This window comes from Borostomias antarcticus (genome assembly GCF_949987555.1).
Source record: "Borostomias antarcticus genome assembly, chromosome: 9".
NCBI classification, from domain to species: domain Eukaryota; kingdom Metazoa; phylum Chordata; class Actinopteri; order Stomiiformes; family Stomiidae; genus Borostomias; species Borostomias antarcticus.
The window spans coordinates 18991043-19063131 of record NC_140242.1 but is presented as its reverse complement, the minus strand read 5'-3'; the positions used below and the strand labels follow the sequence as shown (position 1 = coordinate 19063131).

Sequence of the window (72089 nt, the reverse complement as noted above, 5' to 3'; positions counted from 1 at the left end):
CCATGTCTTCTCTGGCCTCAGAGAACTCTCCCTCCTCCATGCCCTCTCCCACGTACCAGTGCACGAAGGCCCTCTTGGCGTACATCAGGTCAAACTTGTGGTCCAGCCTGGCCCAGGCCTCAGCGATGGCGGTGGTGTTGCTCAGCATGCACACAGCCCTCTGGACCTTGGCCAGGTCTCCTCCAGGGACCACTGTGGGGGGCTGGTAGTTGATGCCCACCTTGAAGCCAGTGGGACACCAGTCCACAAACTGGATGGTGCGTTTGGTCTTGATGGCGGCAATGGCTACATTGACGTCCTTGGGCACAACGTCACCACGGTATAGTAGACAGCAGGCCATGTATTTACCGTGACGAGGGTCACACTTCACCATCTGGTTCGATGGCTCGAAGCAGGCGTTGGTGATCTCTGCAACAGACAGCTGCTCGTGGTAGGCCTTCTCAGCAGAGATAACTGGAGCATAAGTGGCCAGGGGGAAGTGGATACGGGGGTAGGGCACCAGGTTGGTCTGGAATTCTGTCAGGTCAACATTCAGCGCTCCGTCGAAGCGCAGAGAGGCGGTGATGGAGGAGACGATTTGGCTGATGAGCCTGTTGAGGTTGGTGTAGGAGGGACGTTCGATATCGAGGTTCCTGCGGCAGATGTCATAGATGGCCTCGTTGTCCACCATGAAGGCACAGTCCGAGTGCTCCAGGGTGGTGTGGGTGGTCAGGATGGAGTTGTAGGGCTCCACCACAGCTGTGGACACTTGGGGGGCGGGGTAGATAGCAAACTCTAGCTTGGACTTCTTGCCGAAGTCAACCGACAGACGTTCCATGAGCAGGGAGGTGAAGCCAGAGCCGGTTCCTCCTCCAAAGCTGTGGAAGATCAGGAAGCCTTGAAGGCCGGTGCACTGGTCTGCCTACCGAGACAAACCAGAGGTTAGTCAGGTTAGGTTTCATGTCAGGAGGGCGGTGATACCTAGAAACATACAGAGCTCTTCAGTTGTTCCCATGGGAGAACTCTCTGAAAAAGAACATTTCATCAAATAAAAGATCTGGCTAGAACAAGATCACCAAGAAGGGATTTTCAGAGGGCTGTCCCACTGGGACAACTGTTATAAAAATAAAAAAAAATAAAAAAACACATATGGCCAGGAGGAGGAGAGGAGGGAGAGGACCTCAGGAAAGGAGAGTTAAAGGATGATTGGCTGCCAAGGTGTCAGGTAGTAAAGGTTAAAGGTCTCACCAGCTTTCGGATCCTGTCCAGCACAGAGTCGATGATCTCCTTGCCGATGGTGTAGTGTCCGCGGGCATAGTTGTTGGCGGCGTCCTCCTTGCCCGAAATCATCTGCTCAGGGTGGAACAGCTGGCGGTAGGTTCCTGTGCGCACCTCATCTGGATAGCGAGACATCAGAGGCTAGTGAGTTGGGTTTGATGGGGAGCTGGATGAAGCTTGATCACTAGTGTTGTTCCACGTCCACTGCTGGCCCAAACTCACTAGCCTATGGCAGCCTCTACTCCAATTTTCCTTCAAAAAACAAACCTCCTAGACGTACCGATGACGGTGGGCTCCAGGTCTACAAAGATGGTCCTGGGAACATATTTCCCTGCGCCCGTATCGCTGAAGAAGGTGGTGAAGGAGTCATCGTGGCCTCCGATTGGCTTCTGGCTGGGCATCTGGCCGTCCGGCTGGATGCCGTGCTCCAGACAGTACAGCTCCCAGCAGGTGTTGCCCATCTGGACGCCAGCCTGACCCACATGGATGGAGATGCACTCGCGCTAGAGAAGTGGAGAGAGAGAGATAGGAGAAAGAGGGGGAGGAAGTGGAGAGAGAGAGATAGGAGAGAGGGGGAGGAGGGAGGAGAGGGGAAGAGTGTAGATGGAAGAGAAAAACAATTGATCACGATCATTGTAAAAAAAAAAAAAATATATATATATATGTATATATTTTAAAAAAAAAATGAACACCTCTGACTCGCCATTATTGATGATAGCCAGTGACTGTGCATCCTGTGGTATGATTGTGTGTATTTGATGGCATGATGCAATTTCATCCCTGCACTAGAGGGAGGCAAAGAGTTGGAGGGAGGCTAAGATGATAAAAAAGATGGAGTGTGAGTGTGTGTGTGCACGTCACCACAGCTGTTGGTGTAAATGTATCTGAGAGGGCCTAGTGTGGGGGAGGATAGAGCAACTCCATCCTACATCTACTGTACTTCCAAATAAGGCTTGTTAGCATTAGCCATTTATCTTACTCAACCAGATTATAGATCTAGCCAAGTACTAGTTACAGTACGAGTTATTTACCCTACATCAGTACCTACCTATAGACAGCCAGGTTACGCAGTTAGCCCTGTTAGTTTTAACTATTTACTCCTGATTCTCCAGGATAGCCATTATCTTACTAGGCTGTACCAGGAATCGACTGACAACATCCTTAGCTTTGTCATCATTAGCCTTTCCCCTTAAACACACACAGAGTACAAGCAATGTTTGTCTTCATTACGGCGCATGGAATATCAGACATGGGCAGTCTGACAGGTTTGTCGGGTGACGGCTCAGTGCAACTGCATGTCTCTGTCAGAGGCTGCTCCCCATATTCTGCATATCTTACAAGAAAAGCACCATTGAGATTGACTCTGCAGTGGTCAAGCATCCAGGGTTGTTCACGAGTGTTTTTCCAATGTTTGTATAGGCAAACTCAACAACCCTTTTCCTCTGGAACAGAGCATTGGGTTAAAGTCCTCCTCAAGGGCCTCAGCCATCCTTGCATTTTATTTTGCTTAAGTGCACTTGTGAAATCCTTAATCATGGCCTTAGATTAAAGGAACCTTAACTCTACTGCTATCTGTAGTGATAAGAGCAGAGACTGACCGAAACTATTGACTCTCCCTCGCTCCCTCTTTCATTCTCTCTCGCTCGCTCTCTCTCGCGCTCTCGCTCGCTCACTCTCGCTCTCTCTCTCACTCTCTCTCACTCTCTCTCACTCTCAAGGAGATAACTTAGGACAGGACTAGGATGTCTAGGGAGATATGTGGGCCAGTTAAGAGCCCCACTAAACCCAAACGCAGCTGCAGCTCCAAATTACAAAGAGATCTAAGAGCACTGACACAGCTACTAATCTGTTAAAATGAGTTGGCTACTGTACTGTACATTGGTCCAGATTCTCTGTCTTTGTTGCATTTCAGTACTACCCTCCACTGGCCACCACTGAGGCCTAGGGTGCTGATCTCCTCACCACACTGGGCACTATTTTTACCGTCCTCTCCTGCAGCTGCCTTCAAGAGACTTACGGGTGAGAGGTTGGATGGATAATGGGGCCGGGGGGGAGGTCATCGCCTAGTTTGGTCAGACTGCTATTTCTGGGTAACCTCAGGCATCTGTTCACTTGGCTCCTAACCTGGCCGCTGAGAACCAACTAGCTAACTCGGTTAACTCACTCCCTCGAGTAATCAACTTGCTAGCTAACTGGGTGACTCACCCCCCTCCTGGTCATCAACCCGCTAGCTAACTGGGCTAACTCACCCCTCCGGGTCATCAACCCGCTAGCTAACCGGGCTAACTCTCCCCTCCAGGTCATCAACCCACTAGCTAACTGAGCTAAATCACCCCACCTGGTCATCAACCCGCTAGCTAACTGGGCTAACTCACCCCTCCTGGTCATCAAACCCGCTAGCTAACTGGGCTAACTCACCCCTCTGGATAATCAAACCCGCTAGCGAACTGGGCTAACGTATAACTCAGCTAAACCATGGGCCAACTCACCGCCCTGGTCACCAGCCAGCGAGTTAATTGGCTAATAATTTCCCAACTATGATACTTGACACCATCATATTATATCAGGCCTATGACATTATTCCTGCTAGGATGGTTCAGCAGTGGTGACTCGTGAGCCAATGTCTTTGAACATGCTCGCAGGGGATCCAGCAAGACACTGACGCATAACCTGTACATAGAACTAACTCCTACGCCCATCTCTACTTGACAGTTGGAAAGATGTGTACATTGGGACTGGAAGGGTGTGTACAGTGCACCTCTGGCTGTGTTTGGTGTATACGTGTATGCATGAGGGTTATACGGGTGTATCAGTGATGTGTGTGTGTGTGTGTTTGGGTCTCAGTAGTCAGCAGGCTACAAAGGCTGACTTGATTACAGTTGTGTGATGATATGGCCACACATCAACCATGTGGGTCGGATTGAAAGTCACTTGAACTCCAAGACACCTTCCTTGGGAAGATAGTTGTACTGTAATGCAGACTCTAAGCTGTTATTCCTCTTAAGGGAGGACATTTAAATGAAGTAATTTTAATCTACTTGATTGTCTGTAAGATAATTACATAATTGACTCCACAGCCCCTCAAGAGATACAAACCCCAACCAGCCATCATTCCTGCCCGGCAAGCAACAAGTTGACTCATGACTAAATCTGGGAGAGGTAGCCTACAACTTTACTCTCTACAGTCTACGGAAACCACCTCAGGGCTTATCTCAAGTTCATGTTCGGTCTGTCGAGTTTTCCAAGAGGGGCACTGGCTGGCCAGCCCATATAGCCTAGGCTACTTGGTCACTCATCTTTCAGAAGTGTATACTAGACTCCAGAGTTCCAGCTGCATTGAAACTATCCTTCTGTAATGTGGATTCAATTAAACCCTCCGAAGAATCTTCTGAATGTAGGAATTTAGGCCATATGCCCAATATAGCACAGTCACCGTCAGCCGGTGGTCTATTTTCGATGCGTCACCGTAGCTCTTGACCGAGCCAACGAGCATCGGTCAGACAACTGCATTGCACCTACAATCTATTTTTAGGGGAGCTCATAGGCTACAGTGCATGGGAGATGCAGCAGACTCGAGAAAGAAAAAAAACGCCTACCGTTTAAGTATCTTGAGCCGGTGAGAAGACACACTAGCATCATGGTGGGCTTTGCAAAATATATAGGCTATATTTAAAACAGTTCTGACAGCATATGTAGCCTGCACTGAACACAAAGCATGCTCAATACAGAACACAAAAATCATTTCAGGATTCAAGCATGAAACACTTACCATTGTGCTTTTGGACTGGGGGTATCTTCTTTTAAAGAAAAGGAATCGAACAGAAGAAAAGAGTTTTCCCGGTCGTGCGTGGAACTTCTCACAGCTCCCGTCAACGTGGTCTCCGTGAGGAAGTTAATATGCAGCAGGTGCGCACCGGGCTGACAGCTATACTCACCACGGAACGGGAGTGGCTTCTGGGACGCCCCGCCCACAAACGCGTGTTCGCGCGGCAGACGCGGCAGGGTTGGGAGAATCTGGGCGCGTCTTGGCAGGTGACAATCCCTGCGGCAAAAGTTGAAATATGGAAACGCCCATCCTAGCTTTATACTATAGGCAGCAGTGTAAAACAGTTGGTGGTATTTTAGTCAATGCAGAGCTAGTCTACTGGTGTTCAACCAAGCTCAACAAACAGTTCACCTATATGGAGGTGCTACTCACTGATTGAACCTTCAAACACAAACCAACAATCAAACCAACGCCTGAACAGGCTGACTAATACACATCAACAACACGTCACATCAAAATCCTATCGACACATTCATATCAACATTAGTCTCAGTTGCCCCACAGGAAAGAGTTGAGGCTAGGAAGAATCAACAACGTCACATCAAAATCACGTGATGCGTCTCAGCAGCCCCAACAGGGAAGTGGTGAAGTTAGTAGGCTTACCAAGCCCCCAGGATCAGCTTGGCGCATTGAAGCCACCATGGGCTTTCAGGCCAAGCCCGGTATTGCAAGTCAAATCAAGGCATGCGGCCCAAGAACCCTTATTTCCCATGTTAGTGGATGATGATAGATAGGGCTAGAAAAGGAAAACAAAATTTTTCTGGGTATCATTCAGCATCAGAGACCAATCTTATCAATATAAACTTTTAGTTTTAGGGGTTTTGGGGTTTTTGAAGCCACCAATACCTGTATTGAGCCATTTAAACATGTGCTGTGCACGAGCCTCGGGGACGCGCTGGTCGCGCGTTCGTGAGTCCTGCGAGCTCGGGAAAGCACGTGACCATAGGAAGACCCGCCCTACTCTGCCTCTGATTGGATAGGAAGTCATGTAATGACGTCGGTTAACATTTGCTATGCTTTAGCAATCATGCTAATCATAGATATGAACGTATGTCTATGATGCAAATGATCATGACATGTGGTTACTTTAGGACATCGTTGGAAAAGATCTAGAGGGTAAGTGGGTCAATGTTGAATAACTTAGCTAACATTACCTAATGTTACATTTCTTTATATTAACATCAACTATATTGATAGGCTAGGGAGCTATGCTAACGGTAGCTAATGCTAACGGCTTAGGGTTAACGTTAGTTAGTTAATGCTAACGTTACGTTCGGAGGTCTCATTTTAACAATGTTGAGCATGATCAATGTGACATTGTTCATACATTGATTACAGTCTGTAATCTTGTCTGGCATTATTTAGCTATAGTGGGCTGATGCTTGCTGCTGCTACTATAGCATTTGCCACATTATACATCAAATTAATCAAGCATAGTGTTATTACCTGAAGGCATTATTACCATTGCAAGTAAGCATGCCATGTATATGCCATGCCTGGAAATCAAATTAATAGTGTAATTATTCCCCATCATAGCTCATTGTACACTGATATAATCATTCTCCTTGCCTTTGCTAATACTCATCTCTTTTATCAAACTTTGTGCTAGGAAAGAAATCTGGCTGTGATTCGTCGCTAGTGCTCATCCAGGCTGTTGTCATCTCCCGCCTGGACTCCTGCAACTCCCTACTTGCTGCCATCCTGCAGCGTTGGCCATCAGACTCCTGGAGAAAGCTGCTGCTGACCTGGTGTTCAACAGCCCCATGCTCTTCCACAAAACTTCCCTACTCCGTTCTCTGCACTGGCTCCCTGCGCTGTCCCATCCAGTTTAGGACTGTGGTTCGAGCCTACAGGGCAAATGAACAGCTCCCTCCGACCTCCAGGCTGTGGTCAAGCTCTGCTGCCTTGAGGTGATTGGTTCCCCAGTTGCTCCAAGCCCCCCTACGGCAGATTGGCGTGGCCATGGCTTTTTTCTGTCCTGGCCTCACAGTGGTGGAATGAACTGTGCACTGATGTCAGAACAGAGCCAATAATACACACTGTTCATAGTGAGCCTAGTTATTATTGATTAACTTGGACTGTTTCCTCTCTCCTTGTCAGTCATTAAAATATGTTCAGTGTTTCACAATACTGATGTATAACATTTCATTATTTTGTCTCAGACCATTTCTGAAACAATCATCAGTGTCAGTATACATTTCCCTCCAATGTTATTGCTTGCCCATTTTTAACCATTTAACTACTAGACTGTACAAACGAATTGCACAACTATAGTATTTTCTAGGTATAGCCTACTTCTCCACTTTCTCTTAATGTTGGTATGAAATGGCAGTCAAACTATGCAATGATGTTCCACACTGTTTCCACCCAAATTCCCAACAAATGTGGCCACCACACTGTTCAGGACATTCACAGGTCTTGCTCTCAGGGATCGGTAAAAGAAAGGGACATGGTTCCTCCATAATGTGCTAAGGCTCTGCTTAGATCAAAGGCTTGGTCATCAGAAAATATCACAAAGACAGTGATCACAAAACAATTAAAAACATGTCACCAGTGTATGCCTTAACCCTAGTCAAATTTCTAGTATGTGTGAACCATATACATGGCAGTAAACAGATCTTGAGTCATACAAACTGGAGGATGCTTGACCCATACAAACTACTTTAACTCAATTTCAATAAACAACTTCAAAATATGGCAGACAGAAGAGCTGAGCAGACTTGGTAGATGACTGGATGATCTTACAGAGAACCAAGGGAAATTGACTGGTATTAATGCTAAGAGTAATGAGGGATGAGGTGCAGCTGGGCAGAGTGGAGACAGGTGGCAGGTGATGCAGGAGATGGGAAGGTGAGTAGGCAACAACCAAGCATGAACAGGAACTGGACCACTGGCTCCCCTTGACTGTCCAACCCATCCATCAGCGCCAGCAGAGTGGACACGATAGAGCCAGAGAGAGAGAGACAAATGCAACGCAAGGTTAGTTTAGTTCCAATCGCCCATGTGCAACATCAATCAAGTACGCAGCCAAGCTAAAGAACCGAGTTACACCAGAGGCGGAGCGAGGCGGTGGCTCCGTGACAGACAGGCCTCACCTGTGTATCTGGTCCTGTCTGCTGGAGCATACTGGGGACAGCCGGTCTATCTTGTTGAAGAAGATGGAGGGTCTCATTAGGTTGACCTGGGGAGAGACCAACAAACAGCCATCACAAGCTCTCAGTCAACACTGAGGATGATGGTCAGGTGTCCTGTCCAATAATTATACCCCCCTCCCCCAACCGCCACAGTTGCCCCATTGGCTAACCTGGTCAAAGAGAAGGCAGAGCTGATTATGTGTTCTGATTCACCAACCCACTTGCTAAGGCAGTCAGCTCCTTTCCTTATAGACACCTTTGTGTTTCCCTGCCTACACTCGTTAGTCTGCACCCGCGCCACTGGGGTCTTGCCTGTACTTGGGGGACTGTAGATCAGAGCACTACACATCTGTAGGTGGGGGGGGGGTTGGGGGGAGTATGTGAAAAACAGGGACTTCACAAGACAGCTCAAATTAGACAAGACAGCTTAAATACGTCTGGGTCTTCATATGTTTACTGGAGCAACGTACTGTAGTGTGGTCTCACCTAGGAGGTTCTTCTATCAGGTGATCGAACACAGAGGGGTTGCTCTGCTTCCTGTTCACTGACTGAAAAAGCAATCACAGTGGGATTTAGTGACATCATTATGCACAACAGGAATTCATTATCTCATCTAGTCAGTCAAAAAATGATTTTGTCCTCACCAATAGGTGGCGCCTCATATCACTGCATTTATCTTTTAAAACAGCAAACACTATGTGTAAATAAGGTTTTAAACTTCACCAACATCATTATAAATAATCAGCCCCTATGGCTGGATACAGGCGCAGCAGAAGTCGAGGGTGACAGTACTAGGTTTTTTAGCTGGCAGGTGCCCATCAGGCTCAGTGAATATCTGGTTGAACTGGTTTAAACTCTGTCCTCAGTATTAGTACTGCCCATGTGCACAATTGATTCGCTAGCTTTTCATTGGGATAGCTGGTGGCAGTGTTCTAGAAAGGTGGGTGCGTTCCTAAGTCAGAGGACCCGGGTTTGAACCCAGTGTGGGCAAGTGTGGTGGAATCAATACACCTGTTACAATCGCAGGAATTTTATGGGAAGGAAGGGGCTTCTTTTTTCTTTTCTTTTTTAAAGGTTTTGTACCTTCAATATTAGACACTTAAGCAAACAGAAAAACACAAAACACAACTATAAAAGGCCTGGCTTGGTTTAAAGCCCACTCACCACGAACATATACATGGCATGCTTACTTGCAATGGTAATAATGCCTTCAGGTAATAACACTATGCTTGATTAATTTGATGTATAATGTGGCAAATGCTATAGTAGCAGCAGCAAGCATCAGCCCACTATAGCTAAATAATGCCAGACAAGATTACAGACTGTAATCAATGTATGAACAATGTCACATTGATCATGCTCAACATTGTTAAAATTGAAATACATCTGAGACCTCCGAACGTAACGTTAGCATTAACTAACTAACGTTAACCCTAAGCCGTTAGCATTAGCTACCGTTAGCATAGCTCCCTAGCCTATCAATATAGTTGATGTTAATATAAAGAAATGTAACATTAGGTAATGTTAGCTAAGTTATTCAACATTGACCCACTTACCCTCTAGATCTTTTCCAACGATGTCCTAAAGTAACCACATGTCATGATCATTTGCATCATAGACATACGTTCATATCTATGATTAGCATGATTGCTAAAGCATAGCAAATGTTAACCGACGTCATTACATGACTTCCTATCCAATCAGAGGCAGAGTAGGGCGGGTCTTCCTATGGTCACGTGCTTTCCCGAGCTCGCAGGACTCACGAACGCGCGACCAGCGCGTCCCCGAGGCTCGTGCACAGCACATGTTTAAATGGCTCAATACAGGTATTGGTGGCTTCAAAAACCCCAAAACCCCTAAAACTAAAAGTTTATATTGATAAGATTGGTCTCTGATGCTGAATGATACCCAGAAAAATTTTGTTTTCCTTTTCTAGCCCTATCTATCATCATCCACTAACATGGGAAATAAGGGTTCTTGGGCCGCATGCCTTGATTTGACTTGCAATACCGGGCTTTGGCCACTACGTCAAATGGCTTCATGCGCCGGTGAGCAACTTTCATTGAAATGAATAGGCAGCCATTTTCAATGCCGTCTCCAGTTATATTATACCTCCATGAGGCTTACTAGCAAGCCCCCAGGATCAGCTTGGCGCATTGAAGCCACCATGGGCTTTCAGGCCAAGCCCGGTATTGCAAGTCATGTCACGGCATGCGGCCCAAGAACCCTTATTTCCCATGTTAGTGGATGATGATAGATAGGGCTAGAAAAGGAAAACAAAATTTTTCTGGGTATCATTCAGCATCAGAGACCAATCTTATCAATATAAACTTTTAATTCAAAAAGTTTTGGGGTTTTTGAAGCCACCAATACCTGTATCGAGCCATTTAAACATGTGCTGTGCACGAGCCTCGGGGACGCGCTGGTCGCGCGTTCGTGAGTCCTGCGAACTCGGGAAAGCACGTGACCATAGGAAGACCCGCCCTACTCTGCCTCTGATTGGATAGGAAGTCATGTAATGACATCGCTAACATTTGCTATGCTTTAGCAATGAAGCTTATGATCATGCTAATCAGAACGTATGTCTATGATGCAAATGATCATGACATGTGGTTACTTTAGGACATCGTTGGAAAAGATCTAGAGGGTAAGTGGGTCAATGTTGAATAACTTAGCTAACATTATCTAATGTTACATTTCTTTATATTAACATCAACTATATTGATAGGCTAGGGAGCTATGCTAACGGTAGCTAATGCTAACGGCTTAGGGTTAACGTTAGTGAATGCTAACGTTACGTTCGGAGGTCTCAGATGTATTTCAATTTTAACAATGTTGAGCATGATCAATGTGACATTGTTCATACATTGATTACAGTCTGTAATCTTGTCTGGCATTATTTAGCTATAGTGGGCTGATGCTTGCTGCTGCTACTATAGCATTTGCCACATTATACATCAAATTAATCAAGCATAGTGTTATTACCTGAAGGCATTATTACCATTGCAAGTAAGCATGCCATGTATATGCCATGCCTGGAAATCAAATTAATAGTGTAATTATTCCCCATCATAGCTCATTGTACACTGATATAATCATTCTCCTTGCCTTTGCTAATACTCATCTCTTTTATCAAACTTTGTGCTAGGAAAGAAATCTGGCTGTGATTCGTCGCTAGTGCTCATCCAGGCTGTTGTCATCTCCCGCCTGGACTCCTGCAACTCCCTACTTGCTGCCATCCTGCAGCGTTGGCCATCAGACTCCTGGAGAAAGCTGCTGCTGACCTGGTGTTCAACAGCCCCATGCTCTTCCACAAAACTTCCCTACTCTGTTCTCTGCACTGGCTCCCTGCGCTGTCCCATCCAGTTTTGGACTGTGGTTCAAGCCTACAGGGCAAATGAACAGCTCCCTCCGACCTCCAGGCTGTGGTCAAGCTCTGCTGCCTTGAGGTGATTGGTTCCCCAGTTGCTCCAAGCCCCCCTACGGCAGATTGTAACGGCCATGGCTTTTTTCTGTCCTGGCCTCACAGTGGTGGAATGAACTGTGCACTGATGTCAGAACAGAGCCAATAATACACACTGTTCATAGTGAGCCTAGTTATTATTGATTAACTTGGACTGTTTCCTCTCTCCTTGTCAGTCATTAAAATATGTTCAGTGTTTCACAATACTGATGTATAACATTTCATTATTTTGTCTCAGACCATTTCTGAAACAATCATCAGTGTCAGTATACATTTCCCTCCAATGTTATTGCTTGCCCATTTTTAACCATGTAACTACTAGACTGTACAAACGAATTGCACAACTATAGTATTTTCTAGGTATAGCCTACTTCTCCACTTTCTCTTAATGTTGGTATGAAATGGCAGTCAAACTATGCAATGATGTTCCACACTGTTTCCACCCAAATTCCCAACAAATGTGGCCACCACACTGTTCAGGACATTCACAGGTCTTGCTCTCAGGGATCGGTAAAAGAAAGGGACATGGTTCCTCCATAATGTGCTAAGGCTCTGCTTAGATCAAAGGCTTGGTCATCAGAAAATATCACAAAGACAGTGATCACAAAACAATTAAAAACATGTCACCAGTGTATGCCTTAACCCTAGTCAAATTTCTAGTATGTGTGAACCATATACATGGCAGTAAACAGATCTTGAGTCATACAAACTGGAGGATGCTTGACCCATACAAACTACTTTAACTCAATTTCAATAAACAACTCCAAAATATGGCAGACAGAAGAGCTGAGCAGACTTGGTAGATGACTGGATGATCTTACAGAGAACCAAGGGAAATTGACTGGTATTAATGCTAAGAGTAATGAGGGATGAGGTGCAGCTGGGCAGAGTGGAGACAGGTGGCAGGTGATGCAGGAGATGGGAAGGTGAGTAGGCAACAACCAAGCATGAACAGGAACTGGACCACTGGCTCCCCTTGACTGTCCAACCCATCCATCAGCGCCAGCAGAGTGGACACGATAGAGCCAGAGAGAGAGAGACAAATGCAACGCAAGGTTAGTTTAGTTCCAATCGCCCATGTGCAACATCAATCAAGTACGCAGCCAAGCTGAAGAACCGAGTTACATCAGAGGCGGAGCGAGGCGGTGGCTCCGTGACAGACAGGCCTCACCTGTGTATCTGGTCCTGTCTGCTGGAGCATACTGGGGCCAGCCGGTCTATCTTGTGGAAGAAGATGAAGGAGGGTCTCATTAGGTTGACCTTGGGAGAGACCAACAAACAGCCATCACAAGCTCTCAGTCAACACTGAGGATGATGGTCAGGTGTCCTGTCCAATAATTATACCCCCCTCCCCCCACCGCCACAGTTGCCCCATTGGCTAACCTGGTCAAAGAGAAGGCAGAGCTGATTATGTGTTCTGATTCACCAACCCACTTGCTAAGGCAGTCAGCTCCTTTCCTTATAGACACCTTTGTGTTTCCCTGCCTACACTCGTTAGTCTGCACCCGCGCCACTGGGGTCTTGCCTGTACTTGGGGGACTGTAGATCAGAGCACTACACATCTGTAGGTGGGGGGGGGGGTTGGGGGGAGTATGTGAAAAACAGGGACTTCACAAGACAGCTCAAATTAGACAAGACAGCTTAAATACGGCTGGGTCTTCATATGTTTACTGGAGCAACGTACTGTAGTGTGGTCTCACCTAGGAGGTTCTTCTATCAGGTGATCGAACAGAGAGGGGTTGCTCTGCTTCCTGTTCACTGACTGAAAAAGCAATCACAGTGGGATTTAGTGACATCATTATGCACATCAGGAATTCATTATCTCATCTAGTCAGTCAAAAAATGATTTTGTCCTCACCAATAGGTGGCGCCTCATATCACTGCATTTATCTTTTAAAACAGCACTATGTGTAAATAAGGTTTTAAACTTCATCAACATCATTATAAATAATCAGCCCCTATGGCTGGATACAGGCGCAGCAGAAGTGGAGGGTGACAGTACTAGGTTTTTTAGCTGGCAGGTGCCCGTCAGGCTCAGTGAATATCTGGTTGAACTGGTTTAAACTCTGTCCTCAGTATTAGTACTGCCCATGTGCACAATTGATTCGCTAGCTTTTCATTGGGATAGCTGGTGGCAGTGTTCTAGAAAGGTGGTCATGTGCGTTCCTAAGTCAGAGGACCCGGGTTTGAACCCAGTGTGGGCAAGTGTGGTGGAATCAATACACCTGTTACAATCGCAGGAATTTTATGGGAAGGAAGGGGCTTCTTTTTTCTTTCTTTTTTTAAAGGTTTTGTACCTTCAATATTAGACACTTAAGCAAACAGAAAAACACAAAACACAACTATAAAAGGCCTGGCTTGGTTTAAAGCCCACTCACCACGTCAAGGTGCAGGCCAAGAGTGGGGACACGACAATCACTAACAGACAAACCCTGACAAATACACATGTAAAGACATGTAAAGAAACACGTAAAAACATATAGACTATACATATAGGAGTAGGGAAGTTGTGTGGAAGAGCATGGGGCCGTTGAACACGGGATTAGCAGCAGCTTTCTCCAGGAGTCTGATGGCCAACGCTGCAGGATGGCAGCAAGTAGGGAGTTGCAGGAGTCCAGGCGGGAGATGACAACAGCCTGGATGAGCACTAGTGACGAATCACAGCCAGATTTCTTTCCTAGCACAAAGTTTGATAAAAGAGATGAGTATTAGCAAAGGCAAGGAGAATGATTATATCAGTGTACAATGAGCTATGATGGGGAATAATTACACTATTAATTTGATTTCCAGGCATGGCATATACATGGCATGCTTACTTGCAATGGTAATAATGCCTTCAGGTAATAACACTAACTATGCTTGATTAATTTGATGTATAATGTGGCAAATGCTATAGTAGCAGCAGCAAGCATCAGCCCACTATAGCTAAATAATGCCAGACAAGATTACAGACTGTAATCAATGTATGAACAATGTCACATTGATCATGCTCAACATTGTTAAAATTGAAATACATCTGAGACCTCCGAACGTAACGTTAGCATTCACTAACGTTAACCCTAAGCCGTTAGCATTAGCTACCGTTAGCATAGCTCCCTAGCCTATCAATATAGTTGATGTTAATATAAAGAAATGTAACATTAGATAATGTTAGCTAAGTTATTCAACATTGACCCACTTACCCTCTAGATCTTTTCCAACGATGTCCTAAAGTAACCACATGTCATGATCATTTGCATCATAGACATACGTTCTGATTAGCATGATCATAAGCTTCATTGCTAAAGCATAGCAAATGTTAGCGACGTCATTACATGACTTCCTATCCAATCAGAGGCAGAGTAGGGCGGGTCTTCCTATGGTCACGTGCTTTCCCGAGTTCGCAGGACTCACGAACGCGCGACCAGCGCGTCCCCGAGGCTCGTGCACAGCACATGTTTAAATGGCTCGATACAGGTATTGGTGGCTTCAAAAACCCCAAAACTTTTTGAATTAAAAGTTTATATTGATAAGATTGGTCTCTGATGCTGAATGATACCCAGAAAAAATTTGTTTTCCTTTTCTAGCCCTATCTATCATCATCCACTAACATGGGAAATAAGGGTTCTTGGGCCGCATGCCGTGACATGACTTGCAATACCGGGCTTTGGCCACTACGTCAAATGGCTTCATGCGCCGGTGAGCAACTTTCATTGAAATGAATAGGCAGCCATTTTCAATGCCGTCTCCAGTTATATTATACCTCCATGCTTACTAGGCTATCTAACGCTCCCCCTAGCGTTGGACATCACACAGCAATTGTTCACACAAGTAAGTGCCTGACTAGGTATGACCAGAAGGTGGCAGACTAACCTAGTGTAGTAGGGCAGGTTTAGTTGGGGGACAGACCCTGCCAGCTGCGCCCCTCTCTCTACTCCCCTCCCTGCTCATTCTGTGCTTCATCCAGCTGCAGATGTCTGATTGGCTGGTTTAGATGGTTCAGATACCCCCATCCTCCACAAGCACACACACAGCACGTGCACACACACACACACACACACACACACACACACACACACACACACACACACACACACACACACACGTTCTCCCCAGGGTTGTCCGGTACTCAGGTGGGCCGGTACTCAGGTGATCTATCTCCTGGGCCTTTCTGTGCAGTTTGCATGTTCTCACCATGTTCAAAATGATTTTCCTCCCAAGTAGCCCAATATATAAACATACAGAAGAAAAGATTGCTCTTCAGTCCTGTCCCTGAGCACTTGGACTTGGTCTCCGGGCGCCACTGACGAGACTTCCCACTGCTTCTGCCTGCCGCTGGAGGTGGACAGCTTGGATGGCACAAAAGCAGAGGACAAATTCCACCGGCAGCCGCTGAAGACGTGTGTATATGTGTGTGTGTGTGTGTGTGCGCTGTGTGTGCTGTGTTGCTGCTCACTCACGTTTGTGTGTCACTTGCTATGTGGCAAATAAAGACCCTCAAGGTCCTGTAATTGTTATTGATGATTATTATTATTATTATTATTATTAATACCCTTGCCCACGCACCTTGAAGATGTAAGCGACCTTTAATTTGACCCTTAATAATCACTCACATATCACACCGCACACACACACACACATACACACAGTCACACATTACACTCTGCATACTCTCTGTGTACGTACACACTGCATTACTTTTTGTATGTTTTTTGTTAGCTTATCCTTTTTTGCACTTGCATTTTAAGTACTCGCTATGTGCACTGTCTTGCACTGTCCTATCTTGTCCCTGCACCCTGAAATGTTACAATGTTGTCTCAATGTTATGCACCACGACCGAAAGCAAATTCCTAGCACGTTAAAAAACTGCATGGCAATAATTGGATTCTGATTCTGAATTTGTTAATCATATTGATCTTGATTTTGGCTGCAGCTGAGATCAATCACTCCAGTAGTACAGCATCAGACAGTTCCCATGAAACTCTCTGAGAAATCTCTAAGAACTTCCTAAGAATCTTTGCTTGATTAAATGGTCCTACTGTAGGTAGAGCCCAAACGTGTTTTCAAAGGTTTCTTTCAAAGGTTTTACTAGGTAGCATGTTTTTCTCGCAGAGAATAGTGTATGTAGACGGACAGCAGGCTTTTGTAACTGTATATCTATCTCTCTCTACCTGAGCCCCCAGCAGTGTAAATCTGAGCTGCTCTCTTGTTTAAGCTATTCAATCTGCGGACACCTTTTGAGGTCAGGTACCTGGGGAGCCACAGTATCCAGTTCTCCTGCTCTCTGGGGACGGAGGAGAGGCTGCTCACTGAGCCTAGGAGGGCCTCCGCTCCTCTAACTACGGAGGTCCCCTGAAGCTCTGACACTCTATATGGTTTACAAGATGTTTATCTGAGAATGCACTGTCACCATGGCTACTCGATTTCATTGTACTTGTTGTACTATTGTGCAATGACAAAAGAGTAATCTCTATCTATCTATCTATCCATCCATCCATCCATCCATCCATCCATCCATCCATCCATCCATCCATCTATCTATCTATCTATCTATCTATCTATCTATCTATCTATCTATCTATCTATCTATCTATCTGTCTGTCCATCTTAGATGTCCCTTCCCTTCTTACGTAAAGGATAAGTTCCCCCTTGTGGACCATAGACCCTATTTCTACCATGAACCTGACACAGAGACCATAATTTCACTGATCGGTCCAGTGTTAAGCTTCTTATTCTGCAGGGTCTCGCTGAGTTGCAATGAAAATCAATGAAGCAATCATAAATAAATACAATACAAACTACAATAAATGTGGTTTTCCCAGCCGGAAAGCACAGGGTGTAATCGTACCAGTCTCAGTATGCTCTCCCATGAAATGTATCACAGTCTGAATATATTTACGTGCTTCTTGCACATAGTCCTCTGTGAGAGCAGCGAAAACAAGCGCAAAGAGAATGCTTAGGTATGTCCCAGCCTTGCCGGATTGCGATACAATTGGAACAATCAGTGAAATAATGGTTTTCATGTGTCAGGTTCATGGTAGACAGATCACAAATAGGGTCTAAGGTCGTAAGTAGTGAATATAGGAGTTCAGTTTTGGTCCTCTCATGATTCTACATGTGTGTATATGTATGTGTTATACATGTGTTATATATATGTATATATATTTGCCCGTCTTTCTCTGCACAGAACCCTGTCGGTGAACCTGCAGCAGGAAGCAGAAGCGTTCAGTTCTCCTCCTCCTCTGTCAGGTTTCCCATCCCCTCAGAGCTGTGACAATGGCAGCGGTATCCCTTAGAGGGTCCTGCAGGGATGGCCTCCACCCTCTCGTCTTTGTGAGGCTGGTGTTTCTGGAGCGGATGGATAGGTCGATGCGATCTGTGCCTTTGTTCCGCGTGCTGACGCCCAGCTCAGGTCACAGATCCCCTGCTGTTTATATAGCTGAGTCACCGCTCTCCTTCCCACAAACTGCAGCTTCAACCCGAAACCTGAACATCGGCCTGGAGATCAGAGACACTGAGTCATGGTAAGTCTGGGCTGGAGACCCTTTATATCAACAGATATTGTATGTGTGGCGGTGGTGTGTTGGAGGTATTCAGATGGCGTGCAGTATAAGTATGTTTGACTATCAACCACATACATTTTGTTTTGTGAAAAGGGAAAAACTATTTGGCAAAGGTCAGGTCTTTGGTACGTGTGTGAGGTTATAGCGTGGCTCTGGTTTGACGTGCTGCCGGCTGCTGTAATCTGAGAGGCCTTATCTCTCAATAGATGAATCTCGGTGATGGAATCTTTCGTGGGTTCCTCGGGCCCTCTCTCCTCTCCTCTCCCGAAATGTATTGGAGATCTGAGTTCCTCCCTCTTGGCAAAGTTGGCTTAGAAAGGATCAAGCATGTGAGGAATCACAGTGAGAGTATTGAGAGTTTTGCCCCCCCCCCCCCCCCCCCCCCCAGCGTGAGTGCATCTCCATCCACGTCGGCCAGGCGGGAACCCAGATCGGCAATGCATGCTGGGAGTTGTATTGCCTGGAACATGGGATTCAGCCGGACGGCGAGATGTCCAGTGACAAGACCACCAGGGGAGGAGACGACTCCTTCAACACCTTCTTCAGCGAGACGGGAGCAGGGAAGCACGTACCCCGAGCCATCTTCGTAGACCTGGAGCCCACCGTCATCGGTATGTGGATACTAATGGCTGGTGGAGCTATAGTTTTCAGACAAAAAAAATTGCATTATAAATGTAGGTGAGGGGTATGACCAGTTTAAACACAAGATGAATAGTGCCATATATTGCAACTGTTAAGGAGTCCATTTGAAAATAATGTCATTATAATGGTATTACAATGTAATTAAATAGTAATTACAGTGTCATTAAAGAGGAACAGAGCAGGACTAGTCTAGTTACACTCTCTTTCTTCTTCAGATGAGGTGCGTACAGGAACCTACCGCCAGCTGTTCCACCCTGAGCAGCTGATCACAGGCAAGGAGGACGCCGCCAACAACTACGCCCGCGGACACTACACCATCGGCAAGGAGATCATCGACGTGGTGCTGGACAGGACACGCAAACTGGTAAAGACCTAAAGATCTGAATGTCTGTCACCTAGATTAAAGAACCATGTCAAAAGAAAACCAAACATCAAACCACTAGACCAAAGAGAAAATTGATGTATCGTAATTGATGTTACTGTATGGTTTTCATTCACAGGTAGGCTAACGGTGCTCCATTTACCTTGTTGTGTATGGGTCTGTTGTTACTCCTGTGCAGGGGCCAGGAATGTCAGGCCACATGAAAATATATTCTACTGGGCCCATTAAAAGCAATGTAAAAAATGCATGGATGTACAGGTTCAGCTGGTGTCATGAACGCTATTTAGGTTTGTGTTGTGTTGGGGGAGTACAGTATATCTGGTTATGCTTGTTTTGACCGTTTAAGCAGGGATGTGAACTCAGTGGCCCAACATCACGACTTCTGATGCCCAACTTTAACACATTCCCACATCACCCTTGCTCTCAGTTCGCACAAGATGAGAAGGAGAAGGCAGTCACATTAACTTTGTTGCTTAACTGCTATTATAAAATAATTACTGCATTATAAAAATGTTAAACATTTGTATGCTCCTAGCTGACCTCTCAAATATTCCTTCTCAGATCTAGTGTCTTTAAACATTTTGCTTCCTCTCTATCATTTATTTTGTTGATTTCTAGAAACCAAAGGCCTACTTGTATTTTTGGGGGACACAAAGGCCTACTGGGATGAGAATAAGCACTTCTAAATCTGAGGCCATGGTTCTCAGCAGGAAACCGGTGGCCTGTCCGCTCCGAGTAGGAAATGAGTCCTTACCCCAAGTGAAGGAGTTCAAGTATCTGGGGGTCTTGTTCACGAGTGAGGGAACCATGGAGAGGGAGTTTGGCCGGAGAATCGGAGCAGCTGGTGCGGTTCTGCAGTCGCTTTACCGCACTGTTGTGACAAAAAGAGAGCTGAGCCAAAAGGCAAAGCTCTCGATCTACCGGTCTATCTTCGTCCCCACCCTCACCTATGGTCATGAAGGATGGGTCATGACCGAAAGAACGAGATCACGGATACAAGCGGCCGAAATGAGTTTTCTCCGGAGGGTGGCTGGGGTCTCGCTGAGAGATCGGGTGAGAAGTTCAGTCATCGGGGAGAGACTCGGAGTAGAGCCGCTGCTCCTTTGCGTCGAAAGGAGCCAGTTGAGGTGGTTCGGGCATCTAGTGAGGATGCCTCCTGGGCGCCTCCCTAGGGAGGTGTTCCAGGCGTGTCCGGCTGGGAGGAGGCCGCGGGGTAGACCCAGGACTAGGTGGCGGGACTACATCTCCGCACTGGCCTGTGAGCGGCTAAAGATTACCCAGGCAGAGCTGGTTGATGCTGCTAGGGAAAGGGATGTCTGGGGCCCCCTGCTGGAGCTGCTGCCTCCGCGACCCGACCCTGGATAAGCGGATGAAGATGATGATGATGATGATGATGACAAAGGCCTACTGACTATGTTTTGTTCTATCAAAATACGCCGTGCCCTTAACTGTCTGATTGGTCGATAGTTGTCTTTTGAATGTAATGTAGGCTTATGACAACTAATCCATTTCTAATAGGCGACGGGTAGCATATTTTTGCAGTGAAATGTATGTAAATTATATTTCTCATCATATATATTCTAACATGGCTGGTAGTGACTTGGGCAGTGAAATCCCTATTCATCCAGACATTTTGCTGAATCATTCCCCCTTTTCTCCCCTCTACGGCATCCATGCTCCTGTGTGAGGTGCAAGGTGTGACTCAGCTGTATAACCTACATTGAGCTTAGAATAAACATTAGTTTCAACACGGTTGACCCAATGACCTGATTTACACTGTAAAGGCTTTTAACTTTGATCAGTCAAGTGGTGGTGTAAGATCATCACACAATGAGATGTAAAGGTAAGGCCCACTGCCAGTATTGTCTATCAAGATGCTGTGGTGCCCATTCACAAAGCTAAAGAGAACAACAGATATAGCAGACACTTGAACAAAAATATTATCTTTTATGACATTGAGCAGGGGAATGTTTTGTTGTGTGTACTGGGTGGGGTTACTGTACCCTGGGGCCGGTTGCACCAGGAGTGTGGTGATTAATGCACTGGGAAGGCCTACTAGAGCCTTAGTAATTACTAGATAGTTTATAAGTAGGTTAGTAAACTGGGTTGCACCACAGAATGTCTAAACTGCATAGACTACTCTATCAAATGCTATCACGCTCATACAATGGTTAATCGTTATAGCTTCATCACTAACATCTCCCAATTTCAATATTAGCCATAAATTATTGCTGCTGCTACATCCTTGCTACACCAAATAAAATGTCTACATTTTGATTAATTCATAAGCTGTACATTCAAAATAAATACTATTTTCCAACCATTTTCATTTGAGTATGATAAATCGGACATCGCCTTCTGACATCACCTCTGACCATGATGTCACCAAGACATCACCCATGATATCCTGATTTCTTCTCTTCTCAGGCGGACCAGTGCACCGGTCTCCAAGGATTCCTGATCTTCCACAGCTTTGGAGGAGGAACCGGCTCTGGCTTCACCTCTCTGCTCATGGAACGTCTCTCTGTCGACTACGGCAAGAAGTCCAAGCTGGAGTTTGCTATCTACCCTGCCCCCCAAGTGTCCACAGCTGTGGTGGAGCCCTACAACTCCATCCTGACCACCCACACCACCCTGGAGCACTCGGACTGTGCCTTCATGGTGGACAACGAGGCCATCTATGACATCTGCCGCAGGAACCTCGATATCGAACGTCCCTCCTACACCAACCTCAACAGGCTGATTGGTCAGATCGTCTCCTCCATCACCGCCTCTCTGCGCTTCGACGGAGCCCTGAATGTTGACCTGACAGAGTTCCAGACCAACCTGGTGCCCTACCCCCGTATCCACTTCCCCCTGGCCACTTATGCTCCAGTCATCTCTGCTGAAAAGGCCTACCACGAGCAGCTGTCTGTGTCTGACATCACCAACGCCTGTTTTGAACCAGCCAATCAGATGGTGAAGTGTGACCCTCGTCACGGTAAATACATGGCCTGCTGTCTACTGTACCGTGGTGACGTTGTGCCCAAAGACGTCAACTCTGCCATCGCCGCCATCAAGACCAAACGCTCCATCCAGTTTGTGGACTGGTGTCCCACTGGCTTCAAGGTGGGCATCAACTACCAGCCCCCCACAGTGGTCCCTGGAGGAGACCTGGCCAAGGTCCAGAGGGCTGTGTGCATGCTGAGCAACACCACCGCCATCGCTGAGGCCTGGGCCAGGCTGGACCACAAGTTTGACCTGATGTACGCCAAGAGGGCCTTCGTGCACTGGTACGTGGGAGAGGGCATGGAGGAGGGAGAGTTCTCTGAGGCCAGAGAAGACATGGCTGCCCTGGAGAAGGATTACGAAGAGGTGGGCACAGACAGCGTGGGAGACGAGGAAGAAGAGCAATGAAGTCCAGAAAGACCTGTATCTCTTCAACCAAAGCTTTTTCCTGAATATATTTTGGTACAGTAGGAGTCATTGTAGCATAATTAATTTTTTGGTCAAAGCTGTGAAGAAAGCCATGCACCATATACTCAAAATAAGTGCTATCTAGAGTCATAGAGAACCCTTTGGTTGCACCTGAGGGAGAACCCTAACAAGCCCTTTGAGAACCTTTTTAAAATGCTTGCCCTTATTTGTGACAATTAAACATTCAATCATTTTTATGTCTACAGTACTGCAGTTGTGGCTTGTCATGTACTAAGAACTTTATTTTTCAGATTGACCTTGTGTTATAGGCTACTGTGTGTTTGATATATAAAACACGTTGACATTGAAGTTCCAGTTAAACAAAGGTTCTAGCCAGGACCATTTCATCAATAATTTTCTGCAGGAGCCAGAATAGGTTCTCAAATATGTTTTCAATGGGTTCTCCCACAGATCACAATCAAAACCTTATGGAACACCTTTCTATGAATTCATCTTGTGACCAAATGCTAAATCAAGAATTGTTTATTTTTTCAACCTCAGATATTTTATCAGGGTTTCAGATGTAGTTTTATTGAAAAAAAACACACAATAAACTGTAATAAACTGCAGAAATGTGTGTGTATCTTCTGTATCCGCAGACTGAATTAATAATTAATTTTTATTCAAAGATAAAACACATGCATTATCATAGTTTCTATAGTTCACTGTCTAGATATTGTGAGAGGCCTTTGGACACCCAACACCAAGACCCCTCTGTTGCGTGCTGTCTGTCTCCCCTCCCCCTCTCCTCAGGAATGTGTGCTATGTATGAATGGCCTTCTGTCTCAGCCCCTCCATACAATTCAGCTGTTTATGACTCCATAGAGGGAGAGAGCAAAGGAGACACAGAGAGAGAGAGAGAGAGAGAGAGAGAGAGAGAGAGTGACTGTTTGTATCTTTCTTCTCCCCGTCAGCCGCTGGTCTGTTGCAACAATAAGCCCAGTGTGCTTGCCCATTCTCTTCTCCCTGTCTCTTAAGGATTTCATATGGAGTTGTACTGAAATCAATTGAATTTGAGTTAAAGAAATTGACAAAACATTTGCACATTTCTTGTATATTTCACTACAATATGAATGTGAAATCACTCCTTCGTGTTCCAAACTGAGAGGTGGTCTCGTCTGCTTCTCTGTGGAGACCTAAACATTTTACATTTGCATTGTGAGAGTCCTCTAAACTACAAACCACCTTCTCAGGAGCTGTCTCAAAAACATGTTTGGTGTGACAACCTGTGTCCCTCCTACACTGACTACACACACAGTTCTGTAAGGGGCACACGAGAGGTGTGAATATCACACAACCTGTATGCAAACCCACTCTCTCTCCCCCTGTCTCTGTAATCGGACTCTCACCCCTGGTCTCTGTATGCAGCTGAACCAGTCAGATTAGCTCTGTATCCGTGCGCCCAGAGAGCCGTTGAGAGAAGGGACTTCCCCTTTTTTCATAACACCCCTCTCTCCCGCCTAAAAGTGCCCCAGCTGCAGCTTCCTGCCTCCCTCCTCCGTCTCCCTCCCCCGCCAGAACCCGCCTTCTCTTTTTCCTCTTCCCCCAGCTATATAAACTCCACCTCTTCCTTTGCGCAACACTTCTGCCTTCTCTCTGATTCCTCGACGTCAGCCCCTGAAGGAAAAGCAGACAAAATGGTGAGTACTGCCACTGATGTACTGTAGATAGAGATATTATTAAATTTAGTATGTCTCTCTCATACTCTGCATTTGTCTACGGAATGAAAGGAGCGGATAAGCTTTTTCATACTCCAACAGTGACATCATCTCCAGGAGAGCCGGTCTTACATGCGTCGTTCTTTTATTACATGAAAAACAGGATGATCTTTGGACTTTTCTATAGATATAAGGGAGTGATCAGTTGTACTAATTAGAAATACAGGGAGCAGCTTATGGGATGCCAATTTTAGACCGAAGGATTTTCTGTTTTTCTAACTGTGATTTTGCCGCCCCTGTGGACAATGTGTGTCAGATGTGACTTCCTAACTAGTCACTCAGTCATTGTTGTAACTTGTTGATCTTCTAAGGACTGTTTGGTTAGGAAAGCTCTACCTAGTTCTCAGCCAGAACCATGACCAAATCATTCAGCATAATATCCTGTGTAGACTGAAGGGATGTGGACTTCCAGGGAGGAGGATTGAGCTGGATGGGGCTGGAGGAGCAGACAAGAGAGGAGGGCTCTGGCCTGGTGGCCATTTTAGCTGCAGCTGTTGTAGTGTGTGAGATATCGCTCCCCGTTACGCCGCACTATGCAGCTGTACGGTTTGGGCGGGAGCGGGGGAGGGGAGGAGAGGAGAGAGGATGGGGGAGGAGAGAGAGGATGGGGGAGGATGAAGAAATGGGAGATAGAAGAGTAGAGGAGGGGGGTTAGGGGAGAGGCCGTCCAACAGTGAGGCTGGGCCTCTTCTCTCCGACAGTTCTATCAGCTTTGTTCCTCCACTCACTCATTTTAAACTGCGTGGCAGAGAGAGAGAGAGAGAGAGAGAGAGAGAGAGAGAGAGAGAGGCCGGTCATGCTGCTCCTCTGCTCTACCTACAGCAGAGAAAAAACAGGGAATACAGCTTGTGATATAGATATTGGGTGGAATGAGAGAGAGAGAGAGAGAGAGAGAGAGAGGAAAGCCGGGAGCAGACCTTGCTAATGTGCCTTTAGCTAAGCAGGAAGCAGCACCCCTCCCATGTGACATCATCATGCCACAGCGAAGTGGCGAGGGACTTTCCGTAAAAACCAAATGGCAGATATATGTTCAAAGTCGATGCAACCCTGAGGGCTAATTCACAATGTGCTATGGAGGCTCAAATTGTTTTGAGCTATGCTATGCAGCCTAAAAACATTAATAACATAAATAACATTTTAGCAGCCTTTTACATGTCTTCCAATAGCATTTTTGGTCAGCTTTCGCAACTCGTCACATTATGGATCTGCAGAGTGGTAATGATAATAGACAGTGTCAGGCAAAAACAAAATCTGAAGGATAGTCAAAACTATGCTGACTCATTCTGTATGAAACAACTTCCATATATTCATCCTCATTAATTCAGACCATGACGTATTAACATACACTTACTGACTTGTTTGATTTAAGCCGTATGTATGGCCTGATACCCCATGATAATTCTCCGTCTCTTTTTTCTCTCTCTCTCTCCAGCGTGAGTGTATTTCTATGCATGTCGGCCAGGCCGGAACCCAGATGGGCAATGCATGCTGGGAGTTGTATTGCCTGGAGCATGGGATCCAGCCGGACGGCCAGATGCCCAGTGACAAGACCATTGGGGGAGGAGACGACTCCTTCAACACCTTCTTCAGCGAGACGGGAGCAGGGAAGCACGTACCCCGAGCCATCTTCGTAGACCTGGAACCCACCGTCATCGGTATGTGGAGCATGACGCCATCCCATCTCAACACCAGAGTTTTAGGTTCAGTTCGTGCAGATACTATGTATTCAATACACGTTTACAAGAAAATGGTTCACAAAATGTTTGTATGCTGTCTCTGTGAGTGTAAACAAGCATTACTTAGAAATTATGAGGAATTCATCAGTGATCCCGGAAGGAGAATCCGGTTCCTCATAGAACTAATGGTTCTAGCTTAACCCTTAGTACCCCTTATGGTTTTTGGTAGCACCATTTTCCAAAGAGTGTATAAATCCCTCTAGGGTGTGGCTACAGAGGGGAGAATGATACACACCTGGTTGGTTGAGAATAGCAGTGTTGGGCAAGTTGATCTGATGTTTTATCTCCAGGTTGATGACCCTGTCACTCTCTCTTTTCTCCAGATGAGGTGCGTACAGGAACCTACCGCCAGCTGTTCCACCCTGAGCAGCTGATCACAGGCAAGGAGGACGCCGCCAATAACTACGCCCGCGGACACTACACCATCGGCAAGGAGATCATCGACCTGGTGCTGGACAGGACACGCAAACTGGTGAGCTAGCAAATATTTGCCATAAAGTAGATGTTCATTAAAGTGTAATCTTAGAAAACAGGGCTCCCAATGGGTTCTTTGGTTGTTCCTGTAGGTCAACCTACTTAATAAAAACATTTTGGAGTTCCTGGTAGTACATTTTATTGGTGAGATTGTTCTAGACCTGTGAACTGGTGGAACCTGGAACCAAATATGGTTTTCCAGACCGTACCTACCAAAGGTGCCGTTTTTTAAGTGAAGAGTGGATCATGAGGAAAATAAAAGCTGTTTTTGTTCCGTCTTTTCACCAGGCGGACCAGTGCACCGGTCTCCAAGGATTCCTGATCTTCCACAGCTTTGGAGGAGGAACCGGCTCTGGCTTCACCTCTCTGCTCATGGAACGTCTCTCTGTCGACTACGGCAAGAAGTCCAAGCTTGAGTTTGCCGTCTACCCCGCCCCCCAAGTGTCCACAGCTGTGGTGGAGCCCTACAACTCCATCCTGACCACCCACACCACCCTGGAGCACTCGGACTGTGCCTTCATGGTGGACAACGAGGCCATCTATGACATCTGCCGCAGGAACCTCGATATCGAACGTCCCTCCTACACCAACCTCAACAGGCTGATTGGTCAGATCGTCTCCTCCATCACCGCCTCTCTGCGCTTCGACGGAGCCCTGAATGTTGACCTGACAGAGTTCCAGACCAACCTGGTGCCCTACCCCCGTATCCACTTCCCCCTGGCCACTTATGCTCCAGTCATCTCTGCTGAAAAGGCCTATCACGAGCAGCTGTCTGTGGCTGACATCACCAACGCCTGTTTTGAGCCAGCCAATCAGATGGTGAAGTGTGACCCTCGTCACGGTAAATACATGGCCTGCTGTCTACTGTACCGTGGTGACGTTGTGCCCAAAGATGTCAACTCTGCCATCGCCGCCATCAAGACCAAACGCTCCATCCAGTTTGTGGACTGGTGTCCCACTGGCTTCAAGGTGGGCATCAACTACCAGCCCCCCACAGTGGTCCCTGGAGGAGACCTGGCCAAGGTCCAGAGGGCTGTGTGCATGCTGAGCAACACCACTGCCATCGCTGAGGCCTGGGCCAGGCTGGACCACAAGTTTGACCTGATGTACGCCAAGAGGGCCTTCGTGCACTGGTACGTGGGAGAGGGCATGGAGGAGGGAGAGTTCTCTGAGGCCAGAGAAGACATGGCTGCCCTGGAGAAGGATTACGAAGAGGTTGGAACAGACAGCGTGGGAGAGGAAGATGAGGAGGGAGAGGAGTACTGAAGGGTCAACGCCATCTAACATTCCAGATGATTACAGGAAGACAGACACATTCCCTGCTTCCACATTGACCACCTGTGTTACCGGTTGTCATTCTGCGACAAAATAGTGTCAATAAAATACATAAACGTTCATCGTGTGAATCATTAATTTTAGACCACCATCTATGAATGAATCAGATTATTAACAGGTAGTTTTTACACATACAACAAGGAAGTAGAAATTTGTTCTGGTCACCTGGTGCATAACACTGATGGGTACACATTAGACAGGGTGCAAGGACAAGACGGGACAGTGCAAATAAAATGACAGTGCAAATGAACAATGAAACCACCCCCATTAAATCATTGACGTGTCCCTCTCATCAGTGGTCTAGTGGAGGGTATACGGGGGTATAAGGAGTACACCTACTTATTTATCCATGGAACCAAAGTATGCCCACTTCTTTAAACAACACTAATGTAAAAACTAACATTTCTGCTACAGTATACCCACTTCTTTAGTCAGAGTATACTTATACTTGTTTAATCACCACTGCCTCTCATACACATATGCTTGTATACGTCCAATAGATGTTAGTCTTAAAAGTAATTGAAGTAGTTAAAGAGGTCCTTGTCTTAGACATTTTGAGTAGATCCCAAGACGTCATTCTCTTACACATTTTGAGTAGGTCGTAGACCTAAATGGCTGACACACTAAATTCAGTCACAAGATGGCAGTAGAGACCAACCCTTAAGACAGAGCTCACTGTGCAGCATAATTTTAGAACTATTTTGTTTATAGCAGTATTTCAGGCAGACTTTGGGTATGTGTTAAGTTAGGGGAGTTTAAACTGGTTCTGATGCTAGGCTTTTGCCCCATAGTCATTCTGTAGACACCTAAATAATGGAATGGTTACTTGTTTACTCAATCATGTCATGTCGGAGATCAAGCAGCATTTAGGCTACTGTGTATGCACGTGGCCAAGTCAGTGTGAATTTGCAGGGTTTTTGTCAATGCCATCATTACAAAGCAACAGGCAGACAGGGGCGGGGGCAGCGGAAGCGCGCAGCGTCGCTTACAAACAAATGTTCTAGATCGCGCCATGGTTCTAGACTCGCTATTTTTTCCACTCGGCCTAAACTGATTGTAACGTAGCCTAGCGCGTAGCGCGGCGAGCTTGGAGAGAGAAGGCCGGGCAAAGGCTAGGCTAACAAGTCAAGGTCCGGGGCACGCCGCCGGGGAATAACGCAAACGATTGCCGTAAGAGCTGCTCATTCTGGGGGTTATATCCGCAATGCAACAGTCTTCCCAGCTTAGTAGGCTAGTCAATGCACATGGTTAGGGACCGTCAACAAATTACAGATTACAAATGTCAAAATATCTAGGCTATCAATAGTTCCCATGTCACGTTACCCCGTCACTACAAAACAACACAGAATATTGAACTACACTGGACAAACAGGACACAGTTCATTTTATTTAATTTTAGGGCCATTTATATTTTATATTAATATTTTAATGCAAAAAGCTGTCGGTTGAAAAGAAGCCTGCAATGCAGGTTTGATAATATAGTCAGTATCATTGCCAAATCCTTCAGTGGCCCAGGTGAAATGCTCACAATAATCTCCAATAGGCTAGTGTTGACTGTGTGTGTGAGGTTATGTTTGTGTGTGTGTGTTTGTTTATAGTTTTGATATTGACATGCTGTGTGTATTGTCAACAGGCTGTGTGTGTGTGTTATTGACTGCAGCTTGTCTGTGGGCTCAGGGCTTTCTTTCCTCCAGGTTGTCTGTGTGAGCGGTGTGTAGCGGGGAGACATGGTGGACTACTATGCCATCCTGGGAGTGCCACGGAACGCCTCTCCTGAGGACATCAAGAAGGCGTGAGTAGAACCACAGAACCAGAACAGAGAACACACGTGCAACATTCTAGACTTTTTGATTCACTACATTATTTATGTGGTCTAAATAGCTCCGTCTCTGGCACACACAGTACTGTGACATCCGAGTCGCTAGAGCAGAGGGATGCGGTTTGTAGATGCTTCTCCGACCACAGCTGCCCTGACATCACCTGGCCAGAGGCCACCAGTCTCATTCAGTTACTGGACAGTCCGTTACACAGTGCTGAGTCAGCATGGCTGATTCATGCCATTCTGTCCCAGGGATTTATAGCACTGTTTATAGGTCTTGTCCTTGTCGTCCAAAATGTTTGAGTGTTTATTTGTTTCTCTCTGTTTGTGTGTGTGTCTGTGTGTGTGTGTGCCTGTTTGCATGCATGTGTGTCTGTGTGTGTGTGTATGTGTAGCTACAGGAAGAAGGCCCTGCGGAGGCACACAAACATGAACCCAGACAACAAGGAGGAGACTGAGAGTAAGGCCTGATTCATAGTCGATGTAAACAACGCAAGCTACGTTGTGAACGCAAGCTCCAACATGACTCAAAGTTCTGTGTTTTGTTTTGTGGAAACACAAGGAATTGTACTATTGCTTGCGTCAAGTGACAAGTTTCGGCATGACACGCAAGGAGGCAACGAGATCTTGCGTGGCCTTGCGAAGCTTGCGTTGCTTGCGCTTATGTAGTTTGCGTCGACTATGAATCCGCCCTAAATTCAAAGAGGTGGCTGAGGCCTATGAAGTCCTCTCAGACAGTAAGAAACTGACTATGCCAGATCACATTGATCTACTTCCTACTAAAATCACTGTAGTGTTGCAACGGTATTGGCGATTCCTGATTGGTGTCATGCTATGAACGAACACGTCACGTATAGAAGTGGCTGTACTAAAGTTTTATTCATACAGTAGTATGAATTTTAAATTATCAACTGCCTGTAGTGTTCTGAACATTCCACTATTTGTGTGAATGTGGAGCATGGCTTTCCTCACTCTCCTCTCAGCACTAAAGGTAGGCATGAGGAAACCATCGTCAGCTTCAGACAGCTCTATCCCAAAAAAGTATAAATGTCACAGCTCAGAGAGAGATTTACACTGTAGGAATCCTGGGAACCAGATGGACATTTGGTATAGAATTGGTGTGGAATATGCCTGTGTAGCTTAAAAACTGAGGGTGCAGTGAAAGTTTTATTCATAGTTTTGTCCCATTGAAATTAATGATGGAATGTTCAGTTAGAGGGGTGGCAGTTGGTGATTTGAACACATTTTGTACACTGCTGCCACTCAGTTTTAACAGTTCATGCACACATTTTATATCAAATTGTTCAGCATTTTACCCTCTCACTCACATCTAAATATCTAAGTGATGCCATAGTTTTTGAAATATTCAGTGTGTAGCATTCTTAGAGTTAGAATTATGGAAATATGACTATATGACTAGGTATTATTTATGATTATATTGCGGTTATCACAAATGTGAAGGAATATGTATTTAATACATTAAATCAACTCGTATATGGCACCACCCTGTTCGGTACAGGGAAACAGATAACCTTTATCAATAGTCTAATTTATCAATCTCAGTCTGAAGGAGGAGGTCTTGACTCAATCAAGTGACCTAAAGATCGTGTGATGACGCTATGACATGATCAAAGCTTAATGTCCGGAGGCATTGTTTAGCTCGAAGAAGTGAAGAGGCACGTAACTGATGGTCGCTCAGTTTGATGCAGGGTGTAGCGCGCCTGCACTCCCGTTAAAACAGATGGTGGACTGCTGGCGAACATTGATATTCGCGGAGATTCAGAGTTCAATTTCAGCGCTGCTCAATGTACAGCAACTGAAATGGTTCAGAGTTTAAAAGTTGCAAATGTCTTGTTCAAACCCTCTGCTCTCGCCAGAGGTGGATCGTTTGAAGAGTTTGTGGAAATTCCTAAGACCCTGGCGTGGACTACACAGATATCTTAGATGGCAGGTATAGGCTAGCAGCAAGTCCTCAAAAAAGGCTTTAGTTTTCGAGATACCCCTACCCGAGTTAGAACAAAACACAACCATGTTTTTTCATATCCCCTATGTGTCCCATTAATGAAATTGATGGTTGTGGAACTTTAGTTTTGTGGGAAATAAGTTTTTTTGGCTATTCTTTAGACCTACCCTAATATCTGAAAAAGAGCCAAATTAAGCCTGTCCGATTAGGGGTGAGGTGACAAAAAAGCCCATAATTTGATAATGCTCACTCAGATTTTCATCAAATTTGCTGTGGTATGAAGTAGGTACCTGCCCAATATAACCAGAGAGTCAAATTTGTATTTATATATAAATAAATACTGATATAAGCTCATGTAAACATAGCTTTAACTTAGGCGGAAATTGTATTTTTGTGGATAGGACAAGAGCACTCCTGAACTTTTCTCTTATTCATCGGGAAAACATAGATTCCCATTGGATATACTGTTACTGGTTGGCCTAGTGTGCTATTGAACTAAAACCAAATTGTTGTGCGGATATATATTTTGTTTTTTCTTGCAAACAAGGCGACCTTAAGACCTACTACTTCTCTGGAACCAAACAAATTAGATGATTACAAAATGCTCATATTTGGAGAGGGAAAGGCCAGGTGCTGTAGGCTACACAAAACAGTCAGTGTGAGTGTATAACCCAATAAAGCTTAACTAAAATTACAAACATAAAGATCCAAGGTATAGGTAGAATAATTTTTATTGAAATAATCCATTTAATTCAGAACCAAGAACATACCATACAAAAATAGAACAGATGCATAAAATAAAGTGTGTGTGTGTTTGTGTGAGTGTGGAGCAAATGCTACTACTCCAGCCTGATGCTAAAGTATCTCCCCAGTGCCTCAGTCCAGCGGTCCCTAGCTCATATTATCCGTGTCCTGCGCTGACGTCCACTCCCCTCGTGCCCAGGTGGCCTTCTCCCCCTCACTCCTTGATTGTTCTCCTTTTGAAGCTTCCATGTTTCCCTGGGTCTTTTGCCCGGTCCTTTTTTGCTCCATGCTTTTTGTGATCCCCAGCTTTCTCCAGTATTGTAGTCCCTGTGTTTGTCCAGTCCCTGTGGTACCTCTGTTCTTCTGTTCCTTGTTCCGCCATGCTCCAGTCTTCCTGTGTGCAAGTCTGGTTTGTCTTATTGACACGTCTTTGTTTGTTTCCCTTTGTTTGTTGGTTGTCCATTTGTCCTCTCCCCTAGTTCAGTGTTCCCCATTGACTTTCCAGGATGTTCAATGAAAATGAGCCTGTCTCCATCATTTTAGACCAACTTTTCTTTGAGTTTCCATGGCTTGTATACTGTAGCTGATTCTTCCACTTTACTAAGTTTTCTCCCATAGCTCTCAGTTATAGCACTCAGTGTTGACAGTCATATTATTGACAGTCATATTATCTGAAAAGACTGTCTTATTTAACTCTTCAGATAGCTCAATGAAAGCTCTTTGATGTTCGGTGAACTTCTTTTCTGACAGATGCTTGTTTCTGGTTGCTGAAATATTATTTGCTGAAATGTAGTGTGCGAGGCAGCTTCTGTGGTACTTAGCATTAGGGGTGTGCCCGAATACGAATACGGTATTCGGACGAGCACAAATAGTAGCTTTTTCCCGAATAGTAAATTAGTACGAATATATATATATATATCAAGTAGGAAGGAGTCACCGCGACACAAGGCTGGTAATTCCGTACTTTTATTAATTAAAAGAAACGAACAACGCGTTTCGCCTATGGCTTCATCAGGTTCGTGCTGAGAGAAGAACACAGGTGCTTTTAAAAAAGATGATCTGGGTGTGGTCGGTCCAATCAGCCGAACACCATCTGGATGGCCACAGCAATCAGCCAATTAATTAACAAACAAGTAATACTACACACAAAATTCATAATACATCACCATGTTAATCACGCCATAAGTGATTAACATTCATACAGTATACTAGAAACAGCCACCCTTATTCACAATCACAGTAATTTTCCTTGATTTCCTATACCGGACATCATCATCATAAGGACCAAAAAGTGACTGGAGTGACAGCATAGTCTATACCAATAACCTCTGCCAATAACCTATGTCTGGAGTGTGGGTGGTGAGCAGGGAAGAAGTGTCCCTGTCTCTCTTCTAACAAAGGGATATCTGCAGAGAAAGAAAAACAAACATTAGTGTCATTATAACAAAAATGAACTCAAATCTAATGTTTCATTGAGGCCATGTGGTTCCATAGAATTCAATGTAAAGATCCAAAATGCTTCTCTTTTTAATAATTTCTGAACCAAATTCCCTCCCCTTGGGTTAGGAGTGATCCTCTCTAACCCAATGAATTTCAGAGAGGCTGCAGAACCATGGTTTCTGTCCCTGTAATGTCTAGCAATGGCATAATCCATGTTCCCATTCCTGATAGCAGCTTTGTGTTCTGCTATTCTGAGCTTCAAGTTCCGTTTAGTCTGTCCTACATACACCAACCCACATGGACACTTTAACATGTATATCACATGTGTCGACATACAGTTTATGAATTCTTTAATTCTGTATTTCTCTCCTGTCTGTGGGTGAAAAAAACTCTTGGTGTTGTGTGTGTGAGAACAATGAGTACATCTCCCACATCTGTAGTTCCCATATACTTCCTGGGACAACCAATTGGTGGGAGGGGTGGGCTCCCTGTACATAGAAGTAACAACACTGTCTTTAATATTTCTACCTCTCTTGAAACAGAAACTAGGGGTGGATTTGGCTATTTCTGTCAAATTGGGATCACAATTCAAAATATTCCAGTGTTTTTTGATAATAGTTTTTACTTCGTTGGAGACATTACTATATTCAGAAACAAATATCGGTTTCATGGAATTTTCTTTCTGTTCCTGGGGTCCCGGTGTCAGTAGGAGTTGTCTATCCTTTTCCTTAGCTCTATCGTATGCTTTATCAATGGTTTCTTTTCTGTACCCTCTACTAGCAAATCTGTCCTTCATTTCTATGGCACTAGTTTCAAAATCTGATTCCTTATTGCATATGCGCTTTAATCTAAGGAATTGTCCATAAGGAATATTCTCTACCATCGACTTAGGGTGGTGACTATTAGCATGTAAAAGGGTGTTTCTGTCAGTATCTTTTCGGAAGATGGAAGTGTCCAACGTCCCCTTCTCATTGACAGAAATTAGCAAATCTAAAAAATGTATTTTCTTTTTGTCATATTCCATGGTGAATCTTAGGGAGGGATGTGAGCTGTTAATGAAATCTTTAAAACCAAACAGTGCTTCTTCCGGACCAGTGAACACTAACAGGATATCATCAATATATCTCTTATAAAACAGAATACTGTCTTTAAACGGGTTTCTAGGGTTGAAAATGAAATTTTCTTCCCATAACCCCATAAATAGGTTGGCATAGTTGGGCGCAAAAGGAGAACCCATGGAGGTCCCTTCAATCTGTAGATAAAACTTCTTGTCAAACATAAAATAATTGGATTCCAATATGAATTTCGTAAGGGTCATCAAGAAGTCAACTGGAGCTTGTTCCATAGGTCTAAGGAAGTACTGTATGGCCTCAATGCCGCCCTCATGTGGTATATTAGTATATAAACTTTCAACATCAAATGATACCAGAAGAGCCTCTTTGGGTAAGGTTATCTCTGTCAGTTCTCTCAATACATCCCTGGTATCTGCCACATACGAGGGGAGAGTTTTAGCTATGTCTTTTATATAAAAATCAACGAACTGACTTAGAGGTTCCAGTAGGGAGCCATTGCTGGAAATAATGGGTCTGCCCGGAGGGTTATTCAGAGTCTTATGGATCTTAGGTAGAAGATACAATACTGGGATAGTGGGAAACTCCTTTTTGAGGAAATCAAATTGATTTTGGGTGATCCAGTTCTTTTTCAGAGCATCCTCTAAGATGCTGTCCCTTATCTCTGCATATCCATCAGTAGGATTGCTACTCAACTGCTTATAAAAAGAAGTATTACTCAGTTGTCTCTTAGCCTCATTGACATAATCTACAGTGTTCTGAACTACTATTGAACCTCCTTTATCAGCTGATTTGATTATAATTTTGGGATTGGACTGTATCTCCTTAAGAGCTTTCCTTTCTACCATGCTGATGTTATATTTCCTAGGGGTATGTTTAGCTTTTACCAGTGCATCAATATCCCTTTCAACAACTTTACTGAACGTCGCCAATGTAGGATTGGGAACACCAGGAGGAATAAATGTAGATTTCTTTTTGAATTTATCAATACCCGTAACTGTCTGGGTCGAGTTTCGAAAAAAATGCTTAAGATGTAATTGTCTAAAAAACCTATAGCAATCAACTTTCAAATTAAATGCATTGACCTTACTGGTAGGCACATAACTTAGTCCTTTGCTAAGAGCTCTTTCTTGGTCTAAAGTCAATGTGTGGTCAGATATGTTGATTACCACTGGTTCATCATGCTGCGGGTTATCCTCTGGAGACTGCGGTCGCTGCGATCTCTTGCCCCGCCTCGTCTTTTTCTTCCTCCTCTGTTGGGGGGATGTGGTGGTGGTCTTCGATGTCCTCCTAAAAAATGGTCATCCATAGAAGACTCGCTGGTGTGTCCTGGATCACTCCGCTCATCTTGGCTCCTCAGTTGATCGGGTTGACGCTCATTTCGTCTCCATCCGTCTCTCCTCCAATTGGCTCTCCTGCTCTCAGGTCGGTCGTGGGCGGTATCTTTCCAGTTGTAGACGGCATCATTTTTATAATCTTCCGCGTCTCTTTCAAACTTTTTAATTTTGTATGCCTTCAGTTCTTTTTCAAACTTTATCAGTTCTTCTTTTATTGAGTTTTCAAGACCTGTCCACTCACCGATCTCAAGCTCTTTTTGTAAAAGTTCTCTTGTGTTCTCAATTTCAATATGTACCTGTGTTGCTTCTTGTTTAGTTTGCTCAACAATGAGTAGCGTTAAATCCAATGAGCACTTATTTAATACCTGTTCCCATTTCTGCAGGAACATGGGATCTTTATTTCCCAGCGAAGGTCTTTTATTCATTCTCAGTCCGCGGGGGATTTGTTTGGTGCGCCAGTATTCAGATAGTGCTATACTGTGCCATTTCAAACGCGTTTCTTTTTTCATCAGGTCATTGAGCGTCATTTTCAACTCTCTCGTTGTGATGTTAATGTCACTACTCGTTCGGCCTTCAAACAGTGATTGTTGGTCAATTATATTCTCCGCTTCCGCATCGCTTATCGAAAGACATTGTGTTTGATAATGTTTCCCCGCACCAGTCTCTGGAGTGGGCTTACTCATGTTAATCTTGGTAGTCGGGCGTACAACGAAGGGCAAGGGAGCCTCCTGGTAGATTCCCCGTACAGGTAAACTAATTAGACGTGGGTGCCCCGTGCACAGCTCGCTCAGTCCTTGGTGCAGGTGAAATCAGGATAATCCGATAATTCAAGTAGGAAGGAGTCACCGCGACACAAGGCTGGTAATTCCGTACTTTTATTAATTAAAAGAAACGAACAACGCGTTTCGCCTATGGCTTCATCAGGTTCGTGCTGAGAGAAGAACACAGGTGCTTTTAAAAAAGATGATCTGGGTGTGGTCGGTCCAATCAGCCGAACACCATCTGGATGGCCACAGCAATCAGCCAATTAATTAACAAACAAGTAATACTACACACAAAATTCATAATACATCACCATGTTAATCACGCCATAAGTGATTAACATTCATACAGTATACTAGAAACAGCCACCCTTATTCACAATCACAGTAATTTTCCTTGATTTCCTATACCGGACATCATCATCATAAGGACCAAAAAGTGACTGGAGTGACAGCATAGTCTATACCAATAACCTCTGCCAATAACCTATGTCTGGAGGGTGGGTGGTGAGCAGGGAAGAAGTGTCCCTGTCTCTCTTCTAACAAAGGGATATCTGCAGAGAAAGAAAAACAAACATTAGTGTCATTATAACAAAAATGAACTCAAATCTAATGTTTCATTGAGGCCATGTGGTTCCATAGAATTCAATGTAAAGATCCAAAATGCTTCTCTTTTTAATAATTTCTGAACCAAATTCCCTCCCCTTGGGTTAGGAGTGATCCTCTCTAACCCAATGAATTTCAGAGAGGCTGCAGAACCATGGTTTCTGTGGAATTCTATCCTGATTTCACCTGCACCAAGGACTGAGCGAGCTGTGCACGGGGCACCCACGTCTAATATATATATATATATATATATAAATATTCGGGAGGGGGTAGAACAGTTAAATACTGTATGAGCGAGCGATACGCGCATGTTCTGTCTGCTGTCTGTTTTCGAGTGTGCTAGCTATGGGCACACTCGAAAAACTCTAAAAAGTATGATATACGTGGATTTCAAGTTCAGGAATTACATTACAGGAACCCCATAGGTCCTTTCGCCTCTGCAAACAACAGTAACTTGTAAACAGTATCACCGAACATACAACAGCCATCCCTTGTCGTGGAGGTTTACAGTGTGAAGAGATGGTTGTTGTATGTTCAGTGAACGTAGTACTGTTTACAAGTTAGCTGTTATTTCGAAATGCAGAGGCGAAAGGACCTATGGTGTTTACAGGACGACTTCAGAGCTTGGTAAGCATAAACCATGTAATTCCTGAACTTGAAATTCACGTATATCATACATTTTCGAGTTTTTCGAGTGTGCCCATAGCTAGCAACGAGCCAGGGTGCGCAGAACTCTGTACTGCACAAAACAGAAATATTTTAACCTGTACTAGTCAGATACATGCCAGGGATGCCAGGAATAGGGCTAAACATGAAATTCAGTGTACATATCCTTTAAGGAGCTCGTCTGCCATGCTGAACTTGTGAGTTCAAATCCCACAAAACTTGTGGGTTCAAAACTTGTGGTGTGGATAGTTTTTTGTCACTGGATGTTATAGAAGCTATGTAAAATGCAGTTACCTGTTGGTTCTATGTCAGTTATTGAATTTATGTGCAGTAATTGAACATATGAAATACTCCTGTTTTGAAATTATACCTACAATATGTGTCTCAGTAATTACCCATTATATATAGATCCTTTTACTGTTGATAAACAATTAAGTGTGCGGGCGCATTTTGGCAACTGGTGGGGGCAGGTGAGTAGCCCAGAGAGGGGTCCACTGCCCCCGACCCAATATGACGCGAGGGGCGGGAGTCTCGCCATCACGCCACTATCCACGCCAAGGATCCCACAACTCAGCCCCTGAGTGGGCTAGAGACCCACGGTCTTCGCCAATGGGTGCAAGGAGATTGACCAGAGGTCACTGTACTGCACTCAATCAGCTCTGACCCAAGCAGGCAGAGTCTCAGCACCACGCCACTATCCATGCCATGAACTTCACAACTCAGCCCCTGAGCGGGCTAGTGACACACGGTTTTCACCAGTGGGTGTATGGAGATTGCCCGGAAGTAACTGTACTACATCCGAACTGCTCTGATGCAAGGGGGCGGAGTCTCGCCACCACGCCACGGACCCCACAGCCAATGGGCCTAGGATATAGACAATTAGCCAATTGCACAACGCCAGTACTTCCTGAAATTAGACATGCTTCTCTATTTCCTGTCCTACACTATTGGAAGTGATTATTCAGGTGTGTCTGACTGCATTACAATGATCAGGCACACCTGAATAATCATTTCATCCAATAGTGTGAGACAGGTGTGACTTTCGTTGTCTAAATAGAGAAGCATGTCTAATTTCAGGAAGTACTGGAGTTGTGCATATAGTGAATTAACTACTGGTGGAATGGTGGTGGAGCATCCATCGGGGACCCGCTGTAGGTCCACTAGCCTTGTGTTATATTCCTTCGGAGGTCCGCCAACTCGTCCATCGGGGACCCGCTGTAGGTCCGCTAGCCTTGTGTTATCTGGGTTTATCCCTTACCTTTGTCCAGAAACAGAAGTTGAACTAATTGCAGCAAAATAGCTAACGTTACAGGAACCATCAGTATAACTGCTTTAGCCACTGACTGCTACCTTTAATGTTATGTTAGCTGCTGCTAGTTGTTGTGAGCTCATGAGCTAACTGGCTATCTTGCTCTTATTGTGCAGGATTAGCATTGGAAGCATTGGAACTGATGTGTCCAGGCGACAAGACCTATCTTAATTTATCAGACATTATTTCATGTCATTTCAATTCACAGCTATTTCAGTGGCATGACTAGCTTCCGTCCTACCAGTCCTGAACACAAACAAGCCAGCCACGCACATAAGCCAGACTGGACCTGGCCTGGTTATAGTGGGCTTTCTTGTCACAAATGAAACACTGATTGCGGATGTCAAATTCGGTGCCTCTGCTCAGTCTTGGTTTTTTGATTAGGGACTGATCCTTGTCTGGGTCTTGCACAGTCACGGTGGAAGTAGCCTAGTGCAATAGGCCAGGTTGGTTGTGCTGGAGTAATTTGCTCTGCATGACTTGTTGTATGACACTTTCACTTTGAAGGAGAGTAGGTCACTTGAGTGGGGAGAGAGTCTCTTGTGAACCTCGTCATTTCGTTCCTGGGCAACTTTCAATATTGTTTTTAGTCCTTCCAATTTGGGATTCTTGATATATGGATTTTTTTGTATCATCTTGCAGAGCTTTACCACATATCAGGCATAGCTTTTCATTAAGTGCCAGTGTCTGGCTTGTTGACTGTGCTGGCTCTGTTGGTGCCATAAGTGCACAGCTGGACTCTGGTCAGCTGGTGAATACGGAAAACACAGTTAATATATTTGCCACAGACTCTCACACACACACACACACACACACACACACACACACACACACACACACACACACACACACACACACACACACACTGTCAAGAGTTAGCTTTGTATCTGCAATTAGCATTGTACAATGGTATGCTATCTAGCTAAAGGTATAGTAAGCTGGCTAAGCTAGCTAAAATTATTATTATTATTTCAACACAAAACATTTCAATTTCAATACTCAATTTAAGAATATATAAAAATGAATGAATCATATTTAGACATTTGTGTTACCTGTCTGTTCTGTCATTAGACTGGTAGCTTCTTCTTTCTTTTTCTTTTTTTTCTGCCACATACCATTATGACAATCCTCTGGATGTGGCAGTTTAAAAATGGAAAAAAAAACAAGGAGGCACACTCCTGGATGGAATGTAATGCCTGAATGGAATGTGGTGCTATATTGACTTCAGAGGGTGATATGGATTGCATATCCCAAAATAAAACACTAAACAATGAATATACCTTTTTCAGGAAGGGCTAGCTTATGGTAGGCTAAATGAAAAGGATATTGACTTCCAAAACCTTTTGATTTTGTTCAAATAAAAAAGTTTTGTGTTATTTCACCATGAAAAATAATTTACTGTATATGCTTTCCGACTATTCATCACTGTGTTTAAAGGTCGACAGTACATAATTAAAACAAATTATCAACATAAATTCAGGTAATCCATGTGCACAAGGTACCTGACTACTCTCACACAAAACTTTAAGTGGATCAGAGCTTCCTTTGGAAAACTAGACTGCGCAATGTAACCCTTGCACCCCCCAGAAAGATCTGGGGGGTGCATCACTTCATCAGTTGATTTCACTAATATCCCACAAAAATAAAGTTCCACAACAATGCATTTCTTGAATGGGAAACCCTGAAGATAAAAAAAAACATTGTTGTGTTTTGTTCTAACTTGGGTAGGGGTACAGTACCTCAAAATCTGAGGGCCCCTCCTGCTATACTAACAATTTCCGCCTACACTAAAGTCATGTTCGCAGGACTATATTCTAGTATTTCTTTGAGAAAATTACATTTTAACTCTTTGATGTTGTTGGACAGTTACTTGGGTCAAACCACAGCAAAGTTGATGCAAATTTGAGTGAGCATTATGAAATTATGGGCTTTTTTGTCACCTCACCCCTAATCGGACAGGCCTTATTTGGCTCTTTTTCAGATATTAGGGTAGGTCTAAAGAATAGCCCAAAAAACTTATTTCCCACAAAACTAAAGTTCCACAACCATCCATCTCATTAATGGGACACATAGGGGATATGAAAAAGCATGGTTGTGTTTTGTTCTAACTCGGGTAGGGGTACCTCAAAATCTGAGGGCCCCTCCTGCTAGACTAGTAGCAGTTCAGCCAATCTACGGATACAGATTGATTTTCATGAATCAGGCACAAGCTTGGATCCTTGGTTAGAACTTGAGAGCACTGATCTCGTCCCCCACTTAAAAAGGGCAGGAGACTGAGGTGTGTCCTGTTTGCATGGACAGCACCAATTGGTCACTCACAGGGTGAGGGGCTCCATGGGCGAGCTTTGACCGCCACTCACTTGAGATCATAAAAGGGGAGCCAAGATTCTCTTAAAGAACACAGCAAATGCAAAATTTCAACAATTTAAAATAAGTCTTTGGGGTCCCCAATACATGTCTTTGAGTATTTTACCAGAAAATACCTCTCGGATTGAGTGTTATACCAAGCCCAATATGCCTATTTTGAGCTGCGCTCCAAACCGCCAGGATTGAGGTTTTTTTTCCCTATGCAAATGAGCTGCCCCTCCTCCACGTCCACTCCGTGATGTCATTCCATTTAGACCGAAAGCGTGACAGAGTGTAGCTACGATACTGAAACAGTTTTGCAAGGTGAATGTTACACTAGGGTTACACAAACACAACATCATACAACATCGAATCTTTACATTTACTTTCACATTTGCTGTCTAACAGTAGTCCAACGACTGCAGCTAGCCATCGGACCTCAGGCAACTGCAGCCGACAGGCTAAAGAATGAGGACTGTTGATGACGCTATGATACTAAAATGAGAAATGTCTAACAAAAACATAACGTTAGCTGGCTAGCCTTGACAATCTCCACTCAAATTCCATTGTCCTCTCTCCCCGACTTGACACGATCGTGTGCTTTCATGATCTACACACAGTTAGCCTAGCTAGCTCAATACCAGGCTAACGTTACATCATTTGACTCCAAACAATGAAAGCTAGATTCTGTTGGCCGAGGGGAATCCGATGATGGCCACATCTAAACATTTGATCAATTTGACTAACCGCTAGATCAACGATAAGCCTACCCATGTCCTTCACTAACGTCACATGCATCTGGGGTGATGCTAATGTGTAGTTGTTAGCTAGCTAGCATTAGTACTAGGCTATAGCCTAGACAAAGAGAAACAGAACAATTACTTACACTTCCTGCATGATTTCCATGGACAGTAGTTACAGCTTTATCATACAGGTTGAGATGACTTGAAAATGCTGTGTTGTACTGACCCAGGTTGACAAAGCAATCTGGCAAAAAGCACAACCAACAGCCTTTTAGGAACTTGAGCGGGTACGTTTCCATCAAAAATAAACTTAATCCACTCAGCTCTTCTGTCCACTGAGGTTGAGAGACGATGTAGCAATTTATGCTGGTTATTACACCCAAGAACAGAGCATTTAAGGTATGCAGACATTATGCTAGCTTGCGAGGCCAGCAACACTGCGAACCTTTATAGCCAGGTGAGGCAGGTAGGTGGAGATATTCAAACAAGGGCAGGATTATTATAATGAGTCTTAAGATTCTGACGTCGAATTGAGTCGCCCGCTGGGAGCTGGGTTTTCTGCATTTCGCCAACCACAACAAAATGAATGGGTTGTCTTACCTGATTGTTTGTGTATTAGTAGGGCCATCAGAGACTGAATGTATATGCAAAAACACTGAAAAAGGGCGTTTTGCATTTGCTGTGTCCTTTAAGAGTCTGGAATCATCAAATATCCCTGTTATGGTTTCCACATGATATTACATTTCCCCAACATGCATAATCAACTGATTCAGTTGAGGGCTTATTCTCATGGTGGTTGCATCACATAGTTGGGAGAAAGTAATTGAACTTCATCAGGACTGGACTGGGACAAAAATTCGGCCCTGGCATTTTTGGCTCAGACCAACCCACCACAATCGGTCGGACACCACCCACCAGTACAAAATCCTTGCGGTCCCTTTAAATATGCAATACCACCGTACTATTTCCCCAAACTACTATAAAGATGATTAAGTTCCGTGGACAAGTGTACCAGTGCAAATGGACAAGTGTACTCTCTCACTCTTGACTCCCTGGTGGTCAGACGTGGCCGTGGAGTACACAATCTCCATACTCAAGTAACAGTTACAGTTGAAGTACAAGAAATTGTCAAAGAAAAAGCTCTGATAGAAGTCAAAGTATAATTTCAAATTATTTATTACATTATTATTATCTAAAGGCTAACCGCATTGACTATACTTTTGGTGAGAATTTAGTTCCAACTTAAAATTAACTCTGGTCAAATCAGCCATCATGGTTTTTGGCATATAAATTACCCAATAAATAGGCTACATATACAATTAGTGCAATATCACATATACCTATAACCCATTTGGCTAGCCAGTTAAAAACTGTCAGGCTGCAGGTACTAATAACTGTAGCCTAGTTATTGCAGTTAGCCTTTGTTTCTCCCAAAAGCATTGCTATGAACATTGATAAATAACACACATGGTCCAAAGCCTAGATTTTTTACCAGCCAGAAATAATATAGCTTTTTATTATTGCAATTTGTTCTTATTATTATTTTGCATGTTATCTTGGTCTCACATGCGATTCTCAATCAATATTATTGTAGTGTGTGCATAATAGTTGTAATGTACTAGCAGGGTCCAAAACTAACTTTTTGGCTTCCCTAGACAGTCCCGAAAGGAGCTAGTCTTATCAGTCAACTGGCTGGTAAATTACTAGACAATCAGATTTTTTAGCAGCCAGCCATTGGCTAGTAAATAGCTAGAGTTAATTGTGGGCCATGGCCACACAGCAGCAACACTGTAAAGCTAGACCAGAATAGATAAAGTTAATAGTAGTGCTAGTGCTAATTGCCAAGCTAACACTAGCACTATTAGTACTGACGTTATCTGGCTGGCCTAGACAAACAGTGTTAACGCTAGCTAGCTCACAAATGTAGATAAGCAGCATGACCTGATTTGCTTGGCGGGGAGGTGGGTAGCTAGATAATGCTAGCTGGCTGTACCTAGCTAATGCTAGCTGGTGGTAGCCAGCACCCAGCAGACAGCCATCACCCATATTCATATTTAACGCTTTTAGCTATATTTTCCTTACCGTTTCAACTATACACTCCTCCTGCTCACTCTGTCCCTCCTCGGCCCTGTCATGTCTCTGTCCCTCCTCAGCTTCCCTGTCCTGCTCCTGGCCACCATGGCCACAAGCCACCTGTCCTTCAAGTTCGTGTTCAATGTCCTCCTGCACCTGTTGTTGCTGCCATGGATGTATTATAGAACTGGATACAGCCACTCCATTCACTGACCGCTATCAAAAATTAAGCCCTATTGAACCGCGCCATCTTGGCAAATTTGTAGTCATTTGACTATTTCCGGTGACTATTGTACTTGCGCAGTTGTGCTTTTCTGGCCTTCCGATGACTTTTGTACTTGCGCAGTTGTGCTTTTCTGGCCTACGTGTGTCCACGAACTGCTCGATACAGGTATTGGTTGCCTCAAAAACAAAAAAAACAAATTGAATTAAACGTTTATATTGATTAGATTGGTCTCTGATGCTGAATGATACCCAGAAAAAAATTGTTTTCCTTTTCTAGCCCTATCTATCATAATCCACAAACCATGGGAAATAAGGGTCTTGGGCCGCATGCCGTCACGTGACTTGCAATACCGAGCTTTGGCCACTACGTCAAATGGCTTCATGCGCCAGTGAGCAACTTTCATTGAAATGAATAGGCAGCCATTTTCAAGTCTCCAGTTTATATTATACCTCCATGGTCTCTGCTTTATGGGCCATTTGTTGAAAATGATAATAATTTTCATTGGCCAAAAAAAAAAGAATATATATTTTTTAGATCGGCCCAAAACTAGGTCCGGCCCACCTGGCATTTGCCTGGTATGCCAGATTGCCAGTCTAGCCCTGAACTTTATTAATGACAAAAATGAGAGAGAATGTTCATCCTCTTTGTTTCACTGTGTGAGTCTGCTCGGAGAGATCTTTTCATTGGAATGTTAGTGCAACTACTGTAGTTTATTACCCCAGGGAGGAAGGGAGAAGGACCATTGTGAGGAGAGAACGAGTTAATGACTCCCAAAATCCCATTTCCAGGGGCCAGTCCTTGGGCTATAAAGGGTTCTGTCAGGTTTACTGTGAGTTTGACTGGAAACATTCCAAACGAATGACGTTTTCCCCCTGTGTGACCTCCCATTGATTAGTCCCTGGGTAGGGGAGAGCATGATGTCCCTGGCTCCAGCCTGGAAGGCCTGCAGATCTTTATCAGGCATCGCTTGAGATCACAAACATTCCTGTGTCAGTCACACAGTATGATCTCTATAATATTTGTCATGTCCTGATAATCTGCTACGAGTGCTATCTGAAAACCATGCTTCCTATTCACTCATATGGTGGAATGTAACTACTCCTACAGTTTAAGCTAATCTGACATATTATATCTCAAAATCTTAATCTGGTTCCCCGGATCCCTACGGTGTAAACATCTAAGATGTGATATTTATACTTCTTGAAATACAGCTGTCTGAAGCCGGCCTTGCTTTCCTCATGCCTGCCCTCTAGTGTTGGTGTGCAACGGTATTGGTAACTCCTGATTGGTCTAAATCTCAGGCTATGAACAGACAGACACACTCACAGACACGTGTCTCGCATAGAAGTGGCTGCGCCGCTTAAAAAGGAACGATACAGGTAAATGCAGGCATGAAATCAAAGGCTCAAAAAAACTGTATTTTCTCTGTAGGCTTCTAATACATCCATGTTCTAACTCTTTCTCTGGTATGAAGACACAACTAAGAAATAACACTATGGAAGCCTATATGTCCATACAAATATGCAATTTTGCAAATACAATATAGTAAGGTAAAGATATGCAAATTAGGCTCTAACAATCATACTTTAGGGGTATCGTCCAGTTGGGCTATAAGAAACCACCTCAGTACTGATTACATGGCGCCAGTTCAGTTATCCATATGGTCCTACACCTCACCCCTATCATTCTATTTCTCTAGTATCTCTACTCTGCACTGTCTCACTCTAATCCACTCTACGCTCTATCATGTGCTGATGTTCGTCCCTGTGTCCTAGGGGGTAAACCTGATAGAAAGGCCTTCGTGCACTGGTACGTGGGAGAGGGCATGGAGGAGGGAGAGTTCTCTGAGGCCAGAGAAGACATGTCCACCCTGGAGAAGGACTATGAGGAGATAGTGGCAGACTCTGGTGACGGTGGTGATGAGGAGGAAGACGAGGAGCACTGTACCTGTTAACTTGAATGTAATAAAATGAGATGCAGCATTTAAATGGTTTGTCTTCTGTACCAATTAACTTTAGTAGATGCACTTCATGTGTGTTTTGGTAACTGAGATGGTGTCGTGAATATCTGTCCAGTATTTTTTGCGTAATCCTGCTAATAGAAAAGTCACAAACACACACATACATGCCACCGAAAACATTACCAATCACCCTGCGCTGTCGCTGGGGCGGAGGTAATGAGCAGTAGCTGCACACTCAGCTCCAATGCAAAAGTATTTATTAGACCAATGTTTTGGCCGTAATTTGTCATGCACATCCAGTCTTTAAATAGGATACATCACCCTCTAAGTAACAGGTGCAGGCAACCATTTAATTATAATATAGGTGGTCTGAGTGTGCGGCTACTCCTACCCTGCTGGGTGAAAGAGGATTTGGTTCTATATCCTCTGGAGAACCAAGGACATTTTTTTTGTGTGTGTGATTTCCTACCTCTTTAGTGTTAAAAACCAGGCCAGGTCCAGCTTGGCTTATGTGTGTGGCTGGCTTGTTTCTGTTCAGGACTGGTAGGATGGAAGCCAGTCATGCCACTGAAATAGCTGTGAATTGAAATAACATGAAATAATACGATAAATAAATTAAGATAGGTCTTATCGCCTGGACACATCAGTTCCAAAACGTAAACAACAGCGTTTGTTTAGCTACATATAGACTAGAGGAGTTTCGCTCAGCATAGACGGTAATCTCTGAGAATGTCCTGCATGGGAGTCCAATGCTCTGACAACTACTCTACTTGTGCAGTGGAGATCGGCGGGTTGGTTTTGGTGTCCTTCTTCCAGTCCCTAGTGTGGGTTGGGGTTAGAATAAGGGTTGGGGTTGGGACAGGATCTGGGCCGCGTTTCCCAGATTCGCCGAACTTCTCCTCGCTACGACGCTTCTCAAGGTATACCTTGGCGAAGGGACAGTGTTTCCCAGACTATCCCTTAGTGGGTGCCTGAAGATACATCGTTAGGTCCATCCCAAGATACATCGTTAGAGGAGCTGTCCCTGGGCGCGTTGCTGAAAAAAGAATGAATCGATGCCGCACACATCGATGGCCATTCGTAAAGTCACAGAAATGACGTCCCAATATAATACGTGCTGTCTTAATTATTTTATTTCAGTCTAAATATTACCAAAAAGGAAGCTATGCCTCCGAAAGCTCATCTGCTAATGTATTTAAGAGTCAAAGCGAGACCTCGTGATAGTCACAATTCATACATCAAATTACATTACATCAAATAAAATATCCAAGAAAGAGCATGGATCGGCTCGGGACATATAAGCCCCGTCGAGGATGTCTTGAAAGGCCAGGAAAAAATAATTTTATGATGATAGGCAATGATGATAGCAAAATGACCACGGATTTAGTTATCATACAAACAAAGGTATAATGCCCATATAAATTGCCCCTGTGGCAGTAGCATTCCCACGTTAGAATTCGCGCGGATACGATGACTAATTGAATCTATCAGGCACCGGTGTGGACGCATGTGGCCTATAAAAAAAACAAGGTTAACTGCACATATTGAGCGACATGGCAGATATGAAGAGGAAGCGTGTGATAGCGTTCACCAAAGAATAACTAGTGATCATGCTGGACGAGGTGGAGCAACCGAAGGCCGTCCTGTTTGGCGGCTACCAGTAGGGCCTATGCAAAACTCCAGTAGGCTACTTCCTGAAATTAGACATGCTTCTCTATTTCCTGTCCTACACTTTGGATGAAATGATTATTCAGGAATTCCTGAATAATCATTTCATCCAATAGTGTAAGACAGGAAATAAAGAAGCATGTCTTATTTCAGGAAGTAGCCTACTAGAGTTGTGCATATAGCCCATTGAAGAAGACTCCTGGGCCACCCAGGGAGTGGACAGTCGTCAGCAAGAAATGGCAGGACTTCCCCAGTCAGGCCAAAAGCCGGGGGGCGGCAGTGCGCCGAGAGGCAGAGCACCGTGCCTCCCCTCACCCCGGAGGAGGAGAAGGCCCTATCAATCATCGGCCTCACAGCCTTCCAAGGCATCACTGGTGGCCTTGATTTGGAGTCTGGAGAGGGCCCCTCCAACATCCAGCCCTCAGCTGAATCACCCCAAGCCTCCCAGCCCTCAGCTGAATCACCCCAAGCCTCCCAGTCCTCAGCTGAATCACCCCAAGCCTCCCAGTCCTCAGCTGAATCACCCCAAGCCTCCCAGTCCTCTGGAGAGGAGACCCCAGCGCAGTCAGACTGCTCCACCCCGTCGACACGCTCTCCCCCCACGCACCCCATGACGTCCCCCCCCCCCCGCCCCCCGTGAGAGGCAGCTGAACACAACGGATGCGAGGTGCGACTGCAGCGAGGAGCTCCTGGAGGTGGGGAGGCAGAGGCTGGGTGTGCAGCGTGAGAGGCTGGACCTGCAGAACAGGCAGCAGGCCCTAGCGGAGGCACAGTTTGTGTGGCCCTCCATATCAGTGCCCATCATTCTGCCAACTCCAGGTAGGCTAAGTGTGTATTTTGTATACTTTGTCTATTCCCACACTGCATGCATTCCATTCAATGTCGCTAATTGAATTTTCCTCCCTTGCAGATGATGCAGATGCCTGAGACACACTGCACACACTCACCACACACACTACATACACTTACCACACACTGCCCACCCACTACAGTACACTGCGCACACACACTACATACACTCACCACACCACTCATCCTTCCTAGGTGTTGCTACCTTGTCGTGATGGGAAGGCTTGTGTGCCTCCATGACCATGAAGGCTATATTGGTGGGGGGTCACCCCCCAGCAGGTTCAACCATGCCGGGCAGGTTCAGGGTAGAGGCCAGACGAAAAGCAACAACTGGCCCTCCAGGTTGAGGGTTGGGCATGGGTCTAACAACCCCACCCCGGAAAAAGACAGCCTGTTACAGGACAAAAGTCTGAAGAACAAACCTGCCCATGTTTTTTCCCAACCAATATTAAACAAGTTCCCTTTATCCTGTATATTTGTCGTTTCTTGCCACATTACAACAGTAGAGGTTTTGAAGAAGGCACACAATATAACAAACAGCATTTGTAAGATCACTAAATACTGTGAATCTGTTAGCAAAGTACACTACAAGGGCAACAGTATTGGGCCACCTACACATTACAACTTTCATGACATCCCATTCTAAATGAATAGGCATCATGTGGAGTTGATCCCCCCTGTGCAGCTATAACAGCCTCCACTGTTCTGGGAAGGCTTTCTACAATATTCTGGAGCGTGTGTGAGGATATTTGACTATTCATCTAGATGGCCTCATTGGATTAATCAATTCGCCAGGATATCTGTCTGACAATATATAAAGACAGCCAGAAAAGTCATGTCATCAAATTATCCCTTTACATAAGAAAATGTTGTTGTTATTCACAAAGTGGATTATAATAGGCTATGGATAGTCCGTATATTTTGCTTGGCTCAATAAAAGTTTGAAAAACAACATTCCCATGATGTGTTCTGTAGGCTCCATGACATTATTTTCATCATTCAAGTTAATTGTATTTTGTGTACACTAATGATGTGAATCGCGCAGGTAGGATAGATTTGTATTGCTGTATTGCAACTCTCCTTTTTAAAAGTGTAATTTTGCTCTAATCGAGCTAAAACTATAACGGGATGAACGGAGCGCATCGCCAAGGGACAGCTTACGATGGGGTCCGACTGCCCTACGTAAAGTATCCCTTGGCTGTGGTATACCTTGGCTAAGAAGGCTCTGGGAAACAGCGCTTCGGCTCCAAGGAGGGCTAACGATGTATCTTCGGAAGGTACATCGTAAGGGCGATTTACGATGTACCTTGGGTGGAGCTGTTTCCCAGAGCCTTCGTAGCCAAGGTATACCTTGGCTTAAGAAGGTTCTGGGAAACGAATCGCCACCTAGAGGTGGACCTAACGATGTTCTTAAGAAGCACGTAGCGCTACGATGCCTTAACGATGCCTCTGGGAAACGCGGCCCTGACCTATAAGGCAGGGGGTAAAGGTTGGAGTGAAAGGATGAACATGTGGAGGTTTGGGGTATAGTCCCATGAAGTCTTTCCCACCGGGTCGTGAACTCCCGGTCTCCTGGGTGGGAGTCCAATGCTCTCACCACTACTCTACTTGTGCAGTGGAGATCGGCGGGTTAATTTTGGTGTCCTTCTTGATTTTGGTATGCTGGGACTACTGCCTCTTGTGGTGCCAACAGAGAGATGCAGGCCAACATTGTCGGGAGTAAGGGAGGGAGGGAGTGAGGGAGGGAAAGAGGGAGGGAGGGAGGGAGTGATAACCCGACAAATGCTATACTAGCTGCGCGGCTGGCCAGCCACGCACAAACATTTAGAATTATATAATTATTTATTTTATTTTATTTTACACCACGTCCACTGTAGTGGACACGGAGATACTTTTAATATGAAAATGTATTATGACACCGGGATAATTAAAAATTATTTTACAAATGATAAAACATATTAAAGCTACATTTATTTTATTTTTATATTTTATTCCCCTTGAGTTTGATTAATTCTTCTCCTGTTTGAATGTTTTGAACTGTTGAACAGTAGAAATATATTTGCATCCAGCCAATCTTACCCCTTTTTTACTCTTGACTCGCTGCTTTCTATCTCCCCACCTCTGCTTTGCGGCATTCGCTATGAGCCTGTTCTGCTAAGTGCTTACTGTGCTTTGTTATATGATTCACTTAAATATCATATCAGACACTACAGAGATAGCTAACACATAATGGCCTACCATGTAGGCAACATCTCTGTAACTATTTGTATTCTCTACTGATAGTCATATCTCTTCTATTAAGTATTTAGCCCATGTTAATCGCTCTGTAAATGTTCTTAGTCAAGACAAACATATTCCAGGAGCTTGCTCGTTCGTCTAGTTGAGAGAGTTCAGGGAATGCTTTTTTACAGCTCACCTTTCTGGCCCCCGCGTGAAACTGTTTTTATGCTTCCTTGGAGTATGTAGGGGTGAGACCTATGCCCCCCCCCCCCTCTGTGTATGAAATGCAAGTTTGATTTGATTTGTCCTAAAGGGGGGACAGACTCAATCATGGGAACCCCCTCATTCTGCAGTGAATGGCGACACCTTGTGGTCATTAGATGGTACAGCAGCAGGTGAGTTCCAGTTTGCCGTGTATGCAGTGGCACAGCCTGGGCCCTGGCAGCAGCTCCTGGCACAGAGAGGAAGAAATCAGCCACAGCTGATAGACATGAATTTAGAATTCACACAGCCAACGGTCGGCGCAAGTTGGACACAATTGTCTGACAATGCAATGGGATATGGGAAGGGATCTGTGCTGATAACCGACTGCTCAGTTCTGATCCTCACAAACAAGCCTGTCATTGGAAACCACACCCATCACACCTGATTGCTGTGGCCAGAAAAGCAGGTGAAAACAATCAAACTGGTTATTAGTGTTTAAAGGTGAGCCGGATTGTGGCATGTGCTTCATGGATTGATTAAGCTGTTTGGGGCCAACGGTTAAATCTTTTTACAGTCTATGGCTATTGAGAGTCAGTTTGTAAGGGTAACATTTCTGTAGCAAAATGGTGGTAAGTTCATTATTATACTTCATTATAGTTTGGGAAGTGTGAGCTTTTTGTGTCTCACTGATTTATCAGGAGTACTGCCTTCTTTAAAGAATTAAATGGGGTTTTAATTAATTTGTAATGCTGCAAGTCTTGTATTAGTTACACACAACCACTTGTAGGTGTTTCTCCGATAGGAGTATCTCTATCCTTGTCAAACTAAAACGACCATGTCTTCCTTGGTAGAGGGAATGCATCTCAGTACACATCGGTCAAGCAGGTGTCCAGATGGGCAACTCATGCTGGGAGCTCTACTGTCTGGAGCATGGCATCCTGCCTGATGGGACAGTCTCTGCATCCAGTGGCATTTCTCCCAATGACTCAAGCTTTGGTACTTTCTTCAATGAGACTGGTACTGGGAAGTATGTTCCCAGGGCTATCTTCATTGATCTGGAGCCTTCGGTTGTGGGTAAGAAAAGCAATTTGTCTGCAGGTTTCCTCTGGACTGTTACAGTAATGTTCTCATTTCCTCATCACACAATACTCAATTCTGCAAACATGTCCTTGGGTTAACTTGTATTTGATATTTTTAGATGAGGTAAGAAATGGGTCCTACCATCAGCTGTACCACCCTGAGCAGCTCATCAGTGGCAAGGAGGACGTTGCCAACAACTACGCTCGTGGGCACTACACCATCGGCAAGGAGATCGTGGACTCTGTGTTGGAAAGGCTGCGTAAAATGGTGCGTTTAAGATCGTGCCCAACTGCTGTCAGGCCCCATTTGAATTCACTACTACTGTAAAAAGTTACCTTCCTTCCCCCCCTGAGAACCAAACAACCAAACATATATTTTGAGGGGTGATTTTTGGGGTAGGTTTTTTTGGGGGGGGGGGGGGGGCGAGTGTTATATTTTTTTGGCCCCTTTCTAAAAGCTCTGTGGTTGTAGTATTGATTAGTCTACATTGAAATCTTGACTTGCACCTTTTGTTGTTCATTTAATAGACTAATAATAATTAAATAGACTAATGATCATTGTCCTGTTCCCCAGTCGGATCAATGTACTGGACTGCAGGGCTTCCTCATCTTCCACAGCTTTGGAGGAGGGACCGGCTCCGGCTTTACTTCCCTGCTGATGGAGCGTCTGTCTGTTGACTACGGAAAGAAGTCCAAGCTGGAGTTCTCCATCTACCCGGCTCCACAGATGTCCACAGCCGTGGTGGAGCCCTACAACTCCATCCTGACCACCCACACCACCCTGGAGCACTCGGACTGCTCCTTCATGGTGGACAATGAGGCCATCTTCGACATCTCCCAGCGTAACCTGGAAGTGGAACATCCGACCTACACCAACCTCAACCGCCTCATCGCCCAGATCGTCTCCTCCATCACTGCGTCCCTGCGCTTCGACGGAGCCCTCAACGTGGACCTGACTGAGTTCCAGACTAACTTGGTGCCCTACCCCCGTATCCACTTCCCCCTGGTCACCTACGCGCCCATCATCTCTGCAGAGAAGGCCTACCACGAGCAGCTCTCTGTCCCGGAGATCACCAACGCCTGCTTCGAGCCAGCCAACCAGATGGTGAAGTGCGACCCCAGGCGTGGCAAGTACATGGCCTGCTGCCTGCTCTACCGCGGTGATGTGGTGCCCAAAGACGTCAACGCCGCCATCGCCACCATCAAGACCAAACGCTCCATCCAGTTTGTGGACTGGTGTCCCACTGGCTTCAAGGTGGGCATCAACTACCAGCCCCCCACAGTGGTCCCTGGAGGAGACCTGGCCAAGGTCCAGAGGGCTGTGTGCATGCTGAGCAACACCACCGCCATCGCTGAGGCCTGGGCCAGGCTGGACCACAAGTTTGACCTGATGTACGCCAAGAGGGCCTTCGTGCACTGGTACGTGGGAGAGGGCATGGAGGAGGGAGAGTTCTCTGAGGCCAGAGAAGACATGGCCGCCCTGGAGAAGGATTACGAAGAGGTGGGCACAGACAGCGTGGGAGAGGAAGAGGAGGAAGAGGAGTACTGAAGGGTCAATGCCATCTAACATTCCAGATGAATTCAGGAAGACGGATACATTCCCTGCTTCCACATTGACCACTGTTACCTGTTCTGTGGTGTAGTGAAAATAAAATGCATATACCTTCATTGTGTGTGAATCGTTAATTTTAGACCACCGTCTATGAATGAATCAGATTATTACCAGGTAGTTTTTACACATACTCTGAAGTAGGATTTGTTCTGGTCACCTGGTGCATAACACTGATGGGTACACAACATTAGACAGGGTGCAAGGACAAGACGGGACAGTGCAAATAAAATGACAGTGCAAATGAACAATGAAACCACCCCCATTAAATCATTGATGTGTACCTCATCAGTGGTGCAGTGGAGGGTATATGGAGTACACCTTTATCCATGGACCCAAAGTATATCCACTTTTTTAAACATCACTAATTTAAACTAAGATTTCTGCTACAGTATACCCACTTTAGTCAGAGTATACCTACTTTAATCACCATTGCCTCTCGGAATGCTTGAACACGTCCAATAGACCTTAATCAATCAAAGCTTTATTTCTATACCGCATTTCATACCCAGAGGCAACACACTGCGCTTTACAGTGAACAGGGGAGCAGTGGCGATTCTAGACCTTTTTGACTGGGGTGGCACAAGGGGGGGACAGAGATATGCCAGGGTGGCAGTTACGTTTTTTTTTTTTTTTCTGCATGCTTTTAAGAAGCAAAACACACGTTCCCAAAGCACAAGTTATACCTACAAGCAATATTGTTAAGAATTAAACTTTTTTGTAAACTGCATATTTCCACCCACTACAGGAATCACAATAATTAAAATGGTTTCAATAAACTTGACTGGATAAGCGCCTACCATAATGTTTTACTCACCCTGGTTCCCCAGCCTCCTCAGCACACACATCACAGGAATGCTCCACATTTGTCATGTTTTGTGATTTAAATGTTTCTGGCTGCTGTCTTATATTTGAAAGCTCTGATTTATTTTATTTTACTGTAAATAGCATGACACACATCACTTTATAACACTCACTCACACACTCACTATCATTCTCAATGAGTTCAATTCTAGTCCCACTCCCATGACAGGAAAGCAGATCACCTTAAATTTAGCCTAGCAATCAGAAAAACTGTCGTTTTTTGTAACTTGTTTTTCATGAAGGCTAATGTGCATTTCAGCTAGCTAGCTATCATAGCTAGCTAGCTGACTTTAGATTTACAAACAAGTGGAGAGACGATGATGACACTAGCTAGCTTTCATTAAATCGTGTTACAAAGATAACTATGTTAAAATAACTATGTTAAAACGTTTTAACTACTGACACACTAAAAAATACATCTTTCTGAGGGGGGGAGTTAAAGAATATGTGAGAAGACCAAGTTCAAATACTCTAGTAAAGTTAGCTAACTGCTTGCTGCAGAGTGCAGAATGCTGTGTCCGCGAGCGTCTGGGGTGGACTAAACCATTTTGTTAAGGGGTGTATAGGAGGCTCAACTATTTGGTGGATTAAAGATCAGTCTCTCAAACTATATTTTCAACTCATTTTCATTTAGTTATGACACTGACTCATTCATTAGAATTGACAAAAATACAGACAAAATCACAGGGGTGGCTCCTGGGGTGGCCGGTCAGATTCCAAGGGTGGCAAGTGCCACCCTTGGCCACCCCCTAGAATCGCCCCTGCAGGGGAGGTGGGCATACGACCCCTACATATTCCAGAGGGAAGCAAAAAAACGGTATCACCCGGGGCCAGATAAGTGAGCTGTAACAAATTCTTCCCTGACCCCTCAAGGCGATCGAGCAAGCTCCTGGAGTATGTTTGTCTACCGGCTAAGAACATTTCTGTAAGGGGGCTGGTTGGCTAGCTGACCCAAACGCAGGACCACGGACACAGACGGACAGTTCCAAGCCCAGAGGGCGGTTTAATATAAAAGCGGCAGTACAGAGGGCAAGGCAAAAGGATAGTCAAGTTCAGGCAGGGGTCAATCGATCAACAAACAAAGTCCAGAAAACGTAATCCAAGCCGTGGTCGAGGTCCGGTGAGAATGGGTCGGGGAAGCCGTGTGTCAGTCCAGGAAAAGAGCAGCAAACAAAACCGGAATCTGGAGGGGTGGAGAGTAGAATGAGTAAAAGGAAAAAAAACAACTATAACAACTACTATAACGGGAACTTCATATTACCAAAAAGGAAGCTATGCCTCCGAAAGCTCATCTGCTAATGTATTTAAGAGTCAAAGCGAGACCTCGTGATAGTCACAATTCATACATCAAATTACATTACATCAAATAAAATATCCAAGAAAGAGCATGGATCGGCTCGGGACATATAAGCCCCGTCGAGGATGTCTTGAAAGGCCAGGAAAAAATACTTTTATGATGATAGGCAATGATGATAGCAAAATGACCACTGATTTAGTTATCATACAAACAAAGGTATAATGCCCATATAAATTGCCCCTGTGGCAGTAGCATTCCCACGTTAGAATTCGCGCGGATACGATGACTAATTGAATCTATCAGGCACCGGTGTGGACGCATGTGGCCTATAAAAAAAACAAGGTTAACTGCACATATTGAGCGACATGGCAGATATGAAGAGGAAGCGTGTGATAGCGTTCACCAAAGAATAACTAGTGATCATGCTGGACGAGGTGGAGCAACCGAAGGCCGTCCTGTTTGGCGGCTACCAGTAGGGCCTATGCACAACTCCAGTAGGCTACTTCCTGAAATTAGACATGCTTCTCTATTTCCTGTCCTACACTTTGGATGAAATGATTATTCAGGAATTCCTGAATAATCATTTCATCCAATAGTGTAAGACAGGAAATAAAGAAGCATGTCTAATTTCAGGAAGTAGCCTACTAGAGTTGTGCATATAGCCCATTGAAGAAGACTCCTGGGCCACCCAGGGAGTGGACAGTCGTCAGCAAGAAATGGCAGGACTTCCCCAGTCAGGCCAAAAGCCGGGGGGCGGCAGTGCGCCGAGAGGCAGAGCACCGTGCCTCCCCTCACCCCGGAGGAGGAGAAGGCCCTATCGATCATCGGCCTCACAGCCTTCCAAGGCATCACTGGTGGCCTTGATTTGGAGTCTGGAGAGGGCCCCTCCAACATCCAGCCCTCAGCTGAATCACCCCAAGCCTCCCAGCCCTCAGCTGAATCACCCCAAGCCTCCCAGTCCTCAGCTGAATCACCCCAAGCCTCCCAGTCCTCAGCTGAATCACCCCAAGCCTCCCAGTCCTCAGCTGAATCACCCCAAGCCTCCCAGTCCTCTGGAGAGGAGACCCCAGCGCAGTCAGACTGCTCCACCCCGTCGACACGCTCTCCCCCCACCCCCCACGCACCCCATGACGTCCCCCCCCCGCCCCCCGTGAGAGGCAGCTGAACACAACGGATGCGAGGTGCGACTGCAGCGAGGAGCTCCTGGAGGTGGGAAGGCAGAGGCTGGTTGTGCAGCGTGAGAGGCTGGACCTGCAGAACAGGCAGCAGGCCCTAGCGGAGGCACAGTTTGTGTGGCCCTCCATATCAGTGCCCATCATTCTGCCAACTCCAGGTAGGCTAAGTGTGTATTTTGTATACTCTGTCTATTCCCACACTGCATGCATTCCATTCAATGTCGCTAATTGAATTTTCCTCCCTTGCAGATGATGCAGATGCCTGAGACACACTGCACACACTCACCACACACACTACATACACTTACCACACACTGCCCACCCACTACAGTACACTGCGCACACACACTACATACACTCACCACACCACTCATCCTTCCTAGGTGTTGCTACCTTGTCGTGATGGGAAGGCTTGTGTGCCTCAATGACCATGAAGGCTATATTGGTGGGGGGTCACCCCCCAGCAGGTTCAACCATGCCGGGCAGGTTCAGGGTAGAGGCCAGACGAAAAGCAACAACTGGCCCTCCAGGTTGGGGGTTGGGCATGGGTCTAACAACCCCACCCCGGAAAAAGACAGCCTGTTACAGGACAAAAGTCTGAAGAACAAACCTGCCCATGTTTTTTCCCAACCAATATTAAACAAGTTCCCTTTATCCTGTATATTTGTCGTTTCTTGCCACATTACAACAGTAGAGGTTTTGAAGAAGGCACACAATATAACAAACAGCATTTGTAAGATCACTAAATACTGTGAATCTGTTAGCAAAGTACACTACAAGGGCAACAGTATTGGGCCACCTACACATTACAACTTTCATGACATCCCATTCTAAATGAATAGGCATCATATGGAGTTGGTCCCCCCTGTGCAGCTATAACAGCCTCCACTGTTCTGGGAAGGCTTTCTACAATATTCTGGAGCGTGTGTGAGGATATTTGACTATTCATCTAGATGGCCTCATTGGATTAATCAATTCGCCAGGATATCTGTCTGACAATATATAAAGACAGCCAGAAAAGTCATGTCATCAAATTATCCCTTTACATAAGAAAATGTTGTTGTTGTTCACAAAGTGGATTATATTAGGCTATGGATAGTCCGTATATTTTGCTTGGCTCAATAAAAGTTTTAAAAACAACATTCCCATGATGTGTTCTGTAGGCTCCATGACATTATTTTCATCATTCAAGTTAATTGTATTTTGTGTACACTAATGATGTGAATCGCGCAGGTAGGATAGATTTGTATTGCTGTATTGCAACTCTCCTTTTTAAAAGTGTAATTTTGCTCTAATCGAGCTAAAACTATAACGGGATGAACGGAGCGCATCGCCAAGGGACAGCTTACGATGGGGTCCGACTGCCCTACGTAAAGTATCCCTTGGCTGTGGTATACCTTGGCTAAGAAGGCTCTGGGAAACAGCGCTTCGGCTCCAAGGAGGGCTAACGATGTATCTTCGGAAGGTACATCGTAAGGGCGATTTACGATGTACCTTGGGTGGAGCTGTTTCCCAGAGCCTTCGTAGCCAAGGTATACCTTGGCTTAAGAAGGTTCTGGGAAACGAATCGCCACCTAGAGGTGGACCTAACGATGTTCTTAAGAAGCACGTAGCGCTACGATGCCTTAACGATGCCTCTGGGAAACGCGGCCCTGACCTATAAGGTAGGGGGTAAAGGTTGGAGTGAAAGGATGAACATGTGGAGGTTTGGGGTATAGTCCCATGAAGTCTTTCCCACCGGGTCGTGAACTCCCGGTCTCCTGGGTGGGAGTCCAATGCTCTCACCACTACTCTACTTGTGCAGTGGAGATCGGCGGGTTAATTTTGGTGTCCTTCTTGATTTTGGTATGCTGGGACTACTGCCTCTTGTGGTGCCAACAGAGAGATGCAGGCCAACATTGTCGGGAGTAAGGGAGGGAGGGAGTGAGGGAGGGAAAGAGGGAGGGAGGGAGGGAGTGATAACCCGACAAATGCTATACTAGCTGCGCGGCTGGCCAGCCACGCACAAACATTTAGAATTATATAATTATTTATTTTATTTTATTTTACACCACGTCCACTGTAGTGGACACGGAGATACTTTCAATATGAAAATGTATTATGACACCGGGATAATTTAAAATTATTTTACAAATGAAAAAACATATTAAAGCTACATTTATTTTATTTTTATATTTTATTCCCCTTGAGTTTGATTAATTCTTCTCCTGTTTGAATGTTTTGAACTGTTGAACAGTAGAAATATATTTGCATCCAGCCAATCTTACCCCTTTTTTACTCTTGACTCGCTGCTTTCTATCTCCCCACCTCTGCTTTGCGGCATTCGCTATGAGCCTGTTCTGCTAAGTGCTTACTGTGCTTTGTTATATGATTCACTTAAATATCATATCAGACACTACAGAGATAGCTAACACATAATGGCCTACCATGTAGGCAACATCTCTGTAACTATTTGTATTCTCTACTGATAGTCATATCTCTTCTATTAAGTATTCAGCCCATGTTAATCGCTCTGTAAATGTTCTTAGTCAAGACAAACATATTCCAGGAGCTTGCTCGTTCGTCTAGTTGAGAGAGTTCAGGGAATACTTTTTTACAGCTCACCTTTCTGGCCCCCGCGTGAAACTGTTTTTATGCTTCCTTGGAGTATGTAGGGGTGAGACCTATGCCCCCCCCCCCTCTGTGTATGAAATGCAAGTTTGATTTGATTTGTCCTAAAGGGGGGACAGACTCAATCATGGGAACCCCCTCATTCTGCAGTGAATGGCGACACCTTGTGGTCATTAGATGGTACAGCAGCAGGTGAGTTCCAGTTTGCCGTGTATGCAGTGGCACAGCCTGGGCCCTGGCAGCAGCTCCTGGCACAGAGAGGAAGAAATCAGCCACAGCTGATAGACATGAATTTAGAATTCACACAGCCAACGGTCGGCGCAAGTTGGACACAATTGTCTGACAATGCAATGGGATATGGGAAGGGATCTGTGCTGATAACCGACTGCTCAGTTCTGATCCTCACAAACAAGCCTGTCATTGGAAACCACACCCATCACACCTGATTGCTGTGGCCAGAAAAGCAGGTGAAAACAATCAAACTGGTTATTAGTGTTTAAAGGTGAGCCGGATTGTGGCATGTGCTTCATGGATTGATTAAGCTGTTTGGGGCCAACGGTTAAATCTTTTTACAGTCTATGGCTATTGAGAGTCAGTTTGTAAGGGTAACATTTCTGTAGCAAAATGGTGGTAAGTTCATTATTATACTTCATTATAGTTTGGGAAGTGTGAGCTTTTTGTGTCTCACTGATTTATCAGGAGTACTGCCTTCTTTAAAGAATTAAATGGGGTTTTAATTAATTTGTAATGCTGCAAGTCTTGTATTAGTTACACACAACCACTTGTAGGTGTTTCTTCGATAGGAGTATCTCTATCCTTGTCAAACTAAAACGACCATGTCTTCCTTGGTAGAGGGAATGCATCTCAGTACACATCGGTCAAGCAGGTGTCCAGATGGGCAACTCATGCTGGGAGCTCTACTGTCTGGAGCATGGCATCCTGCCTGATGGGACAGTCTCTGCATCCAGTGGCATTTCTCCCAATGACTCAAGCTTTGGTACTTTCTTCAATGAGACTGGTACTGGGAAGTATGTTCCCAGGGCCATCTTCATTGATCTGGAGCCTTCGGTTGTGGGTAAGAAAAGCAATTTGTCTGCAGGTTTCCTCTGGACTGTTACAGTAATGTTCTCATTTCCTCATCACACAATACTCAATTCTGCAAACATGTCCTTGGGTTAACTTGTATTTGATATTTTTAGATGAGGTAAGAAATGGGTCCTACCGTCAGCTGTACCACCCTGAGCAGCTCATCAGTGGCAAGGAGGACGCTGCCAACAACTACGCTCGTGGGCACTACACCATCGGCAAGGAGATCGTGGACTCTGTGTTGGAAAGGCTGCGTAAAATGGTGCGTTTAAGATCGTGCCCAACTGCTGTCAGGCCCCATTTGAATTCACTACTACTGTAAAATGTTACCTACCTTCCCCCCGAGAACCAAACAACCAAACATATATTTTGAGGGGTGATGTTTGGGGTAGGTTTTTTTTTTTGGGGGGGGGGGGGGGGCGAGTGTTATATTTTTTTGGCACCTTTCTAAAAGCTCTGTGGTTGTAGTATTGATTAGTCTACATTGAAATCTTGACTTGCACCTTTTGTTGTTCATTTAATAGACTAATAATAATTAAATAGACTAATGATCATTGTCTTGTTCCCCAGTCGGATCAATGTACTGGACTGCAGGGCTTCCTCATCTTCCACAGCTTTGGAGGAGGGACCGGCTCCGGCTTTACTTCCCTGCTGATGGAGCGTCTGTCTGTTGACTACGGAAAGAAGTCCAAGCTGGAGTTCTCCATCTACCCGGCTCCACAGATGTCCACAGCCGTGGTGGAGCCCTACAACTCCATCCTGACCACCCACACCAACCTGGAGCACTCGGACTGCTCCTTCATGGTGGACAATGAGGCCATCTTCGACATCTCTCAGCGTAACCTGGAAGTGGAACATCCGACCTACACCAACCTCAACCGCCTCATTGCCCAGGTCGTCTCCTCCATCACTGCGTCCCTGCGCTTCGACGGAGCCCTCAACGTGGACCTGACTGAGTTCCAGACTAACTTGGTGCCCTACCCCCGTATCCACTTCCCCCTGGTCACCTACGCGCCCATCATCTCTGCAGAGAAGGCCTACCACGAGCAGCTCTCTGTCCCGGAGATCACCAACGCCTGCTTCGAGCCAGCCAACCAGATGGTGAAGTGTGACCCCAGGCGTGGCAAGTACATGGCCTGCTGCCTGCTCTACCGCGGTGATGTGGTGCCCAAAGACGTCAACGCCGCCATCGCCACCATCAAGACCAAACGCTCCATACAGTTTGTGGACTGGTGTCCCACTGGCTTCAAGGTGGGCATCAACTACCAGCCCCCCACAGTGGTCCCTGGAGGAGACCTGGCCAAGGTCCAGAGGGCTGTGTGCATGCTGAGCAACACCACCGCCATCGCTGAGGCCTGGGCCAGGCTGGACCACAAGTTTGACCTGATGTACGCCAAGAGGGCCTTCGTGCACTGGTACGTGGGAGAGGGCATGGAGGAGGGAGAGTTCTCTGAGGCCAGAGAAGACATGGCCGCCCTGGAGAAGGATTACGAAGAGGTGGGCACAGACAGCGTGGGAGAGGAAGAGGAGTACTGAAGGGTCAATGCCATCTAACATTCCAGATGAATTCAGGAAGACGGATACATTCCCTGCTTCCACATTGACCACTGTTACCTGTTCTGTGGTGTAGTGAAAATAAAATGCATATACCTTCATTGTGTGTGAATCATTAATTTTAGACCATCTATGAATGAATCAGATTATTACCAGGTATTTTTTACACATACTTGGAAGTAGGATTTGTTCTGGTCACCTGGTGCATAACACTGATGGGTACACCCCATTAAATCATTGATGTGTACCTCTCATCAGTGGTGCAGTGGAGGGTATATGGAGTACACATTTATCCATGGACCCAAAGTATATCCACTTTTTTAAATGTAACCCAGCTGAAATTATGGGTTAAATAGAATTGCTTATAGTTTATTATAACAAGTAAACTATTAACTTGAGCCATGAGTTAATTAGTCATGTGTAACTTTATGTTTTTTGATTCTCCAGTTATATGGTAACCGGTAAACTCATTGGTATAAATGTATCCACTTCCTTAAATAATTAGGGACCTTTATTTTGAAAAACCGGGAGCTCGCGATATTCAGCCAGATTTGTCTGGACAAGTTCTGAGCGGAGCTCATGTTGCCTCGTGAAGAGAAACGTCGAGAGAAAAAGCATAACTATTTTACAGAGAAAACGGGTAGAATTAATCAGAAGTAAGATCAGAGTTAAGATAGAGTGAATTAGTGTTTACTACAAGTTGCAAGGACACCAACAACCTTTATATCCCTTTTCTTGTCATCGGTTGTTGCCTTGCTGCATCGACTCGGTAAGAGCTAGGCTAATCTAGCTTCCCTCCATTGCTAGTGCTGAGATTGTTGTAGCCGCGATGTTGTAGCAATGAGATCGATAACTAAGGAGAATGAACACTAAGTTATGTGTAACAAATGTTAGGTGTGTTTGGAATGTTTGTATGTTGAAAGTGAATGCTTTGGGAATTTATAGAGACAATTTAGTATTATTTTGGAGCATATTACTTTGAGGAAAGAAAAGGCAGAAATTCATTTGATGTGAAGTCAGCTAGCCTCACCACTTCACGAGAAAGGCTAATCATATTCCAGATTCCATATTGAACTGTGTACTATTCTTTTTGAAATATTACGGATGATGCAGTTTATTAATATGTGAGACTACATTGTGTAGAACAAAACCATTCTACTTTGTATATGAGAATGAGGAATTTGGATTACAATTAATAATTGAGAAGGTGAAATTTGGACTACAGAATGATGAATAATATTATTTTCATACAAGTGTAGGCTATTGTGTTCAGCCGTACTCAGTTGATTCCAAAGATTTAGATTTAGAAATGATGTTGTACAACCAATAGAAAGACTGTGAGCCTGTTTGTGTGCAGGTCAGGTCTTTTTTCTCTTATTGAGAAAACCCCATGAGGATGATCCAGAGAACCAATTGATGGCGAGCCACCCAACTTGATTCCAGGATTCAGGATCTACATAGCTACAGTACTGCAACAGCAGTTTGACCATCAGCCTTGTGGTGGGATTGTGCTAGTCAGGCTGGCATGGCACCAGCCCAACACAGCAGCACGTCTTGAGTGAGAGACAGAAATCAGACATTGGGTCAGCTCAGATCCAGACTAGTTTGACTGAACTACAGTCTTGGACGTCTACCAAGGACACCTGAACAAGGACGATTTACACACACACATACATCCACACAATACCATTCATATTTTATTTGGGCCCAGTTTATTATTTTTCTTATATTGTAATTGTATATATGTTGTGTTTGCTTACCTTTTGAATATAAAGTGCAAACTAAGTTGCAAACTATTTGGATTTACTTGTGGTTGTGGTTATTGCACTGACTTTATACCTTGCTCCTTTCGAACCTAGCTAGCGTATGTTTATCCAGAAGTGGGTTACATGGTGACAACAAGTGGCGAGCCAGCCAGGAGTAAGGTTCAGTAGTGCAATTATCATACCACAATTTATTCACGGTCACTATCGGTTAATTACGGTTAATTGCGGTTATTTTGAGTAAACAAAAGAAAAACCGACATGGAAATCATACAGTCAGAGAATATCAAAGTTCCAAACTCTGTCATCATTTCAGGTCTGTCCAATACAGCGGTAGATCAGGAAATATTTGATTATTTGAAGCAATATGGAGCTATTGAAAGAGTAGTTAAGTTTTCTGAGCCCTTAGTTGAGCTCAAGGTCATTGTAGAATTTGTATCTGGAGCAGCGCTTGATACACTTGATGAAGTGTTACCTTTAGACAGACCTAGTGATGCAGACACTGACATTGTCCACCATGTTGAAGCCCTTGCTCGACTGTATTCATGCGAAAAGGGTACAGGTATAACACAGACATTTTTGTCTGAGCTAAAAGATATGGCAAAAATTAGTGGCAAGTCATTCGAGCAAGTCTTGCAAGAAGAGTTGGCCAGAATAACCACCTATGTGGGAGAACAAAGTGAAGAGGGAGTTGTTGAAATAACTCCAGACCCGACTCCAGTGGTGCAGCTTAGTGACACGGTTGTAGCGTCGCCTCCCATAGCTGAAACTGAGAAAGGCGAGTCAGACCTTTCAGCCAAGACTCGTTACATCTCTATGGCAGCTGCAACCACCACATCTGGTTTATGGGAGTCAGGACCCCAGGTGAAGCTGTCACCTGGTAACCTAGTTCCACCCGAGGTACAGCGCGTAGTAGTGGAGCATATAGTCAAGAGCACAGATCTCCCTCCACCGAACCACTCACTGGCGAAGTTGCGACCCTTTTCGGGAAAATTGCCTTGCCCAAACTTCGAAGTTGATTACGATACCTGGAGAAGTAAAGTAGAGTTTCTTCTTGCCGACCCAACCGTTTCCAAAGCACAGTTGGTGAGGAAGATTGTGGACAGTTTATCGTCTCCAGCCACCAGTGTAGTCAAGTCCTTAGGTCCTTGCTCGACTCCAAGAGCTTATTTAGACCTACTTGATTCAGCCTACGCCACAGTCGAAGATGGGGATGAGTTATTTGCAAAGTTTCTCAGCCTCAACCAGGACTCAGGTGAGAAGCCATCCAGCTATCTTCATAGGCTACAGATTGTCTTGAACAATGTTGTGAAGATGAAAACCATCCCAGCTAGTGATGCAGATAAGCAGCTTCTGAAACAGTTCTGTAGGGGATGCTGGAATAACAGCTTGATAGCCACACTTCAGCTAGAACAGAAGAAAGTCAAACCACCTACCTTCTCAGAGCTACTATTGCTCTTGCGCACCGAAGAAGATAAACAGGTTGCTAAAGCCAACAGAATGAAACAACACCTTGGCCTTACCAAAACCAAAGCTCAGTCTCAAGCTCATGATGTTTGCTTCTCTGGTGATGAGTATGACTTACCTGCTCCAGCCAGCAGTCCACCTTCTGAAATGGGACAGCTCCAGAAGCAGATAGCTAATCTACAAGCCCAGATTGCAAGCCTCCTGCAACACAAAGAAGGGAAAACACAGAACAACAAAGCAGCAAAGAAAAAAGCTAGACCAAAAGAGGAATCATCCAGGGAGAAGCAGCCAACGGCTAAGCCTGCTTATGAGACCAAAAGACCCAAACCATGGTATTGCTTTCGCTGCGGCGAAGATGGACATATCGTGACCAGCTGCAGCAATCCTCCTGATTCCACATTGGTCAACGCCAAGAGACGAGAGCTAAAGACAAGAAGCATGGGACAAAGACAATGCTGCCCACGAAGGTTCCACTTTAAACTAGGAACTTTTCCTATTAAGGGACAAATAGGAACAGATGAAAGTCCCAAAGAAGAATTTAAAAGAAAGACAAGAACATCACTAAAGGAACACAGCACTAGACAAGCAATGAAAATGCCAAAAGGTCTTGTTGGAAGCAAGAGCACTGCAAATGTTAAAGTGGACGGAGTTAACTGCATCGCACTTCTCGATACAGGGTCACAGGTTACTACTGTGTCACAATCCTTCTATAACCTGCATCTATCAGACCAAACTATCCACTCAATAAACGACTTACTGGAAGTTGAGGGAGCGAATGGTCAAACCGTTCCATATGCAGGCTACATAACTCTAACGGTGCAGTTCCCCAAAGAGTTCATTGCTTCTGAACCTGAAGTTCAAACCCTTGCCTTGATAGTGCCAGATATCCGTTCCAATAGTGACATGCCAATACTGATTGGAACTAACACTCTTGACTCACTCTATGAGCAGGTCTGTGATGAAAGTCCTCTTCCGGCGAAGCCATACTGTGGCTACCAACAAGTCTTCAAAACCCTAAAGCTCAGGAGTAAACAACAACTTGGCTTTGTCAAACTTCGAAGCAGTGAGCCAGAAGTCATCCCTGCTCGTCAGTCAGTGGTGCTGGAAGGTTTTGTCAATGTTAGTGGCATTACTAATGAGAAGTGGGCATTGATCGAGCAACCTGCCGTTTCATCCTTACCTGGTGGAATCTTCATTGACAACTGTCTCATCACCCTTCCAATGTGCTCACCACACAAGATTCCGGTAGTGTTAAGAAATGAGACCAACCATGATGTCGTCCTACGGACACACTGTGTTATTGCTGAGATCAGTGTTCCTCCAGAAATCCTACACCCACAAGAAGCAAGTCAACAGCCATGTGACTTGAATGGGAGCCTCAAGTTTGACTTAGGTTCTGTACTCAGCAAAGACTGGAAGGCTCGAATAACTCAAAGACTGGATTCCTACTCTGATGTATTCTCTCAGCATGATCTTGACTTCGGTCATGCCACAAAGGTCAAACATAGCATCAAACTCAAGGACGAAGCGCCTTTCAAATATCGGCCACGTCCCATCCATCCACGGGATTACGATGCTGTAAGACGTCACCTGCAAACTCTTCTGGATGCTGGAATCATTCGTGAATCAGAATCCCCATTTTCGTCACCTATAGTGGTTGTTAAAAAGAAGAATGGAGATATCAGACTCTGTGTTGACTACCGGAAATTGAACATGCAAACAATTAAAGATGCGTACGCCTTACCTAACCTTGAGGAATCCTTCTCTGCACTCAGTGGATCTCAATGGTTCTCCGTGATGGACCTAAAATCGGGATACTATCAGATCGAGATGGAAGAGAGAGATAAGGAAAAAACAGCTTTCGTGTGTCCCTTAGGTTTTTGGGAGTGGAATCGGATGCCGCAGGGAATAACCAACGCGCCAAGCACGTTCCAGCGCTTAATGGAGAAGTGTATGGGGGATCTAAACTTACGCGAGGTGCTGGTTTTCCTTGATGACATTATAGTTTTTTCCAAAACCTTAGAGGAGCATGAAGAACGACTTACCAATGTCCTGAATCGTCTGAGAGAAAATGGTCTGAAATTATCACCAGAAAAGTGCAGTTTTTTCAAAACATCAGTGCGCTATCTGGGACATGTTGTGTCTCGAGATGGAGTGGAAACAGATCCTAAAAAGATTGAAGCACTCAAGACCTGGCCGAGACCTCAGACCTTGAAGGAGCTGAAATCTTTTCTCGGCTTCTCTGGTTACTACCGGAGATTTGTCCGAGACTATTCAAAGATCGTGAAGCCCTTAACGAAACTCACAGCCGGCTACCCGCCAGCACGAAAAGTGGTCAAAGAAACCAAGGCAGGTACAGAATACCACAATCCCAGAGAGCCCTTCGGGGAAAGATGGACGTCGGCTTGTCAAGGGGCCTTCGAGGAAATCATCCATAAGCTTACGTCATCCCCTGTCCTAGGTTATGCAGACCCCAAGTTGCCATACATGCTCCACACGGATGCTAGTACAACTGGACTTGGAGCGGCATTGTACCAGGATGGACATAGTCGGGTTATTGCTTACGCAAGCAGAGGACTATCCCAGAGTGAAGCCAGATATCCAGCCCACAAGCTGGAATTCCTGGCCTTGAAATGGGCTATCACTGTAAAGTTCCATGACTAACTGTACGGGAATACCTTCACGGTAGTGACAGACAATAACCCTCTCCGGTACATACTTACCACTGCCAAGCCGGCCGCCGCCAGCTACCGCTGGTTAGCCAATCTGTCCACCTACTCTTTTGACATCAAGTACCGTGCCGGCAAGCAGAACCAGGATGCGGACGGTTTATCAAGAAGGCCACATGGAGAATTGATCAATGATCTCTGTTCTCAAGAAGAAAGTTTAAGAATCCACAAGTTCACTTCACACCACTTAGCTCCTGAGGATGTTGTCAAAGCAACCTGCCAGTACCACATTGTTGGAAAAAACGAACCAGTACTCATTGAGTCACTTGCAATACATCCAGATGCTATTCCAGCTGCGTTTGAGGAGGATGGATCTTCTGAAGTTCTTCCTACGGTTCCCAAGTACAGTGACTGTGAGTTAGCCAGACTACAGCGTACAGATCCTGTGATTAGTAGAGTCATCAAGTTACTTGAATCAGAGGAGCCTGTGTCTGACCGTCTAAAGCTAGAGTTGCCAGAACTCCACCTGATGCTCAGAGAAATAACCAGGCTAGAGATGAAAGATGGCCTGTTATATAGGAAGCGGAAGTGTGACAACCTACTGGTGTATCAACTTGTCCTCCCTTCTGAGTTAAGGCCATCTGTACTCACTAGTCTTCATGACGAAATGGGCCATCTGGGGATGGAACGTACCCTTGACTTAGCCAGATCCAGGTTTTATTGGCCCAGAATGGCATCGGAAGTGGAATCAAAGGTTAAAACCTGTGCAAGGTGTGTCAAAAGGAAAAGACAGCCAGACAAAGCCGCACCCCTAGTCAGTATCCAAACCAGCCGACCAATGGAGCTGGTCTGTATGGATTTCCTATCCCTGGAACCGGATAGTCACAACACCAAGGACATCCTGGTTATTACAGACCACTTCACAAAATATGCTGTGGCAATACCGACAAGAGACCAAAAGGCCACCACAGTAGCCCGATGCCTCTGGGAGCAGTTCTTTGTCCACTATGGCTTTCCCGAGCGTCTCCACAGTGACCAGGGACGAGACTTTGAGTCTCTAATAATCAGAGAGCTTTGTGTCCTGGTTGGAATAAAGAAAACTCGAACAAGTCCTTACCATCCTAGAGGAAACCCAGTGGAGCGTTATAATCGCACCCTGTTGAGCATGCTGGGAACGCTCAAGGAAAAAGAGAAGTCCAAGTGGCGTGAGTATGTGAAACCCCTCACTCATGCATACAATTGCACGAGGAACGAAGTCACCGGGTTCTCGCCTTACGAGCTCATGTTTGGGCGACAGCCAAGGCTACCCATCGACATAGCTTTTGGGCTGCCAATAAAAGAAAAGTCGACCACGTCACACACGCAATACGTGAGAAACTTGAAGTCTTACCTGTCAGCAAGCTACCAGATAGCTATAGCATATGCAAAGAAAGTGGCTGACAAGAACCAACGAAGATTCAACCTACGGATAAGAGAGTCTACTTTGGAGATTGGAGATAGAGTCCTGGTACGCAATCTCCGACCCCGTGGAAAGCATAAACTAGCTGACCGATGGGAGGCCACTGTTTATGTAGTACAAAAGAGGGCAGGGGAGCTACCGGTCTATACAGTATGCCCTGAAAACCAGGATGGGCCTACACGTACGTTGCACAGGGATCTACTACTCCCTTGTGGATTCCTTTCTGAAGTTCAAGAAGAGTCTGTGAAACCAACTAAGCCAAGAACAAGACAAACAAGGCGAAACTCAACTAAGCCAGATGAAAGACTTCTGTACTCAGATGAGGATGATGATGAAAGTCTATCATCCTATTCCATGGAAGGAGTCTTTGAGTCTTTCAACGTGGACCCACCTGTCATAATAATTGAGAGTAGAACAAATGCTCCGAGAGAACAACTTTATGAACCGGAAAACTTACCTGAAATGGAAGAACACTTACCTAAACTGGAAGAAAACTTACCTGAAGTGGAAGGAGACTTACCTGTGGAAAATGAAATTACAAACTTACCTGGATACTCACCTGATTCAAACAGTTCTGGATATGTGAAAGGACACTCTGTGGAAAAGAAATCTGGAAACAATTCCTGTGAAAATAAAAATAAAAACATCAATCAGGTAGACCAAATCGATGAACTCCAGCAGACAGAAACTGAAAGAAACTTACCTGATCCTGAGCCTGCATCTTTACCTGATGAGGAGCTACAAAAGATTCAAACTGAAAGGGAAGTTCATACCCCCTTGCCATGTTCATCAGAGTTGGACCTAATAGATGTCTCTCAGGAACAAACTCAGCGAGCTGCAGCACTTAGTGATCACGTCCCTGTAGAAAGAATAGATAGTGTTGTTAGTGAACCTGAAGACAACACTCGCAGGTCAGAACGTGTGAGGAGGCCACTTAGGAAATTAACCTACCCTGAGTTAGGAAAACCTTTCATTTCATTTGCCCAGACTCTTCTGGATGGTTTTAATAGAGTTTTAGTTGAAACATTTGAAGGCAACCGTTCTTATGAAGTAAGAGCATGAAGGGACTCATTTCAATTCAGAGGGGGAGGGTGTAACCCAGCTGAAATTATGGGTTAAATAGAATTGCTTATAGTTTATTATAACAAGTAAACTATTAACTTGAGCCATGAGTTAATTAGTCATGTGTAACTTTATGTTTTTTGATGCTCCAGTTATATGGTAACCGGTAAACTCATTGGTATAAATGTATCCACTTCCTTAAATAATTAGGGACCTTTATTTTGAAAAACCGGGAGCTCGCGATATTCAGCCAGATTTGTCTGGACAAGTTCTGAGCGGAGCTCATGTTGCCTCGTGAAGAGAAACGTCGAGAGAAAAAGCATAACTATTTTACAGAGAAAACGGGTAGAATTAATCAGAAGTAAGATCAGAGTTAAGATAGAGTGAATTAGTGTTTACTACAAGTTGCAAGGACACCAACAACCT

General features: G+C 44.9%; 3 protein-coding genes across 3 annotated transcripts in view; 2 read left to right on the top strand and 1 right to left on the bottom strand.

The window, feature by feature from the left end:
* LOC311313316 (tubulin alpha chain-like) overlaps positions 1 to 5112 on the bottom strand; it is a gene marked incomplete at its 3' end in the record, with an annotated part of 5186 nt that extends 74 nt beyond the window's left edge. Inside the window, exons 1-4 of the mRNA XM_084443438.1 lie at positions 5027 to 5112; positions 1538 to 1760; positions 1228 to 1376; positions 1 to 901 (exon numbers count right to left, since the gene is read on the bottom strand). The exon at positions 1 to 901 is cut by the window's left edge and continues 74 nt beyond it. Of these exons, the coding sequence (XP_084299564.1) occupies positions 1 to 901; positions 1228 to 1376; positions 1538 to 1760; positions 5027 to 5029 (1276 nt within the window). The 5' untranslated portion in view covers positions 5030 to 5112. The remainder of the gene's footprint in view (positions 902 to 1227; positions 1377 to 1537; positions 1761 to 5026) is intronic.
* Positions 5113 to 18697: 13585 nt separating this feature from the next.
* LOC311312871 (uncharacterized protein) lies at positions 18698 to 54597 on the top strand (the record flags this gene model as incomplete). Its single annotated transcript, XM_084442879.1, has 8 exons — positions 18698 to 18833; positions 19080 to 19228; positions 21674 to 22635; positions 23456 to 23459; positions 24178 to 24342; positions 25853 to 26075; positions 26480 to 26628; positions 53623 to 54597. The coding sequence occupies exons 1-8, from the start codon at positions 18713 to 18715 to the stop codon at positions 54595 to 54597; spliced, it is 2748 nt and encodes a 915-aa protein (XP_084299005.1). The 5' UTR covers positions 18698 to 18712.
* Positions 54598 to 61461: 6864 nt separating this feature from the next.
* On the top strand, positions 61462 to 63225 carry LOC311313324 (tubulin alpha-1B chain-like; the record flags this gene model as incomplete). Its single annotated transcript, XM_084443446.1, has 3 exons — positions 61462 to 61678; positions 61803 to 61951; positions 62260 to 63225. Exons 1-3 carry the CDS (start codon positions 61498 to 61500, stop codon positions 63223 to 63225), a joined length of 1296 nt encoding a protein of 431 aa, XP_084299572.1. The 5' UTR covers positions 61462 to 61497.
* Between the last annotated feature and the right edge of the window lie 8864 nt (positions 63226 to 72089).